The sequence below is a fragment of the Rhododendron vialii genome, chromosome 3a, assembly GCF_030253575.1.
Source record: "Rhododendron vialii isolate Sample 1 chromosome 3a, ASM3025357v1".
Lineage (NCBI taxonomy): Eukaryota > Viridiplantae > Streptophyta > Magnoliopsida > Ericales > Ericaceae > Rhododendron > Rhododendron vialii.
This window is the reverse complement of record NC_080559.1, coordinates 23,341,412-23,413,500: the sequence shown is the minus strand read 5'-3', so window position 1 is coordinate 23,413,500 and position 72,089 is coordinate 23,341,412. Positions and strand designations below refer to the sequence as shown.

General features: G+C 37.1%; 3 protein-coding genes and 1 pseudogene across 6 annotated transcripts; 2 read left to right on the top strand and 2 right to left on the bottom strand.

The window, feature by feature from the left end:
• Positions 1 to 17,376: 17,376 nt before the first annotated feature.
• On the bottom strand, positions 17,377 to 22,812 carry LOC131320542 (3beta,22alpha-dihydroxysteroid 3-dehydrogenase-like; annotated as a pseudogene).
• Positions 22,813 to 32,486: 9,674 nt separating this feature from the next.
• LOC131320537 (protein yippee-like) lies at positions 32,487 to 36,916 on the top strand. Of its 3 annotated transcripts, none has more exons than XM_058351264.1 (6): positions 32,487 to 32,688; positions 32,869 to 33,056; positions 35,173 to 35,216; positions 36,223 to 36,331; positions 36,432 to 36,487; positions 36,629 to 36,916. In XM_058351264.1, exons 2-6 carry the CDS (start codon positions 32,961 to 32,963, stop codon positions 36,711 to 36,713), a joined length of 390 nt encoding a protein of 129 aa, XP_058207247.1. In that variant the 5' UTR covers positions 32,487 to 32,688; positions 32,869 to 32,960; the 3' UTR covers positions 36,714 to 36,916. The 3 variants fall into 3 exon arrangements, with proteins under 3 accessions (XP_058207247.1, XP_058207246.1, XP_058207245.1); XM_058351263.1 differs by having other exon boundaries at positions 32,487 to 32,773; XM_058351262.1 differs by having other exon boundaries at positions 32,487 to 33,056.
• Positions 36,917 to 38,094: 1,178 nt separating this feature from the next.
• LOC131320536 (arginyl-tRNA--protein transferase 2-like) lies at positions 38,095 to 44,430 on the bottom strand. 2 transcript variants are annotated; one of them, XM_058351261.1, is made up of 6 exons: positions 44,087 to 44,430; positions 42,745 to 42,783; positions 42,138 to 42,288; positions 40,612 to 41,754; positions 39,931 to 40,252; positions 38,095 to 38,557 (listed from the first exon to the last, which is right to left on the bottom strand). In XM_058351261.1, exons 1-6 carry the CDS (start codon positions 44,232 to 44,234, stop codon positions 38,486 to 38,488), a joined length of 1,875 nt encoding a protein of 624 aa, XP_058207244.1. In that variant the 5' UTR covers positions 44,235 to 44,430; the 3' UTR covers positions 38,095 to 38,485. The 2 variants fall into 2 exon arrangements, with proteins under 2 accessions (XP_058207244.1, XP_058207243.1); XM_058351260.1 differs by having other exon boundaries at positions 38,095 to 38,722; positions 44,087 to 44,429.
• A 5,881-nt stretch (positions 44,431 to 50,311) lies between these two features.
• LOC131320535 (uncharacterized) lies at positions 50,312 to 56,108 on the top strand. Its single transcript, XM_058351259.1, has 5 exons — positions 50,312 to 51,142; positions 51,565 to 51,676; positions 52,941 to 53,055; positions 54,037 to 55,053; positions 55,548 to 56,108. The coding sequence occupies exons 1-5, from the start codon at positions 50,944 to 50,946 to the stop codon at positions 55,806 to 55,808; spliced, it is 1,704 nt and encodes a 567-aa protein (XP_058207242.1). The 5' UTR covers positions 50,312 to 50,943; the 3' UTR covers positions 55,809 to 56,108.
• The last annotated feature ends 15,981 nt before the right edge of the window (positions 56,109 to 72,089 follow it).

Here is a 72,089-nt window from a genome sequence, read left to right as displayed (position 1 = left end):
ATATTACTTGCCTTTGCATCTTTCAAAAATTTCAAGCTTTATCAAATGGATGTGAAAAGTGCATTTTTGAATGGGTTCATAAATGAAGAAGTTTATGTCAAACAACCTCCCGGCTTTGAAGATCATGTATACCCCGATCATGTTTTTAAACTCTCAAAAGCTTTATATGGTTTGAAGCAAGCACCACGTGCATGGTATGATAGACTTAGTTCATTCTTGCTTGACAATGGCTTTACTCGTGGAAAAATTGATACTACTCTTTTCATTAAAGCCAAAGGTAAAGATATGCTCATTATTCAAATATATGTTGATGATATTGTCTTTGGTGCCACTAATGATAATATGTGCAAAGAGTTTGCTAAGTGTATGCAAGGTGAATTTGAAATGAGTATGATGGGGGAGCTTAACTTCTTCCTCGGACTTCAAATCAAGCAAACTAATGAGGGGATCCTAATCAACCAAGCCAAGTATGCGAAAGAACTTATTAAGAAGTTTGGCATGGAAGGATCAAAGCCAATGAGCACACCAATGAGCACATCAACTAAGCTAGACAAAGATGAGAATGGTAAGGCCGTCAATGAAAAGATGTATCGAGGTATGATCGGCTCATTACTTTATCTCACTGCAAGTAGACCGGATATAATGTTTAGTGTTTGCATGTGTGCTAGATTTCAATCATGTCCTAAAGAATCGCATTTAAAAGCTATTAAACGTATCTTTAAATATGTTGGCGGTTCTCATGACTTAGGATTGTTTTATCCACGTGGAGTTGCATTTGATTTAATTGGTTATTCGGATGCGGATTTTGGAGGTTTCAAAGTTGATCGTAAAAGTACAAGTGGGACTTGCCAATTTCTAGGGCACTCTCTAGTGTCTTGGCATAGCAAGAAACAAAATTCCGTAGCTCTATCTACCGCCGAGGCGGAATATGTAGCGGCCGGAAGTTGTTGTGCCCAAATATTGTGGATCAAACAACAAATGGAGGATTTCAATTTGCAATATGATCATATTCCTATTAAATGTGATAATACTAGTGCAATTAGCTTAACCAAGAATCCAATTCAACATTCTCGAACAAAACATATTGAGATTAGACATCATTTTATAAGAGATCATGTTCAAAAAGGGGATATTGAACTTAACTTTATTAGTACCGACAAGCAATTGGCGGACATTTTCACAAAACCCCTTGGTGAAGAACAATTTTGTTTCATTCGACGAGAACTCGGCATGTCTAATCATTTATGAAAAAGTTTTGTGTTCTTGATGTCAAAAGTTTTTTTTTGGATTCAATGTTGAGTTGATTGAATTCGTAAATATCATACTTGATGGAGAGTACAAATGATCTTGATAAAGAAATCACCCTCCAAACATTTTATCATATGATTCATTTTCCTGTGTTTGGTATGCAGAAAAACAGTTTTATGGTCTTTAATGCTACTCCTCTTAAACGTTTTCTGGACTTAACCTGCATTTGTCAGTGTAGAGACCCGTATTTTATTTCCATAATTCTTTATGTTTTATTAAGGCATGAGTTGTGATATAAAATGGAGAATGAGTTCGGATGTCGAATGTGCTAGAATTTAGAAGTTCGGGATGCAAGTGTAATATGCATGGGTGTATAAGTGAAGGTGTGTGTAGGGGATAATTCTCCCCCACATATATTTCTTTTCTTTTCCGGGCAGACACACACACGTTTCTCTCTCTCTACTCCCTCGACCGACTCTCTCTCTTTCTCACCTCTCCTCCAAACTTCTCTCTTCGATTTCATCGCCTTAGAATGAGATTTCGGAAAAATCCCAAGTACTAAAGTTGTTCTACGCGACGAGATCTTCCTATTGATCGAAGAAGAATCATGATCGGAGCACTTTGAGGTTTCCTCCATGTTCGGGCTTGCTTCTAACCCTCGAGGTAGGGATCTCCTACCTTCTTTACATGTTTAAGTGTTGGTTAGATGTACAAGAATCAAGTTTGATCATTTATTTTGAGTCTTGAACAAATCTGTTATATGCTGATAATTTCGTGGGTTTTGGAAATCTGTCTTTTGGGAGCCCTCTGCTAGAAATCACTGGCATTATACATGATTAAGACCTCAAGGGGCGGGTCAGGGTCGTGACAGTCAGTCGGATGTCCAAGCGGATGTCCAACCGGACAACCGTGAGGTTGAGACTTATTCAAGCTTTTGCGTTGCTAACTCTGATTTATTAAGTCTGTTACACTTAGTTTGTATGAACTTCATGGCTTAGTGCTTAAATTGTCTCTTATATACTTCGCCGATATGAATTTCTTGTCTCTAAGCTTGCAGGGATAATCATTCTCGGTAATACCCCTCGCATTCTTTAAAAAGCTCTCTTTTAGGGGGAGCATGTATTAAGGGGACACAACAATAAACACCCGAACACAATTTTCTTCCCCTATTCTTGTTCTATTCGGCGCCACCCCTATCTCTATCTCTTTCGGCGCCGCATCTCTACCACATCTCTACCGCATCCCCTATCCTATCTCTATCTCTCTTTCGGCGCAACATTTCAAACAATTCGGCGCAGCATTTCAAACAATTCGGCGCAGCATTTTCAAACAATTCGGCGCAGCATTCCAAACACTTCTCTCATACTCTATAAATTCCACAACACTCTCTCTATCTCCTCATCTATCTATCTCTCCTTCTTTCTCGGCCTAAAACTCTCCAAATCTCTATCCTTCAAAATCGAGCAATGGCAAACATACCGCAAGGATTACCGATTGAGTTTTACGAAAGAGATGCCGAACGAGCAGAGTTCAGGTTGTTTATCCAAACCATTTGGATGCAACTCTTTATCTTCATTCTGCTGTGTGCGTTACTTACCATGAGAATACCACCATGGTTCGGATGGAATGTAAATGTGGATACTCTGTGGTATTGGATTGGCATTATAGCTGCCGTTGTAGCAGCCATTATTCGAGAATACGAAAATCAAGGACGCCAAGCTCTCAATGAACGAAGATAGAGTGCTACAGGGCAAGAGCGGCATGGTGCTGGAACCATGGCCCTATTGTTTTTCTCTTTTTAGTTTTTTTTTATGATGTCACAGGGGGAGAAAAAGCCAAGTTTTAATTGATCTATCTTGCCATTTTGGGCAAATTTAAAAAAATTGCTTGCTATGATCTGATGATTATTGCTATTACTCGTTGATCATAGATAACTGCTTTGGTGCATGTATTAAGGGGGAGATTGGCATAACTCCTACTTGAATAAAAACTATCATTTTGTGTCATCATCAAAAAGGGGGAGATTGTTGAAAAATGTATGCATTATAATTTGTGAAAATTTATATGCATCTCTATTAATTATTTTGATGATTAATTCAATGATATTTTTATTCGGCAAATACAAAATTATCGAAAAGTCGATTCCCGAATTAAATATTTTCGTGACCTTGAAATATAGCATAAAGTCTCTTGGATTCTTGATTTATATTTACAAAGACTTTATTGAGCTCAATACATGCTTTAACGGTTTATTTAGATGAAATTGTGAGCCACAGGTTGACGAACCGGCTGACAAGCCGGCTGTCTGAACAGAAAGCTGTGACAACCGGACGACCACCCGGATGACCACTCTATCAAACGGCTAGTTTCCAACGGCTAGTTTCAAACGGCTAGTTTCCAACGGCTAGTTTCCAACGGCTAGTTCCAACGGCTAGTTTCCAACGGCTAGTTTCAAACGGCTAGTTTCCAACGGCTAGTTCCAAACGGCTAGTTTCCAACGGCTAGTTTCAAACGGCTAGTTTCCAACGGCTAGGAAGCATATGGATGGCTATATAAGGCATCAAGAACTCATTAATGAGAACATACACAAGCTACAACATTCCATATTATTGCAAGAGCAAATTCTCAAAAGATCAAAGCCAAAAATTCTCATTGTTCTTCTACTTTCATATTATTCTTGAGAGAAAATTTGTACAAGTCGTGAGCGATAATTTTCATACCTTCTTCACATACTTGTATTTCCTAAGTGAGTGTTTGAGTCAAACACTTGAAAGCTTAGAAGACCAAATTCGGGTTGGAATTTGGGTGTTATTGTTTTTGAGAAGTTTTCGGAGAAAATTCTTGCGGTTGTGCTAGCTCCTCGGGAAAGCTAGAGGCATTCGGTTCTTGTAAGCACCCGCAAGACTTACAAGTTGTAATCTTTTAAAGATTAGTCTAACCTTCAAGTAATTGCTTGAGGAGAAGTGGAGTAGGGCCGGACCGTGGACAAATCCGGACCGAACCACTATAAACGGGTTCTATCTCTCTATCTCTCTATTTTGATTGCATACTTATTGTTTGCATATATTGTTAGAGATAAATTTTTATTGGTAATTATTACTAGCAATCCTATTCACCCCCCCTCTAGGTTGCATAATTTGGGTAACAGGTTAGAACCCTTTTTCTCTTGGAATGGACAGAGGAATTTTGAAGTTTCTGGTTCCATATGTGGCTGAAAAGATGAAGGTTATAGAGAAGGTTAAAGGAGTAGAGATTCAACTAGGGAGAAAAGAAAAATGGTGGAGCTAGAGAGGAGAACGTGCATAGGGGTGTCAAACAGGTCGGGCCGACACGGCACGACACGGTTAAATGTGGCACGGGCACGGGCACGGGCACGGTCGTGCCCTGGCACGGCACGACACGACACGGTTTTAGTGGGCACGCCGACTGGCACGGGGCACGGAAGTGGGCAGGCAGGACACGGAAGTTGGCCTGGCACAGCACAGCACGACACGGTAGTTGAATGGGCACGGCACGGCACGGCACGACACGGTTCTAGCCGGGCACGGGCCCGACACGGTAGTTGAATGGGCACGACACGACATGGTTTTGGCTGGGCACGACACGACACGGTTCTAGCCGGGCACAACACAAGGCACGGGAAAAAAATTATTAATTTGACTTGTGACTCATGAATATAATGTGATTAAATGACAATAATTTTAATTACAAAACAAGGCATTTTAGTTTCATAATTTATAAAAAATAAGCTTTTAAATTGGAACAACTAAAAATAAATAAGGAAAAAACTAATTTTAAAGAAAAAAAACCTCCATGTGATTCAAACCCAAGTCCTATGGAACTTGGGTTTGAAGCATGGCCCGTTTGACACCTCTAAATGGGCACAACACGATTAAAAACGGCAATCAAGTAAAACGGACATGTCACGAAGCACGACACGATTAAAAAATGGGCCAACATGGCACGACACGATTTAAGTAAATGGGCCCAGCCGGCACGATTGAAAATGACACTACAAGATTAAAAAACGGGTCAGCACGGCACGACACGATTTAAGTAAATGGGCCCAGCCTAGCACTACATGATTGAAAAACGGCACGATAAGACACGATTAAAAAATGGGTCGGCACAGCACGACACGATTTAAGTAAATGGGCCCGGCCCGGCACGACACGATTGAAAAACAGCACGGCACGACACGACACGATTTAAGTAAATGGGCACAGCACGGCACGACACGATTGAAAATAGCACGGCACGATGCGACACGATTTAAGTAAACGGGCACGGCACGGCACGACACGAAGCACGGTTGGCACGGAAGTTGAATGGCATAGCACGGCACGACACGCACGTTTGACACCTCTAAACGTGCAGGGGAGATGAGAGTTTTGGTAAGGAGATAAGTTTGGAAAAAGAAAAGGTCAGAAAGATTACTTTAAATAAGGGAAGTCTAAAAGGGGGAAGTTTAAAATTTATGGGAGAGGAAACTTTGAATTTTAAATTTGCATGCCCTTTTCACCCGCCACAATTTTCGGGATTGAAATCCCAAGTTTCTAGACTCCAGCTTTAAGTTCAAATTGGGGGCAAAATTTCCATCCAAATTGGCGCCTAAAATTTGTTCTCATTAACTTCAAAAAATCACTCAAGGGTATTATTGGAAATGTGAAATTGTGAAAAGATAATCATGTTGTTTTCTTAAATTTGTAGTATCCCGAGATTGGACGATGAAAATGGGACGGAGGGAGTAATATATTGCTTCGGTAAAATTCTGAGAAAAGTCAACCAAGGGCCGGGAGGCGTAAAAAGGTGATCAGGTGATAGTTTTCAGTAGGTAAAAAAATTACTCCCTCCGTCCCAAATTTTTAGTTCTATACGGTTTTACGTGTAATTTTCAATTGTTTATATCTTTCAATGTATATTATTTTTTATGTTTTTGAAAAAATTATTTTATGAAAATAATTGAAATCTATCAAACAAAATTCATATTGCATATTTTAAACAATATACATTGAGAGATATGAGGCATCGAAAATAATACGTAAAATCGTAGAGGACCAAGAATTTGGAACGGATTGAGTATTTTGAAAAAAGTCAACTGAGAGCCGGAGAGAAGTCAATCATGATTTGGGAGGTGTAAAAAGGCGATTGGGGGATAGGATCCCCATTATTGGATTAAAATATAAATTTTGTGAAATTATAAAAAGTTAACTTGAGATTCAAGAAATGTCAACCGTAATCTGAGAGGGGTAAAATGGTAATCGTCGCCTCTTTGGATCAGTTTTTTTGTTTTTTTTGTTTTTTGATCCTTGATCAGTAGTCTAGTAATCTGTTAGGACATCCACATCAAACACGCTACATCTTCTTCAAAGTTAAAATAAAGAGAAAACAAGCAAATTCTTCCCCGCATCAGCCTCTTCTCTTCTGTCGCTACTTTATAATTTTCTTAACTCTGCTACAGTGCCTAGTGGTCAAAACCGAGGCACTATTCATCCATCTATTATTTAGACAGAGACTTTTTAAGCCAGCCATAATAGGCTTCAATAATTTTTGTACTAGCATTGACATAGACATTTTAAAAATAGATTGTGCATATGGGGCCTAATTCGGATTTCACACAAATAATTTAAGTCGTTTATGCCTTGTTTTTTTTATAATTCATAAAGAATTTTTTAAAAAATTTTCCCTAGATTTTTCCTATTTCCAACATTTCTCTCTATATCTCTCTCACTTATTACCCCTACTATTTTTCAAAAAAAAATTTCAAACACCAATCCAAACATTGCATTATTAAACGTAAAATATTTTTTCAAAGGCCTCAACGAAATATTATCTCAGGCCCCGTTCCGGAAACCTTCTTAAAAAATAAGTACTTATTTTAAAACTTCTCAAAAAAAAATAAGAAGAGTTATTCTACAAGATCTAAATAAAAAGTTTATTTCACATTTTCAAACTCAAAAATAATGTAAATGCAAAAAAAATTCAATTTTTTTTGCACCATATTAAAGATCTCAATGAGATCTATCAAACAAGATCCATATTGATAAGAAAATTATTTGTGTAAGCACATAATTTTTGAGCTTGAAATTGTCTTCTTAAAAAATAAGAAGTTGTGCTATGAGTAATGGGCGCCAAGGAAGGAAATCGTATCGATGGCCGCGCCAAGCCATCTCCGGCTACCGGACAGCCGATCCGAACTGTCCAAAAATTCTATAAAAAAAAAAAACCGAGGGAGCTTTCACGGGAATCAACGGCATCCAGGGTGTGTAAGGTGCTTGATCCGAGCACCCATTTTTCGTGTGAAATCATATACACGAAAAAGAGGTGCTCGGATTAAGCATCCTACACACCTCGGATGCCGTTGATTCCCGTAGTAGTCCTCTCGATTTTTTTTTAGAATTTTTGGACGGCTCGAATTAGTCGTTTGGTGGCCGTCGGTACGATTTTCCTCCCCGGCGCCCATTGGTACCTATGTAAATTCTGAAAAAATAAGTACCTTCTTATTTTTGTGGAATAAGCCGTATTATTGAACAAAAAATAAGTTTTTATTCACGTTCTGGAACGTGCCCTCAGTCCAATAAATATAAGTTCTCAATCCAATCATTTAACTTTTTATTATCTTAAAATCTGAATTAAAAATTTGATAATTGAATTGAGCATCTATAAATATCAAATTAAGCAGATTTTTTTATATAATCTTAAAAAAATTATACATTTAATAAACGATTCAAATTATTTATATGAAATCTGTGATGAGTCTCACATCGTAATTTGTGCACAGAATATGTGTGGAAAGCAGCACTGTTTTTGGACGGGGTTGGATGTCGAATGCAAGAATCTCTTGGTCAAGGCACGAGACACGAATACTGATTTGTGCATCCCAACGCTACTGAGTTTGAGTGTACGAAGTTTACGAGAGAGAGGGGAGTGGTAGGTGGCTAGCTAGGTGTACACTTCCCCATGTCTATTTTTGTTCTGCTACGGTGATCAGCTCTTCCCCGATCGCACGAATGGGCTTTGTCAGTTTATTCACGTGCGGCTTCAATAATGCGATACGGAATGTGAAACATCTCTCAATACTACGAGAAAAATTCAATTGGGTGACGAATGAAAATCGTTACAAATTATATATTTTTCGTCACAAATAATATATGTGACGAAAAAAAATTATCGACTAAAGGTTGTCAATGATTCTTACTTAGTGACGAAATCTATTTTTTATCATCTTTAGTGCCTTTTGATGACGAAATATTTCATCACCAAAAAGCGAATAATTGGTGATGAAATTTTTTTCCTCGTTTATTGTCCTTTTGACGACGAAATTTTTTGTCATCAATTTTTTTTTTGGCTACGAAAAAATTCGTCCCCGATAGGTCACATCGGTAACGGAATTTTTTGTCACCAATATAAGAAATTGATGACGAAAGTTTTCGTTGTAAAAGATGTTTTCATATGAGAAAATAAATCCTTCTTTTTTGCTCCAGCTAGTTTCGAACCTGAGTCTCTTGAGCTTTTTGCACAAGTTCCGACCAACTACACCACGCACACTTTTAATTAATATTTGAAATATCTAATATATAACACATATGTTTTAACATGCAAATATAGTTCAAATGTAATTTTGAACCCTTAAACATTAAAATTAGTAATTTTGATAATCATGAAAGTTGTAGGCAATTGAGTTATTGTTCAAATCCAATTTGAATTATCTCAATCGGAGATTTTAGTAAATAGTTATGTTCGAAATACATTTAGTGACAAGGCGCAATTCATAAATTTCGTCACGAAAGGTACCCATTTGATGACGAAATATATTTTTCGTCGCTGAAAGTGTTAAAATGGTGACAAAATTATTTTTCGTCACTAAAGTTAAGCATTTGGTGGCGAAAAAAATATTTCGTTACTAAATTGCTTTCATTTGGCGACGAAATATATTTTTGTCACCAAATGATTATCTTTGGCGACGAAAAAAAATTTCGTCATATTTTTTAAGCTTTCGGCGATGAAAAATGTATTTTGTTGCCTAATGAGTACCTTTGGTGACGAAAATATTTTTTTCATCACTAAACATGTATAATTGGTAACGAAATTATTTGGTCACGAAGGTTGTCAAAATAGCGACGAATTTATTTTTTCGTCGCCCAATATACTCATTAGTGAAGAAATTAAATTTCGTCGCCACTTTTTCGACACCAATTTTTATTTTCTTGCAGTGCAAGATTTGGACCGTTGCGTCCCGTTCTATAATTTTCTTAAAAAAGAAGTACTTATTTCACATTTTAAAATAATATAAATTAAAAATAATTTTTTAATTTTTTTTTGTATATTTCAAAAGATCTCGATGAAATCTTTTAAGTAAGATCAATATTACATATTTTAAAATTTCAGTAAATCTATTATTTTTTAGCTTAAAATTGCATTATTAAAAAATAAGTATTTATATCAAGTTTTGGAGCCGGTGTATTTTTCAATTTTTTTTTAAATTGGTCGAAAATATTCCCTCCATCCCAAATTGAATGATAATTTTTGATATTTAATTTGTGTCAATTTCAATTCCTTATATATTTCAATATGAATCTCAAAAAATATGAAATATAAATCTTATTTGATAGTTATCAATTAGTTCTATTATACAAAATTTTCAAACTCATGAAAAATATTATAAATTGAAATATACAAGTAATTAAAAATGACACAAATTTAAAAAATTATCATTCTTTTTGGGACGGAGGGAATACCATTTAGATAAAAAAAATCATGTTAACAAAATAAAAATAAGAAATGAGCTTGCAAAAAACTTAAAAAGAACAAAGAACAATAAGATAGTAAACCGCCTATTTTGAGTTACCGATTTAGTATCATGTACATTATTTTTGGGTTTAAAAATGTGACATAAATACTTATTTTTTAAGAAGGTGTTTTGGAACGAGGCCTTAGTATCATGAGACTATCTATCTCATATTTCATAATTATATGTAAAGTAAGAGTTATACATGTTAGAGACTATCAGATAAAAATGTTTAACATTACTACCTGAACTATTAAGGATCCATTTGATTAGTGAGAAAGATAAGATGAAAAGTGAAAAGATAGAAAGTGAAGTAAAAGAAAATAAAAAGAAAAAATATTCTTTTTCTCACATCTGTTTGATTAGAATGGAAGTTTTGTAAGAAAATAATAGGGAAAATAAGTCGATATTCTTGTTTGGAGGGAATAAAATTGCCGAAATTAGAAGAGAAATGGTTTGGATAAATAAGGAAGTTGGAGTAATTGTTGTTAATTTTTTTCAAGTTAAAAAATTGCACGTAATTTTGTAAAAAACTAACTTTATGAGAAAAACTTATTTACAGAGGAGCCATAAATAAATTTTACCTCGCTCAATCTCAACCGTACAAAAATATTTTAGACGGTCCGGATAGAAAGCAATCTATTAATATTAATAGATTATCTATTACCAATAATAAATTATTTTCAATCCAAATGGCCCAAAATATTTTTGGCCGGCTGAAATTGTGCAGAGTATTTGATTTAGGTACTAGTAGAGGCCCTTAAATAAATACAGTACTAAAAATCGACGAAAAAAGGATAACAACCCGGCAAATGGGATGAAACATAATCATATCATAACGTAAAGTTGTCTCAGTTCACACGTAAAATTGTCGTTTACATTGTGCTTTTTGGTCTGCATATTTGATAAACAAAATTAATGCACCGAAACCACAGGTAGTCTTCTCATTGGCAGTAGTGGTTTACAAGATAGTAATGTTAAATATGCATCAATTGTTACTAACTGAGGATGCTAAATGGGCATGATAAAGTAAATAAGTATTTATTTTCTACAAAGTTATATAATTGACTTCTACAGATATCAAATATTCCAACCGTTAGGGTAGTTAAAAGTTTGTTCGATCGTTAATTTTAGGGGATCAAAATTAGTTGAAATGTGTACAAGCTAGCACGTACATCGGATTTTATTAAAAAAAAAAAAAAAAAACTTGAGTGTTGGTAAGGGCTGATTTTATTTGGCATTGTCGGCCAAATTACTTTGAAACCGGAGTTTGGTTAATCTCTTTGTCTCTACTCAACTAGTGTTAGACATAAGAATGATGCTATGGTGTATCCGGTCATTTTGGGGACACCGTAATTTTTGGCATAATTTTACCATTATAAGTATAACTAAAACCCATTATAAGCATAACAGAACCAAAACAAGGAATATCCAAAAAACCAACAAATGCGTAACCAAACCCAACTAATGCATAACAAACAAGTTATGCCTTGCTATGGTTTTGGTTATGCTTTGCTATGATTCTGTTATACTTGTAATGGATTTTGGTTATGCTTATAATGTTTTTATTATGCCAAAAGTTACGGTATCTCCAAAATGACCGTGGATACCAAAATCATTCCCTAGACATAATCCCCTTTAGGGAATTACTTGGGTATCCCCTGTCTCCTCTTACGGTGTCCCCTCATTATGTCTCTGTGTGAGAATGGTTATACTCATTTGTGTGAGTTGTTATGCCATTGGGGGGACTCCATAACAAATGAATAATAATCTTGTTTGGGGAACACCATAATATATGGCATAATACTGTTATGCCATTTTGAAAAGTGTTATGCCATTTTTATGGTGTCCCCCCAAATGAATAGAAACCTTATCGGGGGATACCATAATCGTAATGTTATGCCATTTTTCAACGTGTTATGCCTTTGGGTGATACGGTATCTCCTAGACAAGAGGGAGGATACCGTAGCATTTTCTTCCGCTTTAACTTTTTATACTTTTGTCAATGCCTTCATCCTAAAGGTTCTATACAACATTGAAACCTTTTTTTTTACTTCACGGCTGTTGATCAGTCTCTAATTTAATAAGTTATCCCTTAAGCTTTGGGAACAGTTACGGTGCACACCTAGCGTACGATTACTTCTGAGAGGCGTAACATTTATCATTGAGAGGCATAACATTTTATCAATAAGTGTAACATTGACGTAACATTTTACCAAATAGACGTAACGGTGCATATCGTATGCACCTTTTACCATTGAGAGACATAACACTTATCATTTAGAGTCATAACATTTACCACATAGAAGCATAACATTTGTCCAAAATAGGCATAATATATTTAGTTATCGGGGGGGCGTTAACCTTAATCTTGTAAACTAATCGCGAATACTAATTTGGACCTTTTTTGATAAAGGAAAATCTTCAATACACGACCTTTAGAGGTGTGTATCATATTCACATATTGCATGTGTGATCTATATTGTGCCACCTCATAATATATGCCTTGGAGAACTGGTCACTTAATAGATCATTCATAATATTTTAGAGCGTCTCGTAACTTTTATACTAAAAAATCAATATATGTATTAATAAACTTCATAACATTTTCCCTACAAATTGTAACCTTTTAGTGCGTCTAGTTACTTTTATAATAGAAAATCGTAACTTAATAGCAATAGAATTCATAACATGCATTTTGGTGTGTCTCGTAACTTTTATAAATTCATGACAATTTTTACTGAGAATCATAACATTTTGGTGTGTTTTGTAACTTTTATGTTAAAATCTCCTAATTTTTTAGCAATAGAATTCATAACATCTTTGTTGCGTTTCGTAACTTTCAAACTAAGAACTCGTAACTTTTTTTAGTGTGTGTTAGAGTTTGGAGTTTTCACCTTTGTGGTGTGCCGGTTGGAGAATTATCAGGTTCCGTAACTTCTGCGGAAGAAGAAATTAAAGTTGAATGAAGTTAATTGCAGAAATAGAGGAAACGGATCATACCATGACAATTACTTCTAGGGCTTTTCTTCAATTTTTGGAATGAAAAAATTATGGGCAAAGAACGCATTTTGATTAAGTATTAGACTCCAATGATCGATGCATTTATCGTACAAAGATATCGGTCCAATTTTCAGTTGAAATGCCGTTGGTGCTCTGGTTCGCGAAAAGTTGTTTTCTCCGCATGCAGATGAAACCTCATGGAGAGTTCCGGAAAAAGCCCTTTCCACTTTCAGGCAAGTGGCGTTACCTATCTGAATTGGAAGGAAAGAAAAAAGGTGACCATTTTTTTTTTCCTTTTTGACTTTGGTTTGTTCAGAGGGATTTGGCCTGCTCAAGCCACCTTTTTATAAACAGGAGGAAAAACTGTTGGGACACGGCCGAGCTGAATAGAAGAAGACCTTCACTACTTTCTCAACGAGTTTACCAAAAGCAATCACCAACAATTGGAAAAGTACTGTATGCTTAAACTCAATTCTTAAGCATTTCTGGCCATTAATTGGATCAAGTTTGAAATTTGTATATCACTTAAAAGTTTCAAATAATCTAATGGCCAAAAACACATCGGAATATAGATACGCCAAATTTTCGGTACAAAAGATTCGAGGGGGCAATTGAAGTCCCACAAATAGACCATGTACAAAAACCAAAAAACGGATCACATGCAGTGTGGTGGAAAAGAAGTAACACGGTAAAGTTCATGTTTGGCGACGTACGAACCAATTAAAGTCCCAAGAATAGACCGTGTACAGAACTTAAAACTGTCCACAATGTGGTGAAAAAGAAGTATTGACACAGTAAATTTCAATTGAGAAGACAAGTAACACAGTAAAGTTCATTTGAGGAGACATCTGATGTCTAAAATTAGCAACTAAATTATAATCTCACCCGTAAAATGCGCTTGCAGGACGAGTGCTGCTATGTGTACATATGAAATGTACATATCATGTACATATGAATTTTGTGGGGCCCACCTTGAATTCCACAAAGTTGATCTGAACCGCCCATAATTTTTAAAACATTTTTTTTGAAGCCTTATAAAAAATCAGCTCAATCCGATATCGGTAAGGATTTTTTTCTGAATTTGTAGTGGTAAAACTAAGCAGTTTAAGTAGTTTCACCCCCATAAGTTTAGAAAAAATCCTTGTCGATATCGGGTTGAGCTGATTTTTACAGGGCTCCATTAAAAAAATATTTTAAAAATAATGGACAGTTTGAATCATTTTTGTGGAACCCGAGATGAATTACACAAAACTCATATGTACATAGTATATAAATTTCACATGTACCCATAGCTTTATTGTTGCAGGATCCACAACGACGTAATGCATGCCAGCATGAATCACATGATCAGATGCGTTCCCAAAGGTTTTAATAACTTACTAAGTTTTTTTTAGAACACTATCATGTGTTATTTAATGCCCTTTGGATATCATATGTTGTTGCACGTGGATTCCGCTATAAAGTTGTGACTCTGATCACCTCATGTGTGGAGGTCCTGGAGGAGAACACACTTTGAGGCTAACTATATTTTCTGAACAAAATCCCACAAGAAAAAATTATGGAAATTTTAAGGTCGCGAAATTTGAGTGGGTGTACGTCACATTTCATTTTGACGGACCCACATATTGTTGTGTATCGGCCAGAATTGGGCCGGACCGGGTTGGTTTGGCTCAAGTATTAAATGGACTTGGGCCCTAGTGTATATATACTTTTCATACAGTTGTACTACACGTATAGCAAGCCACGTACAACAGATGCATACAGATCCATTTTGCGTCCATCTCAGGTTTCACAAAGATGATCGGAGCCGCTCATTTTGTTCAAAATATATTGCTTAGGGTCCTTGTAAAAAATCATCTCAATCCGATACCGGTAAAGGCGTTTACGAATCATCCAACTTTGATTCAGAAATTCAGGCCAAATTCTGAAGCGAAGTTTTATGATTTGTAAACGCCCTAACCGATATCGGATTGACATGATTTTTTACAGGGATCCTAAACAATATATTTTGAACAAAATGAACAACTCCGATTATCTTTATAAGACTCGAGACGGGCGCAAAATGAATCTATACGCGACTACTGTACGGGATTTGCTATACCCCTAGCATTTCTGCTTTTCATATAGGAGTAAATGATAGTAAATCAAATGAGTTTGTGGGGTTTCAGTATTGGACCTGTTGAGAATCCACAACAATCACATAATCACGACAGGCCTCCACATTCATAGTAACCATAGGATCAACAGGAACAGAATTGAAAATTCTACTCCCTCCGTCCCCTTATTATAGTCTAGTATTTCATTTTGGGTTATCCCTTAATAAGTGTCCATTTGGTAAAGTTAGTGGGTAAAAGTTGGTACATTATCTATTTTGTCCCTAAAAGTATATTCCATTTTGAAAAGTTAGTGAGTAAAAAGTGTAATGATGATGGGTAAGTAAGGAAAGTGAAGGAAAAAGTTGATGTAAAAGGTATAATGATAATATTTTTTTAATAAATTGGAGTTACGAAATAAGATATTTAAAAAGGGACGGAGGGAGTAACATCGATCGTTCCTAGCTAGATTTCCAGATATAGCAGAGGCTATGTCTCAACTCTCCCCCAAAAACGGGTAACATAAATGGGCCTTGTGAGTTTTTGGGTTATACAAAGCTAGGGTTGGTTATATTTTTGGAAAATTTATAATTTTTTTTATCTAGTTTGGCTGACAGAAATTATCAATTGTATCAATTTCGTACGAAAACCAAACATGAAGGTTAAAAGAGTTGTAATTGATACTTGAAAGACGAAAATGAGACTCGGATAGTCGGATGAAACTAGGAGCACTATTTCTAGAAATTTTTCATTCACGTAAGTTAGTAATTAGTAAAAGAACCAGATTATTGTATAGCATTGTAGGAGGGTTTCGTGAGAATCGCTTACGTGTGAGTGTTCGTGAGCTGGAGCTGTGTGATTGGTTGATGATTAGCGAAAGGAAGATGGAAGAAATCTTGTGGGATGAGGGACGGAACAGAGGCAGCGTGTCTCTCTTGTTCTCTGCGGGGTATTTGGCCTTTTCCGAGCTTGAGCGAGCGAGGTCACTCCTTTTCTCTGAGGAAGAAAGTTCTCATTCTTCAAATTCAGTGCTCACACACTCTCTTCCAGAAAAAGGTCCTCTCTCATCATTGGGAATGTCAGAGATATTTATAAGGCACTTAGGCCTAGGTTAGGCCCAGGACGGCGCTCTTATTAAATCCTGATACGTGTTCCCTCTGTACCTCCTGGCCTTGGGGAAACTTGCCCTTTCCGCGGACACTTGTCCGCGGGGCGGCTCGTAACCCCGTGGCGATACCTCAATCCCAAGTCACCAAGCCACAAGAAATTCCCTATTCCCGTTGGAGCAAGGTCGCGACGATCGTACGTTCTCCGCGGGGTCCCTCCCGGACCTTGCCTCTAGGTTAGGACGAGACTCCGAGAACTCTTTAATATCATCTTTTGTAGTCATACGGTCCCCCTCTGATATGATTATTTCAGGATGCGTCTCATAATTCTGCGGTAACATCGGGGCTTTGCAGTAGCTTCCCATGGACGACTTCCGCGGGGACTAATACTCCTTCCGCCCGTTCACGTGCTTTTTTTCTCATTGGGTGGTCAACTATCCTTCGTTGGGCAAATATCTGATCGAGGCTACTTTTCTCCGCGGGTCTCCCTGCCACGTGTCTGTAAGCAATTGAAAGGTCAAATAGTCTTCCTTGATGATAAGTTTGACGATTCTGACTATTCCTACAAACATATTACTTGTGCTTTTATACTGTTATTGCTTGTTGACTTGCAACGTAAGGATTTGATGGGTAAGAAATTATCTACCGAGTGTCATTCGCTCGTGGTGCTATTTTGGTCCTTGCATTTTACGCCAGATATCAACAAAGGATTTGAGGAGCCGTTCAAGCAGGAGGACAACACTGTGCATGAAGAGAAGTCCATCAAACCGTAGATCCCTTATCCGTAGATGCTCTGTTTTATTTCAATATTTTAGTGAATTATATAAATTGCAATCGTACTTCAACAACTTAAATTTTACTACTTCGAACTGGTCCGTAAGTTCTTCGTTATTAATGGGAATCCTAAACTTTTGAAAAAAAAAAAAAAATATTCTTGTCCGTATTCAAACTACGCCATTTCAGTTGACTAAGTTGAATTGTCCTTTAGTAATTAATGAAATCATTTATGAAATCTAAGTTAGTTTGAAAAAATATTTAATTAACGTTTTCTAAATCGGGATGTTACAACATACATATGTATGCTAATGGCAATTTAAGCTCAACTCAAAGAAAATCATTCACTCAAATATGTGCACACTATCCACTAATACATGTTTATCATCTTATTGCATGACTCAATAGAGTATAGGAGAACATTTCTTCTGCTACGTAACCTACGTTCTTCTCTCCGAACTCCACACTTGATCTCTTTCCGACAACCTAAGGGGCGAATGAACCCGGACGGTCGCTTTACCCACGTTTTAAATTATTAAAGGGATTTTGGTAGTTTTCCTAAAAAAAACTCATGTCTGCCCGCATCGTTTTGAACAATTAATTCAAACATCAGCCTACCCAAGATTTTTTTCAGTTTCTGGCTTCCTACTTCTGTACATTCAAACGTTGCACAATGATGGGATACCCCTTCTGCATCCTCACCGTCGGCCAGAACACCAACTTATCTTCTTCGGTAGGAACCCAACTGTAATCAAATGCATCTTATTACGGTTAGTACGTAGCTAGATTGCTAGATATGAACTCCCCAAAAAAAAAAACAGACGACAGACGTGTTCTTTTGGAAAGATGGAAAACATAATAATGATACAGTCGCCTCGATGCTGTGTACCTGAACTGAGTGACAAGGTGGTGAAGGAACACTGAGAGCGTAACCCTAGCAAGCTCTGCACCGGGGCAATATCGTGGCCTGCCTCCAAACGGATTAAAGAGATTTATAGAGTTTTCTGTTCTCGATTCAGCCTGTTTATTTAGTTTCCTTTTAGTACTTGAGTCTGAAACTTATGATGTTTACAAATTAATAAGTGAACAAAAAACCAGAGAGAAAGAGAACCTGCCACCTCCATGGATTGAAAGTGCGAGCATCCTTGAAGTGGTCATGATTCAGATGCACAGCCCTGGAAGAAGCGAAAACAATCCATCCTTTTGGAATTGTGTAACCTGCTAATCGTTGGTGGAAAACGTATGTCAAATTTCTCAAATATCTAGCTGTTGGGTTTGTTGATCGCATTGTTATGTATCCCAATGTATTCTTATCGAGTTATTTATAAATATTCTCTTTTCTTGAAGAAAAGGAAAAATGTTATTGAATTATAAAAAACACTAAAGACGGAAAAATAGTCAACTTTGACTTTACTTTTTTACCTTTTGACTTTATTGAATTACTTCTTTGTTGTTAACGAATTTTTTGAGAGGTTCTTAATATTTCTTTTTTTTTTTTTTACTTTTTAGATAAAGGTTTGCTACATATAACAAGTTATACAAAAATCACTACGGACAAAAAAAAACAATGAATGATGATGGTGTAAAAAAAATTTAAATATAAATTTGTGGAGAAAAAAGATTTCTCACTCCTATCAATTATAAAAAATAAAACTAAAACTAAAGCAAAAGAGCATATGGTATGGATCACTTGTATGATCATTATACTCGCCTTTTACATCCACATCGGTCATCGCTCGCCTAAATACCCCGCTACTTATGTTGGCTAATCTTAGGGTTTCGTTAACAACCTGCAAAACATGGACAATTAAAAGCTTTAATGGGGAAAAATTTACGCGTCAATTAGGAATCTAATAACAAAAAGTTTAGGAAAACACATCTTTAAGACATAGCTCTGTACACAACTGTGTCTAAAATTCTTTGTTTAAAAGTCATCCAATAATCGTCAACAAAATAAGGTGGTGGATAGACACTTACGCATTCGGTGAATGACATTGACTTGTAATCGTTCCATTCTAGAGCCTCTGATTTACCTTTTCTTGACCTAATCTCATCTTGCTCGTCCTGCATCGATAATCCCCATCTCACAATAATTTCAATCAGATAGAGGATTCCAAATTTTGACACCCATATCAACGAATTTGCTACCGATTATTGAAAGACTACGGAAATCAGGGCTAATTTTGTCTGAGTTACATATTGTTATTTATTTTTGTCCGTTTTGAAAAGTAAAATAAATTTATTTATGCCAAAAAATTTAAAAAAAAATACTAAACCCAAAAAAGGATGAGAAAAATTGGCCTGAAAAGAGCCCCCGATCGAATACCACCACGACTATCTCACGGTCTATTCTCGAAATAATGTAGAAGATTCTATTAATTCCTTTTTATGAACAACACCACTCTCCCTGTAATTTTGGTGTTTTTGTATTGATATTTTTATTCGTCTAGTTTTTTTGAAATTTTGTTAGATTCACGTTATATTTTTTGGATTAATCATTCTTGTCGATGAGAAGAGTATAGAAAGTAAAAAAGTAGGACCAAAAGCAAAAAAAAAAAAAATTCGCACAGGACGAAAAATACTAAATAAGCTTGGTATTTTTGCCTTCTGTGTCGTCTTCTATGATTTTTTTTTTTCCAATTTTGATTCACATTTTTATATTTTTTGTATTCCTCTCGTCAAGATGAATAATAAATTTCAAAAATCATGACGTTAAACTAAACAAGAAATTATTGTAAATAAAAAATACCAGACCAAAAACTTAGAAAGAATGGAGCTAAGCCACCATGCATGTCTCTTGTTTGCTTGCCGTAGAGTAGGTTTATAACTGTAAGTCGAACCACGTATATCTTAGTTTCTCTTTTTCATTTTGTTTGTTATTTGGTTTCTCCATTGATCATTTGTCGCATACGTTTGGTTTGTTGTTTTTCCCAATAATGATCATAGCCATCAATAATCGTCGATCGGGTTACAAAACATTTGTGTTTGGATTTTTTTCTAAAGGCGGAAACATTTTGGAATGTGTCAAAAGTGTATAGAATTGCGTGAACGTATATTGGAATGTGTAAAAAATCAATAGATTATGTTTTTTTTCGTTATTAATTTTCTTTACTTATTGTCAACCCAATACGTTGTCAAATTAATTGACCCTTTCCGAAATTCTACGTACCTTGAGCTGGGCTAAAGCGAGCGGTGTCTCCGTGAGGAACTTAACGGCGAGAGTCATGATAGTGGAGGTGGTGTCATAGCCAGCAACCAGAATAGACACCAAGAAATCTACAATCTCCTCCTCCGAGAGTCCATCGCCGCTGCCCTCCTCGTCCAACAAAGCTCCCAACATGTCCTTCTTATTCCTCTCTCCTCTCTCATTCTCTCTCCTCCTCCTCTCCCTCACCACCTTGCGCAGCGCCTCCGCCACTTTGCCTCTAGCCTTCCAAATCATAAAACAAAATTCACAATGGGCCGGTAATCACAATCAGAGCCGGTCTTGAGCTAAAATCCATATAATAGTCCAACAAAAAGGACGCCTCTATAATTTTTGGAATAAACCACTGAAAAATAAAGGCCGGCTCTTATCATAATAGAGACAACAATATATGTTTCAGCATTACTACGAACACAAGAAAAAATACAGCTATGCGAACACAGATGCACACCGATTCCACACTATAGTATTAGGGAGTAGGGACCACATGGACACAACTGTGTATGGATTTATGCACTTTTCATCAGTGCCCATAGTGCTTCTTTAGAGTACTTTTTCTGTCCCGATTTGTTTGTTTAATCTCGGATTTTCAACTTATTAAGAAAACTAAAACTAATCCATTGATTTGAAAATTTATATAATCACATCTATTGATTTTGAAATTGGACAGTCAATTTGGGACATGTATGAGTCAAAAAGTGGACAAACAAATTGGGATGGAGGAAGTACTTATCATCATGTATAATAGTATCACATATCTAAAAACAAATTGGCAGAGATCATTGGATATCTTCCTCTTCCTCCCTTATCCTATTTCTCATGTAATGTTTTGTTATGGTAAATTTATCAGTTAGTCTACTGGTACAGATTTTGAGTACAGATTTTTTGTGGGGCCCACTACGGGTTCCACACAAATGATCTGAGCCGTTCATTAAATGTAAAACAGTTTTTCAAGGGCGCACGCGGAAAATCAGTTCAATCCGATACTTATGGATGCTCAATCCAATCAACTAACTTTTGATTTAGATTCCCGGATAATAAAACATTATATGATTGGATCGAAAAGTATTTTACACTAAAAAGTACTTTATTTGTGTATCAAACACTGAAAAGTATTTTACACGAAAATTATTTTACAAAAATCGTAAAATATCTTACGTCGAAACAAACAGAGCCTAATGTGTATGTATATACTTTTTGGTAAGTATGAATGGCAAGTGGCTATATTTTTTTTTCTTGTACAATATTATTAATTAGATTCTGTGCTTGAATTTCAAAGGAAAACTTAAAAATTTAACAATCACTTGAATATGTAAATTCCATGTCTCTAGGCTTTTGTGTCAACCTAGTTGGAATGTCTACTTACGGTTGTAATGACGCTTTGTCCTTATTTTTAGTCTTTGTAATTCCTCAGTTCAATGTTTAATAAAATTTCTATCTTTTGAATATTTTAATTTTGGGCGGCCCCTGTTTATACAAATCCTTGTTATATACATCCCTCATGTATATGCATGCGTAAGAAAAGATAAATAAAACTCCAGTAGTAGTACTTGAACGGCACGGCGGTAGGTGGTGGAGAGGAGAGGAGAAGGAATGGTTAAGAAGCCTTCAATGACGAGAATGTACTCCTTCCTCAGTCTCTCTGTCCACTCGCATGGGTCCAAACTCAGCAGCTGCTTTACTGTTAACGCAAACGTCATCTGCATGCCCGGCCAAGTAACAAACTGAATTTTAACCTCTTAAATGTACTAATAATTAAAGAACGTAGTAGTACTGTGTGAAAACTTCTTTATAATTGGAGATGAAAGATATTTGGGATCGATGATGCTAAAAAACCAACAAAATATAACAAAGTTAGAAGATAGTTATTGGTTTTTTAGCATCATCATTCAAGGCTACGTCTCCACCACATTTGACATCTGATTCTATGCGTAGAACCTTTTTGGCTTCCACCATTAGCATGACCCGTCCGGTCCAAGACTCCAAATTGGTCCGGATCAACCGGTCTATATTAGCCATCAAATGATCTCTAATAATCGAAGAATTCGTCATGCTCGTCGTAAGCGCATGCAACCGCTTGTGAAGGCCCCCCTTCATCACCAGGAGCGAGTGCCTCCCGAGCAATTTCAGAGACCGAACCCGGATAGCTCGACTCGAACAGCTTCCCTTCGTTCATGAGTATGAACCGGTTCGTCTCATGGTCCGCAGAGAACACGGTCGGCTCGCCGAATACGTGGCTGGTGAAGACTGGCGATCCGAGCCGGGAGACCCGGTCGTCGATGAAGGTATCCGGGTTGGATGATTTGAAGGCGGACATGACTTGGAGGGTTTCGCCAAGGAAGGGGATGCCGAGGGTGCCCGGAGGGATGCGGAGGTGGCGGTGGAGGCGGGTGGAGTGGAGGCGGAGGAAGAGGAGGAGGTAGAAAGATAAATGGGTGTAATACTCCATGCGGTTTGGGTGTGGTGAAGTTTTCTGGGGAATGTGAAAAAAGGGATGGAAGCAGAACTGTGTGTGTGGGGGAGATGGCATTTATAGACCTTTTTAGTGCGTGTTTTTCTTCCAAAGAAAAAAGAAGAAAGCAACAACGATCTTTAGGCTGCTTCTCCTTCTGAATGGAAGGCAGGTCTAAAAGGACTGCATGATCTAAGAGCATCCCTAATGGTAATAATTAAAATATGTCACGTTAGTATTTGATTATTTATTTAGTCCATAATCAAACTTAACAATTTATACCTCCACATTAGTTATTTTTGCATTTCTAATCAAAAAAATCCCACAATACTCATTTGTCCATTCGCAATTGAGTTTTAATTATGTACCCAGCCACACCAAATTATTTGTCTCAATAAGATAATTTCAATGTGAGATGTTTTTGAGTATTTGAGTTTTGAGTTTGGTTATTGAGTTTTGGTTATTGGTAAAAGTTGTTAAGTTTCGTTATAAAATGTGTGGAATTTGGTTATTTGCTAAAAAACTTGTAATTTTACTTATTACAATGTAGGGTATTATTTAAGCATTGTTGTTAGGATAAACTATAGTTAACCCCCTCTAACTAAGCCTCACGTGCACTTTGCCCCCTCTAACTTCTTTTTTTGCACTCAACCCCCTCTAACTAACTGAAATTCAAACGGTCATAACTTCTTCGTCCGAAATCGAAAACATGCAAATTATATATCAATTTCGAGGTCTTGAAGTCAGCTTTCTAATGACATCAAAATCACATCACGATTCAAAGCACACAGAAAGTTATGATCAAAAGAGTAAGGGCTGGTAGACAGAAAGACCGTTTTGATCATAACTTTCTGTGTGCTTTGAATCGTGATATGATTTTGGTGTCATTAGAAAGCTGACTTCAAGACCTCGAAATCGATATACAATTTGCATGTTTTCAATTTCAGACGAAGAAGTTATGACCGTTTGAAGTTATGACCGTTTGAATTTCAGTTAGTTAGAGGGGGTTGAGTGTCAAAACAAAAAGTTACAGAGGGCAAAGTGCACATAAAGCTTAGTTAGAGGGGGTTAACTGTAGTTTATCTTTGTTGTTAAATTTGTTTATCCACGCCCATTTGTTTATTACAATGAAGATGCTCTAAGATCGAAGAATCGGGACAATCATGAAAGAATCATGACCACAACCGCTCGAAGAAGAACAAAGTTAGTGCTCCTCCATTCCGCTAAGGTTCTTATTTTTTTTAAAGTACTTATTCTTCACTTTACGAAAAATGTCATTTTCTCATGATACATTACCTTTAACTCAAAAAATAAGTACTTATATTTAATAGAAAATTAGAGGCCGATTCTCTTTTTTAGGTTTGGTTTGATCACAACCCTGAATATTGTTACCAAACCTAGATAGGCTCGGTTACGTTGATTAATGACTTTTTTGCCCACGAAAATTCAATCCACGAAAAAAAAAAACTGAACACACACTCTCTCTCTCTCAAAACTGGCCTCCCCGCAGCGTGGCGGACACTACTTCGCAGTGGCGCCGGCGAAGAGCACGTCACCCCGGCGGCACCTCGGGCTTTGGCAGCATCTAATGAGGACGACTCATCCGTTCAACGTCGCCATCGATATTCAAATCACAAGCCGTGTTTTCCCCGGTGACGTCCATCTTCGGCAACTCCGACGGCTCGTCGTCGATGCGATCTTCTGTCTCCTTGATCGCAATTTTCGCGAATTCTAAATCAGCACTCTTGTGGCTTTCATTATAGCTGACGTTCGAAATCGACATCAACAGAATTGGAGAAATTAACGGGAGCGTATCTCTCGTCATCGTCAGAGGATTCCAAGTTTCCGTTGGAATGTTCCTCGACGTCTATCTCGCCGTTAACGGCGGTCGTGGACATGCCGTGTATGGGGAAGTTGAATTTGCAAGGGATTTGAACCAGTAGCATCTTTCCTATTTTCGCTTACAGAAATTACGAGAAATTTTTCAGTGCGGAGCACGCATCTCGGCCGTCCAAACGTGTTTTAGATGGCCCAAATTTGTTTGGGTTTGAGAGAGTGTTTTGGTAATTTTACACTCAAAATTTATCCAAATATATTTGGACAGTCCAAAACACGTTTGGACAATCGAAATGGTGCTCAGCACCATGTGGGCAAGGATATTTTTATCCGAATTAATATGAGTCGGGACTATTTTAAAGATATTGAATAGAAATAATAGGTGGAGGACTATTTTAAAATCAAAGCTAAAAAAAGAAAAGAATTGGGATCTAAAACCCCCCTTATTTAAAGTGAGTTGAGGAACGGGGCCTTAGTGGTCTGTTGTCTCCAATAAGTGTCATTTTTGGAGCACAACAACGTTAATTGGGCCGGTAGAATTATTAAGCATGTAGATGAATTTCTCTATAATTGGAGTACTGGAGGCTGGCCGGATATGCGCAATGCATTTTGATAAAAATATATATATTACTAAAAAATAAAGACGACTCTGGAATTGGTTGTACCGAGATTATAATGAGTCAAAGTAGATTCTTATACATAGAAATCTTGATAAAATACGTCAAAGAAGGAAGAGAGACGACACTAGAATTGGTGGCAGTGCACATAGATTAATATAATGAGTCAAAATAGATTCTATGAACTTGAATTTTGATAAAATATATACAGAATATGGACACAGCGATCCGATAAAATCTAAAAAAAGTAGGATACGAGTACGGCTAAGGTTTGTTAGATCAAATCATATTTTCATAATTTTCTAGAATTATGTTACGTATAATCACAAGAATGGTGGTAAACCATTTTATTTTTCTTATGTAAGTTTTCAAGTTTATTTGGTTTGTTAATTATTAAAATCTAAAAGTTGTAAATCACACGTACAACGCAATTAGGATATCAATTAATAAACCATATAGAGTAAGTAAACTATCAAAATTCGTTAATTTTCTCTATTCCATACAATTTTACTCTAGCACCATGCAACAAGTGCTGGAATTTTGGTTTCACAAAGTTTGGACATGTGATCTAGAGTATTCAAAAAGTATCCGATAATTCGAAAATACAAAATATCAAATTTTCTATTAGGGATACATATACGGAGTATCGATATCTGATACGGATACGATACCAACACGACGACCATCTAGAAGTACCCTGCTTCATAGTCTTTATTTATTTATTTTTGATCGGCGAAAAAGGAAAGATTTTATTAATCATTTGAACAAAGTTACAACGATTAAAAGGATCCAAAGATAAAGGCATCATAATGAGAAAAAATTGACATCTCAACTATGTTAGCATCCCACCCCTCGATAATCATAGCCCAAATTGGTCTTAAATTTTGGGTATATAAGGCCATCTATACTGATGCATGATGGGCTAGTACTGGAATATCAACTTTTTCTTTTTCAAAAAAAAAATTTGATCGGCATTTTCTTTTCTTTTTCAAAAATTGCATTATAGAAACGGGACCTAAAAGAAGGCAAGTTGTCAACTGAACACCAAAAAACCCACAAGAGCCAACATAAAACAACCAAAAACCTAAGCGAACCTTAGACCCTAAACAAGACCCCATCATCAAACAACTGAAACACTGGAGAGCCAAACAGGGGAAGTTGGGTAATATCCTAACGGGAAAAAAGATGAACATTTTAACCTAGTACTGAGGGTGGGAGATGGTTGCAGAATTTTGTAAAGATGCGAAAACTGAATGCGGGAGGAGGTGTTTTGAAATGGGATACTTTGGTGAAGTGGGTGAGTTGTCATTTTTGTCTCTGTGCAGTTTCTTTTTGTCAAGTCTTAGTAAATGGTTAGTTTAGGGAATTTGAAAAGTATACACAGTTAAAAAAAAGAAAAAGAAAAAGAAAAGAGAACACCGAATATCAAATATGTATTCTCCCTTTTCTATTATTAGAATAAATAATTTGATTGGTTTAAGCTTACGCCGATGATTTTGAGATTTTAAAATTAATAGCTCAGATAATCCTTCAAATTTAGGTTTCTGGTAGCTGATAAAATATCTATTCAAAAGTGGAATTCTCATTTCCCATTCACCCTAGTCCTTCACTCTAGTGATATTCCCATTTCGATGTTTTTCTACAATCGGGTATATATTTAGGCTAATATGCCTAGCCTAACCAAACCGAACCTTATGTTTCAATCACTTAGGATCGACTAGACTAATATATGCCTACCTCGATTAATTCTGAGACTCTGAATGTAAGATTTTGGATTCCTCTAAAGACCTCAAGAATCTTTTCTACTGACCATGCATGAGAGTCCAACATGCAGTCTCACAATATGCATGTTCAAGTTTGGTTCATTCATGAATGCAAGTGAAGTGGAGTGGAGTAGTGTAGGGTGCCTCCATTATACTCTCATGCACATGGGCAAAGTTCAATTTCCATAAGCATCCAGCCCCCTCCCAAATTCCCTTAGGATAGAATATATTAGGATTAACAAAGAAAAATAAAAGTTTGGTTCATGAAGAAATATCCATTCAAAAGGGAATTGTCATTTGCCAAACTGAGGAAAATAGAATTAATTAATGGTCACTCTCGCAGAGATCATGCATTTCACAAGCTTTTCAAGGCCGTTGAATATCTCAGACTAGTAAATTATCCATGTCTATGACACTATCAATGATGATCCAATCACATAAGTACCAGGTTGCAATGATAGCAACCAAATTCAATTATATTCCAAACCATCAAGTTCAAACTTATACCATTATGCCTTCATGAGATCCAAGTTCAAACATGCATGACATTAAAAATACTAAGTAATTAATAGAGTTCAACTCATACTCAAATGCACCGAAAAAGAGGGCTCCACATATGTCGTATTTTGCAAATTAAAGAACATTTGATTTCCCATCTTCAAAAAACTTTTGTCTTCATCAATCTTCAACTATATTGAAATTTTCTTTTCAATCACGCTCTTAGAAGTTTTTATATCGGCACATATGTACTCCATCCAAAGTGAAGAATTAGAAACATGAAGAACTAAATAAAAACATTTACATTTTACAAAAGTAATAAATTGGTAAATATTATATCACCACATATTAACCTACGTACGTACTTCTACTTACCATCTGAAAACATGCCCATTGTATGCATAAAATGAGTATCTGAACCTCTTCTTCGAGCTATGTATGACTGCTACTATTCTTTACAAAGAACAAATCAATTGGTGATACAAAACGAAAATGTTGTATTATTTCAGAAATAGAATATTCAGTTTTTGTTATTTTGGTTGCAAATTCTCCTAGAAGATTCCAATGTAGGCATTGTCTGTTTTGGCGTGTTTCTTTTATTCTCTGGAAGTCAAATTTTGAAATATCTCAAATCGTTTAATTTTTGTAATTTTTTAGTCAATTAATTGGATATTCACCGAGATTCAGCTTCATCTTTTGCTGAATCTTTTTTTGTCTTTTTCTACTATAAAAGGAGTTATAGGGTGGCATTAGGATTCAGTTCTCGATTATAGAATAGAGAAATATCAAAGTCTAAGAGAAGATCTTCTTTGTTCTCAAAAGTCGGAGGCGGCGGCACCGCCGGCTGCCCTTAATTAGATTGTCCACCTACCTTAAAAAATGGGAGCCAATGGCATGACATCCTTATCCCCTAATCAACAATCACCATAAGCGCGCAAGTAAAGTTCTAAACAAAACATCAAAAATAGACAAACCTTTAGAATTATTAAATAAAGTCAAACTGAAACTCAAATGTAACAAAAAAAAGAGGGCTCCACAATGGTCGTATTCTAAAAAGGGACATTTGATTCTCTATCTTCAAGAAACATTTGTTTTCATTATTCGTCAACTATATATCTTGAAATTTCTTCTACGATCACCCTTCCAATAGATTTTATATCAGCCAACGTACTTCATCGATCCAAAGTGAAGAATAGTCAAAGGCGGCACCGCCGGCTGCCATTAGATTCACCGATCTTGGGATAATGGAGAAATTTTTGGGCACCGAGTGAGTACCACGCGGCCGCACCGACGTGGTGCCCACTCAGTCCATCCGGACCATCTAAAAGTGTGTTGAATGATCCGGATTGAATCTCTCTCTCTCTCTCTCCTTTCACCTCACCATTCTTCTCCTCTTTCTCCCTCTAAATTCGATCGAAGCTATCCAAAATCGAAATGAACGACTCAAATACGTCAAGTGGGCACCATCTCGTACCCACCCGGTCTTGAAAAAATCCTCAGGAAAATGGGAGCCAATGGCCTGACATCATCATCCCCTAATCAACAATCATGATAGCAAATAAAGTTCTGAACAAAACATCAAAAATAGATAATTTGGCAAAGCCAATATTTGGTTTATTAACCTTTTTGGTTCCCAAAGTATTGACTTCATCTCATTTTGTCTCCATTGAAAAAAAAAAAAAACATATTTTGTGAAGGGGGAACCACACAAATACTAACATTTTCTTTGTTGTCTTGTGTGCGTCGGACGCTACCATTGTGCCTCATTCAATGTACGGGACAATACAAAACGCTTCAAGCAAACTTTCTTTTTTTTTTTTGTGGTTCTGCGCATCAAACGGGCACAACGCTAGCGTTCGGTACCCGCAAAGACGAAAAAATGTCGAATCAGTTTTCGTGTTTTTCACCATCTAAAAAAAATGTTTATTTATTTATTTTTTTGTGTTCATCCGTGCATCGAAAAAGGAGTTAAAAGGTAGACCACCTGGTCCCAAATCGTTGTTTGAGTAATGATTTCAACGAAAGCTAATCCCAGAATGAGGGCACTACTAATTTGTACTAAAATTTAATCTGGAAGTTAGTGTAAAACCCCACGAATTCTTGTGTCAACTTTTACAATGTATCCATTCTCGTAAAGATTTGATTATATTGTTTTGTCGAAGTTGGATCTTCAAGTTTTATAGTTAAAAAAGAGACCAAATTAAACCAAAAAGAAAATAAATTAAAGAGAAAAATGATTTTTGTTTTGGAGACATGCTTCCCATAAACACCATTGGTTGTAATGTGATTCTCCTTGCACCATATGTGTGGAACATTTAATCATGAAATGGGTCCCACACATATGATGAACGAGGTGTGGTCGGAAAGTGATCGATAGAAGTGTTCCTAGACTTATTGAATTCCTTTAGTTAAGTTTTGAGAGTGTTTTCGTAGACACGAAAGAAAACCTTGGACTCATTCAGGCCACGGCTTGATAGTTCCAAACCTGTGTGAATACATACATGTTAGGCCCACGTATGCTGTGGCAACTTTGGGCCCTCCTCTATCATGAGCCTACACTGGGCCTAAAACTGGATTGTCTCGCCGTCGTCATTGGACTTGTCTAATTAACTTAAGCCATGGCTTACTAGTGTGGGGTGGGGCGGGCCGGGGTGGTGGTGATTTTTGGTTGTGTGCTTTTTCCCTTAAAAACTTCGGTTGATTATTGTTGGTGCTGGTGTGGTGTGGTTTACGATCGATAGTACCGACGATCCGAAAAACCGTTTTACGCCACGGAAAAAGAATTCCCAATTTTTTCTGGCGACGAAAACATATTCTATCGACTCTAGTTTTTCATTACAGCAAAGGCAAATACCAGAACAAGGAAGAAAAACTATACCGAACTTTCAAAGGCCAAATTCTTTCCGTGGGGGTCTCATAGACCTTGGGCACAAGTGGACACTCAACAATACAAATTTGGGCGTTGTTTAATGGGTGGGTCAATATCAATGAAAAGCAATATATTGCACCAATCAGTTTTCATTGAGGAGTGGCAAAAGATACACTATAGATGTGCTTCTCAATTACCAATATTTTAGCAATGTTTGGTCAGAATTGGACGGTAAGGGAATCTCAGTATAGACCGGCACCATAATAACAAATTCGATAGGACGATTAAAATTAGCTATTGATAGCAAAGCAAAGATATGGGCTCATGTAACTAGGAATACAATATGTATATATGTATGCTCGAGTTCTATTATCGGCTATGGGTTCAAATCTAAGAGAAATTCTAGAGAATGTATGCCTTTTTTTTTTTTTTTTTTGTCTAGTCTGAATGATGAGGAGAAAATAAAAATTGGGTCAAAAGAAAGTGCTATTTTAATGTCTAAAAGTTTATATTTTTCTAATGTTTTAATCTCTAGTGAACAATTTTTATGCAATATATGATCAAATATTTACTTTTGTACGTAGTTGGTCTTGAGTGGAGAAATCCAAAACAAGTAAAATATGAAGCAGATTTTAAAAAAGTTCACGAAGTAAAAAAATGAACGAAGAGGGTAGAGGGGCACATCCGCCAATAATGCTGAGATAAATAATCTCTACCATTTTGGATTATTAGCAAGGACAGTGGCGCATTAGTAGGAAAATTTGATGGTACTGCTCCTGGAGCATGGCCAAATGGCGCTCCACTGCCCTAACCAGTAACCACACACACGATCAGATTTCACAGTTTAAGTGCATGAACCGAACATCATCGTGCGGTGATTAAAGATTTTGGAGTGCCGCTCGTCCATACTCTTAAGAGCACTCAATAATTAGTCCATTAGTAGAGGCGCACAAATTTCATAGAACATCTGAAAATCAACCAGAGATATTCTGTTGGGTCGGTATCTCTCATGTCTTAAAGCCCCACTTTCCAACTCAATAACGTGTAATCATCAAAATCTCCAAGTGATTTCTAAGGTTCAAGACCCCAAAAATAAAAAATAAATAGAAAGTAGTTTCCATTTAATTTTAGACACAAATATTTATCTCGGAAGGACTCAAACTCCAATTATATTAGTTAATTATACTACTACTACTTGTTAAACAAACTTTTTTTTTTCCCCACTAATGGTTATTACTTTCTTCTTTATGCAGAGTTAATTCGGCGTGAAAAAATGGCATGATGGTATGTTGATTCAGAGTTTGATCTGGTGCCTGCCATGTGTTCCCGGAACACCTAGGGCTTCGAACTAATCAAATCGTTCGTGAGCAACTCGAAGCTCAGATCGTCTCGGATCGGCTAGTTATAGAAATCTCGTATTGTGAAGGAATTGAGCTTGGCTTGTTAAAACCTCGGCTCGTTTAGTAAACGAGTTGAACTAAATAACTAGAGAAATTTATTGATAGGTCCACTATAGACATTTCATAAGTTCATAAGTTCACCTAATAGTTTTATAATGCTACGAGTCCACGCAATCTAAACCCTAAGGTACCCTATGAAAGTGCCTAAAATCCTAAACCTTATGAAAGTGTCTAAACCACGAAAACCATATAATAGAAAAGTGCACCATAAAACCCTATAAAAGTACTTAAACCCTAGGATAGCCTACACTAGGGTAATCTATCATATCCTAGGGTATCCTATAATAAAAAAATGCACCTTAAAATCTTATGAAAGTGTTTAAACCCTAGGATACCCTACCCTACTTTAGGATACCTTTAAATGGACTTGAGACCTTACAAAATTAATTGGTAAACTTGTAAGCTTATGAAGTTTACATAATAGATCTAAAACTAATTTTCTAAAGAAATTATAAAGCTCGACTCGACTCGACTCGTTTGCTCCTCTGCAGAATACCTAATAAATTAATGAATTTTTAATAGGGAGGATAGTGGTGAGGAAGGTAGGTAAGGGGTGTGCACGAGAAAGAAAAGGATAAAATGGTAAATTCCATAGTTTGGTCGTACTGAGAAAAAGAAAGGGGGCGTGAATAGAATTTTCCATCTGTATTGACATTTGACACTGTAGATTGAGAGAGAGAGGGTCCCGTGGTTTACACGTCTGCTGAAGTTCCCTTCTTCAATTCAACATGGGAAAAAGTGTCTGATGTATATACATATCCACTATTTCATTTTATATATATATATCTATATGTATATGTATATTTACAGGTAATACTATATGCATAGGTGGTACTCCAGATAGCTTCCTTTCCCCACATTTCCCATTTCTTGAAATTTCTGTCCTCCAAAAGTAAGTTGATTAAAAATTCTCCCAAAGATTCCCTTCGGTGCCTTCACCCTTTTGTACACTTCCGTTCGATTTCTTCAACGCCAAGTACAATAATGTCCTTTCACACCACCGTCGATCTTTTCTTCATTTCTTATTAAACTCAATTCATGCTCATAATTATAAATTATTGGTATTCTTTTATTAGTAAAACCCTGCTCATCTTTTTTCTTTCTTTTGCTCTCGAATTCTCTTGATTTTGACAAAGTCTGGGCTTTGGCGTTGAAGGGTGTTAGGTGAAATCAGGTTTTTAGAGAGAGAAAGAGTGGGAAGACTTCTCTTCTAGTCTAGAGAGAGAAAAGGGAAGAGGTGGGGGAGAAATGGGGAGGCTGTTTGTGGTGACTCTTGAGGGGAAGATCTACAGCTGCAAGCACTGCCGAACGCATATATCTCTCTCCGAAGATATCGTTTCCAAGGTTTTTCCTTCTCTTTTTTTCTACTTGTGATCGGTCTGTTTTTATTTATTGGCTCTAATTGTTTGTCAAAGTTGTGTATGGTTTCTGATTGATGATTGGATTACTGTGTATCTCAACTCAATTCACTCCTTATTGAGTAGTTACACTAAATTCATCTTCATAAAATACTCAAACTAAAAATCAATGTGTAGGATCAAAAATATATACTTCAAAACTATGTTTTCCTATTTACTAATAACATCAAATCCAAATTGATTAATACTAGTATGCATGATTCCTGTTGAAGGCCCTTGAAATTCGTCAAATGATGAATCATCCAGGTGATTGCCCAAACTCAAGATTTTTGTACATGAAAATCGCCATAGAATCTGTTTTTGGAAACGAAGTCTTGTTGAATAGATACAGATGTGCAAATGACAGCTTGATTCTTTGTGGTCTGCTCCTGATTTTTTCATTTAGCCGGTATTGTATGATAGACATGCTTTTTTTTTTTTTTGGAGGGGGGAGGATTCCAACTCCTCCCAACCAGAAAATGAGGAAAGACCCTTTTAGGCCCTTTGTCCTTTGACTTTGAATTTGCTATCGCTAATTCTCCTAAGCTAGGCTCAAGATTAAGCTTACCCAGTGGAACTCTGTGATGACCAATTTGGCCTTAACACGGAGCATGGTGACCGAAGGACGGATGTAACAAACCAAAAAAAGTTCAATGTTCAATGTTAGATGTGATATATTCTTGACATGGAAGCTCTTTGTAGGCCTTGTTATTAGGCAATTTTCTCAGAATTTACAATAGATCTTAATTGGGTAATTCTAGCTTGTTGAGCAATGCTACATCAGTGGTGTAGAGTTTTCTTGACATTGTAGACAAAATGTAAAATTATAGTTTGCTTAGAGCTTGGGAAAGCTCCTTGTTGTGTGACTATTTTCGTTTTTGTAGCACGGACACGGATACGGACACGGGACACGGCAATTCTAAAAAAATGGGGATACGGACACGGCGGGGGACATGTCACATGTATAAATATATATATATATAATACACACACACACACAAATTATCAAGTGAGGGATCCCTCACTTTGTTAAAATGCGGGACTTTCATTTCCCGATCAAATTTTGAAAATCCGAACCGTTCAATGTGTGCAGAACGTGATTTTAAGGGATCCCTCACATGTATAAATATATATATATATATATATATATATATATATATATTTGTCCTTTTCTTCCACTATTGATGAAGACATGTCCTATATGAATATATAAGATTACCATGATCCAAATAAAGGCATAATTACAATTTAACCCAAATATTTTTGAATAATTTCATATTAACCCCTCAAAATTAAAAATATATATTACATTTTGACCCTCAGCTGTGTCCCCGGCGTGTCCCCCACGTGTCACCCATCAAAAAATAATAAAAATTATTGGGCACGCCACATGGTCCAATACGTATTTGGGCGTGTCCCCGCCGTGTCCCCGTGTCCAATACGTGGACACGGCGCCCTTTTGGAGTGTCTGTGCTACATAGGTTTGTGTGGTTTCTGGTTTTTATTATTTTAAATGGAGAAATCCTCGGTCCTTGATCCATTCCATTGGAGGGCAAAAGCTGTAAGATGAATAGGGCCAAGCGGTGCCATGATATCAAATGAAAAAGTCCTCAATTTCTTTCTGAATTTGAAGTTGAGCATTATGTGGCTAAAGGTGATATGATCCTGTTGTTGCCTTACATGAACAAATTTTATAGATCTTTTTTGGAGGAACATTGGATCATAGGGATGACGATCCTCTTAAATAGTATGTCTAATGGAAGAACACCTTGCAAAATGCACATTGTCCAATAGCCACTGATGTATATGCAAAACTCCCTGATAATGATGTTGCATTTGCAAAACTCCCAGATAATGATGTTTCTGTCGAGTCTACTTTACAGCTCTAGTGCTTGAATGTTGAGAATGTTTTAAAGATTTACTACATACAAGGCCTTACTGTGTTTCCTATTTGGTTATTTTTGGGGGGATTTTGGCTCTGATCTCAAGTTCATGCTTATTAAGAATTTTCTTGATAAACAAAATTTCTGACGTAGTGTTTTACCTTCTCTTTTTCCACCCAGTCTTTCCACTGCAGGCATGGGAAGGCTTATCTCTTCAGTAAGGTGTAAGTTATTCTTGATTTTGGGCAATCATGAATATATCTAATCACAAAACTCATCGTTATACTGTAACGCCCCAAGCAGACCACTGGTCCAATACCTTGATTGATCCACAAACCACACCACATGGCCCAAAAGCTTAAGCACACGGTACTAGTAGTAGCCCACAAGGTTTGTTATATGCCCAAAATCATCCATGTAGACTTCCAATGTGGGATGGAGTGTTACAATACAAGCATTTCAGCAACAATAATTGTTAATGCTAGCCCACCCATGGAGGGTGTGGTATCAAGCAATATGTCAACCAAAGATTCAACAGAATCGATCAAGGCTAACTCGCCCAATACCTTGATTTTGATCCACAAGCCACACCACATGGCCCAAAAGCTTAAGCACAAGGTATTGGGCCAGTGGTTTGCTTGGGACGTTACATATACAACTTCGTATGGACTTCTTACAAGAGATTTTGACAGAAAAATGGGTTGTAGTCGGTGGAAGGGAAAAGGATTGGCAATGGTAGTTCCTTGCTTTCTTAAATGCATGGTGGATACAGACATTTGACTCCATTACTTGCTTAATTTTGTTGTGTAGCATCCGGTTAAACTGTATGGGGAATGAGTATGAGCGCTCCTTCATCTGTTTCATTTGCTGTTAAGTTACTCTATAAAAAATAAATTAGAAAAAACTTGGCATTCCCCTGAAAATGTCGAGGAATTTTATTCTCTTGCTCCAGTAAGAGGTGATTCCTTTGCTCACATTATATGCTTCCTGCCAAAGATGAGAAATTCTGGGTCTTAAAGCAGTAGTTTGTCACTTCATCCTTCATAATTTGTATGTTCAATTGCAAGCAGAACAAGAGAATAGAATATGACTAGGGAATTGCGTTATTGAAAATTTCGTAAACAAAATGAAGAATCGAGTATTGAGTACTTTTGATTGGTATGATTGATGTTGTGCATTTACATTCCAGTGCTGTGATATTTCGATGTTCTTATATTTCTAATCTTCCAGAGTGAATGTCACTGTTGGAGAGATAGAAGAAAGGATGATGATGACAGGAATGCACGCTGTTTGTGACATTTTCTGTGTTGGGTGCGGGTCAATTTTGGGATGGAAATACGTAAGAGCCCGGGAGAGATATTAAGCCTTCTGTTTATGTGTTAGTTAAGGGAGATCGGTTTTACTTTGTGTAGTTACTTACATAGGCTTTTATTTTTCAGGAGACTGCCCATGAAAAGAGCCAAAAGTACAAGGAAGGAAAATCTGTCCTCGAGCGGTTAGTAGTTGAACTATTTCAAACAGTTGGAAATACTTTTAAGAATTCAAATGAGGAGTAATTTGTAGGGTTATTCCGCATCCCAAAGGAGGAAAAGGATGCACCGATTGAGATCATTTCTGTTTTTGTTGCATTGGGCAGGTTTAAGATTTCAAGCCCAGATGAAAGCAGGTACTGGGTAGGTCATGAAACACCTATTGGCAGCAGTGATGCCGACGATGTTTGATTACTATCACCTTTCATTGCAACTGTACATTATTGATCCCTAATTGTTCTTGATTAAACTTGTGAATTCTTGAATTCGTAATCTCAATTGAGGGTAGCTTCACCAAGTTGCCCCAAATAACATGTACTACCAAAGACTCCATTGTTCGTATGAACCACAAGACATCTGCGTTCTATTTAAACATTTTCTATTGCTATCTTGTATTTCTCCTTCCAGTGGTCATTGAAAATTTTCAGGAATCTCACGCTATATCGCAAGATAATTCTCATTTTCTTTCAAAGATAAGTAGAAAATAGAATTTTCTTATAAATCACTTATTTTTATCAAGATTGTTCATAATATTTGGATGATTTAGGACGATTACTCCCCAAATCTGTCGCAAATTAGGAGAATGTATTTCATGAAACTGCTACCTCATGTCGTCGACGTGGTATATAGCACTCTACTAACGCTTCAATGAAATTTGAAATTTGTGCATGCGTGAGACTTTGAGCTGTCCTGGTGGTTAAGACTCTGCCTTCCCGTGATGCCAAGTTTGAGTCCAATGCACAAAGCTTGCTCCATCTTCTTCCCCCTCTGCTGTTTATTTTCAACAGACAAAGACAAGCAATTTGCATATGGTCCACCATAACTGCCTAATTTTCAGACAGACCAACCCAATCAATTGTGCTCTAAGATATTATACGAGTGTGAGGACTCCCATGAACCACTCCATTCAACAGCTTGAGGAGAAATCAGATCAAAGGAGATGGTCCCGAAAAGAACAGGTGCCAGACACCATCTGGTCTGTCTTTTTGTTTTTGTATTGTTTGTTTACTGAACATACCTAGTCGTTGTTTAAAGGGCAAATTGTAGTTGTTGAGTTGTGGAGTACTTAATTAGCTATCACAAGCTGGCCAAGGTATGGAGATTGTAATTGTCAGTTTGAAAGATGACAGTAAAGGCACCCCCAGCTAACCAAAAAAAACCAATTTCTCCCAAAGCATCCGCGGATACGAAAAAAAGTGACTTACGAATTTAAAGTGAGTGACAAACTTCACTAACTATAACTAACAATGCACTGTTCAAAAAAAATTAACATTGTCGACTTTCAGGGAAAGATTCACTATGGTATAGCCCACAGTGCAGCAAAATTGAAATTTACACCCTACACGACTTTCATGGTAAAATTCTGGTTCCATGGACCTTTTACTCTGTCCCCTTGGTTCATAGGAGTACTTGCCTGTGGGAATTTACATACTCTGGGGGCATTAGTTGACAGATTGCAGCTGAAATTAAGTTCACCACAGCCAGACTATTGACAGTACTTCATATTCCATATTATGTGGGCTCAGTTGTCCAACAAATACATAGTTTCGCTGAAAGATAACACATTCAAATGCCGAAATATGTGCTCCATGAAACTTGTAATTCTATATCATGCAATAACGTGGATCAAACAAATGTGTGGAGAGAGAGAGAGAGAGAGAGAGAGAGAGAAAGAGAGTATTTCCAGAAGGTCCAGATAATTGTGTAAGTAGCCAATCCCAATTTACCAGTACAGATGGTTTATGGAGATTGAAATTAAACCTATCTACATCCAAGACACTCTCATTTTCCTCAACTCCAGACAACCAACTTGTCCCAACCAAGTTCATTTCAATCATCAGCAGAAGCGAACACATCACTTAACCTGCACACGTGTAGACAATCCATAGCTTAATCATGCAATCTGAAACTGCAACTGCTCATGAATCCGTATAAGCCTCGTGAAAAAACAACTCCATTAACAGCTACATTTTGGTCTCCTCGAATTCGGCAACCAAACATGATTTGGGCAGAATGTTGCCATTGGTAATAGAAACCTGTTATTTCAGATTGAGATCTGATAAATCAGTGCACTATTTACCGAATAACCCAAGCGAATAAACCATTTGCTTAGAAAGCTCTGTGCCCACAGCTCTCATGTATCTGTGCAACTGGGTTTCCAAGTAACGCCGTTCAGGGGGACCGAAGGCATGTTGTAGATCCTTCAACAAAAAGGAACATTGTGCCAATTACATCAAAACATGAGATGAAAAAGAAAACAAGAAAGGGAAAAACACAATACGAACAAGAAAAGTTGCACCAAGTATCACTTCCTTTCTTCTTCAAACTCGGGGTTTTCTAATTCACACATTGGAAGAATATGTCAGCAGTGAGTGCAAGGGTCAAAAGCAACGCACAGTCCAGGAGTAATCCAACTTTAGAGAGGTATAGGACCTTATAAAACTTCTCAATCAAGGCATCACACCCCATGAGCGACGAATGGAAGATTCACACCTCATTTTTTCCTTCCAACAAGAGGTAAAAGGGAAACCATATCCACTCAACAGATTCACATAATGGACCAAATATTCAACAGCGTTTGGCAAGGGCCAAACCCTCCATGAATATAGGATTCACATATTGGACCCAATATTCAACAGGTTAAGTGACCAAATATTCAACAGGGTTTAGCAAGGGCCAAACCCTCCATGAATATAGGTGGAATACCGAAGTATAGAACAGGCCCTCCACAAAGGCACACATGCAATAATTCAGGAATGGTAATTAAGGAGAATGGAAAAAAGCGAAAACTAAATAAGAACCCAGTCAATAATCATCTTCTCTTTCTTATTTACTTTATAATCATTTTGGCTGCCCTTCCTATTTTTTCAAAACCTGCAACTGGATCTTCAAAATATTTATTAAGAGAGAGGGGGAGAATTACAGTAATCTGGTAGGATGAGACACTTACTGAAAATGAGGGGGGAAAGAGCAAGGAAAAGGAAGAGCAGATTAGTAGTTACTCCCATGAGCCAGCACTATCAATCAACCAAAATAGTGGGACTCCGATGTTCTTTCCAATTTTTTTTTTCCGAATAGCAAAAAAAAGATTTTATTAATCAGATGTAGGTAATACATGCGATTAAAGGGACGATAGCAAAAGGCATCACAACGAGAGGGCAACATCCCAACGTGGTTGGCACCTTGCCTCTCGACAATCATAAGCTGCCTAAACCTCTCTTTTTCCTTGCTCCAGTAAAGAAACAAGAAAATATCTTCCCCTTCGTCACTTTTATCTTATTTGGTAACAAATAAAAATAAAATGGTATTTTCTCCTCCTCCATATCACATTTCAAAATCCTTCAAACACAATGGGAACATGAGATTGTGCATCACCAAAGTTATGCAAAAGACCATAGAGTACTCATACCTGATATCTTAGGCGAGATCCCTTCAACCCAATCAAAGTATCACCAACATTTCCGTCTTCTACTAGCACAGCAGTCAATCCACCAGATACTGAGCCTGATTCATCATCAGAATCCTCAAAATCAATTTCAGTCAATTCTTCATCTTCGTCAACACGAATATCATTCATATCTACTTGGACAGGGTCATCATGTTGCATTTCCATATTATCTTCAAGCGCTTTAGGTTCTGAGTACTCTCCATTTGGTAGTGCGGCAAAATCAGACAAGATGGCATAGGGTTTCTTATCAAGCAATGGCCTTGCAATCTCAAATGGCACCCACCTGCAGAAAAACTATGCCCTTGTCAGAAAAGAACGCCAAGAAAGCATGAAGCCCATGATGCCCACCACCAACTAAAACTTTAATGCCATTATAACACGGACACATGATGGGGACATGCCAAAGGTTTAATCAAAGCATCCCACCCCACAGAAGTTAGGCATCCTCAGTGGAACATTGGAAGCACCTTGCAGACTGAAAAGTGGGGTACTTCCAAATCCAGAAGCAATATACCATGTCTTACCACCAAAAAACCACAAATATGATCAGAAAAAACGGAGATTATACATAGATAAATATTTTACGAACTTACACTCCAAAAAATTTAGTTGGGCGGTTGTTAATGCAAATGAAGAACTTACTGGTAACGAAGAGGGCAGAGAAGCTCAGATGGGTGATAAGCTGCTTTATATCTCATCTTGTTGCAGGAGTGAATGTAATAGCCAAGATAATAATACTCTAGGCTTGGACACTTGAGTTGGTTCTCTTTCACCCAAGCTATTTCTTGCAAGGCTGAGTATTTGCCAAGTGATAGAGACGCAAAGTCGGGGTCCCAAAATAGATATTTACTTGACAAACATTTTGGAAGGATATCAATCACTCCAACTGCAACTAGCTGGCCATCAATCAAATATTGCTGATGGAATGAACCGAAGCCACATGGAGGAACTGTACCATTACCAAGTGATTGAACATCTACCAAGGGAGAGTCAACTAAAAATCTCTTATATGAGCTTTCTGTGACATGATCTGGCCTATCATTATGCACGTTAATCTGGTATCTCTGATACAAGGCAAATTCTTCTGGATCAAAACTTGACCTTTTCAAACGGAGCTCAAGCTTCTGACTTTTTCCCCTAGGACATTTAGAGACCTTCTTTGAACAACTCCCTTTAACTCCACTTCCTGAATAAGACTCTTTGGACTTGGAAACTTTTTCTACCACTTCATCCAACCAAACAACTTTATTAGCAGAATAGAAGTTAATGTGCCCATTGCAAGCTCTGATTGTAAGACCAGATATCTCAGACAACTGATTTAGTGAACTTGACAATTTTTCTGCAATTATGTTTGGCGAGAGCTCATCAGCCTGGCCACTATGTTTGGTGCTATCTCTTGATAACTTCACTTTGTGTGCTTCCTTCGCTGCCCGACTTACAGCAGCTGCAATCTGGAAGGAAATATTGGAGGAGAACAACAGATCCTCGGATCCTTCCACAAGCAACTTCCTTTTGGATGGTGCAACCTCTTTAACAGAAGCTTTTGGCAATTGAATATCATGGGGAAAGTTTTCACTTCCAACAAACGCATGTACTGCATTATTAATCTTGTCTGACAAATAATGCAGAAACTCTACATTCTTCTCTTCATTTTTACCTGCCAATGATTCCCTCGCTGCAGAACCTGCAATTTCAGCAGGGGCACCGCTGCATGAAGCCTCAGAAATGTTTGGCTCATCTATGAACTCCTCCCTCTTTTTCACATTCAACGTGCCATCTAGAAACCTATTAGTTAGTAGTTACTGCTGTCAGTACATTTTATGCAACATCGCTCTTCAAAGACGCTAACACATATACATGTATCTATGAAAGTGTGTTTCTATGTAACTTTTTCCCTGTGTCAGAAAGCTCCATATTACGCTTAACTTGATAATGAACAAGGATTAGCACATTGGGTGAAGAAAACCATCGCTATTAAAGTAAATCAACGCGTACTCATAAGGTAAACAAGAGTCCAAAAACAATCATCCCTAAAGAATGAAATGCCTTCAAACAAAAAACTCGTGAAGTTTCTTCAGAATTCTAACCTAGGACTAGATGCATCCAGACACAATTGCATGCATAAGAATGAAAGAACCTGAATATTAGAGAGGGAATATAAAAAGTACCTTTGCATCCGTTTAGAGACTCTGAGTTGCTCTTTTGAAGGGCAAAAATCACTTGCCTTTAAACGGATAGTATAAGCAGGGCAGCATGTCCTTTCCATCTCAGGTTTGTAAAGGAAACAGCCAGATCTTCTCCAACCTTTGTCGAGAAGGGCTACAAGTAACAACAGGCAAACATATAATGGAACCATTGAATATGCAGACAACAGAGCCAGCTCCCCAACCCGAGGAAAAAAGAATTACCAAATTAGTAGAGAACGAAAAAGCATTACTTCTGCAACTCAAACCTGAGACAAAACAAGAAGTCTATTGCCCGTGCAGGAGAGTGCACTCTGTAGAGTTTGCCTGCGCACATGTGTGTGTGTGTGTGTGTGTGAGAGAGAGAGAGAGAGAGAGAGATAACAAACCATGACACAATACACAAGTCCAACTATTGGGATGACAATTTAACAACACATCAGTTGATTCCAGTGGTGCCATTATTTGATGTACTCCACCAACGGGTACAAAGCAAGACAAAAAGAGTCAAAAAGCAACCATATCGACTCCCGACTAAGGATCCTTTATTCATATGCTTAACAAAACATGATAAGAAGCAAGAGTTACCTACCTTGATAGTGATCAACTGTCAAACTCTTTGCCCATAGACCTGCAAAATCAAGATGTACACATTTAAATATAAGTAAACCGCATGTAAACCTTATCCACTTCAGTGTAATTCACAAGTTCCTTCACATGAGTATAAAATATGGAATCAAGAATCAGGAAAAGTGGAAAACAGTGGATAAAAATAGGAACTTTTTTCGGACAGATAACAAATGAATCAAATGATGCATCTATTTCGAAACTGGAAAGCAGCACGGGAAAATTATGCAAAAGTTGAATTCAATATGGGAGACTTCCCAAAATGCCACTGACAGTGTGACCTACTATAGAGCATCAAAGTGGGGTCAGTATGATAGGGAATGGGTATAAATTAAATCAAGTAATGTTTGCCTGAAGACACTACTGCAACATTTGTTTTCGTAACCAAAACTTGTCAATCACATGTTCCAAACTTTCAAAAGCATCCTATGCAACCTAAAAGCTTCGTAACGAATTCAATACCAAAAGGAGAATGGTGGCATTGACGGAAAGAAGAAAAGAGATCTTGAATAATAAACCGCAAAGACCATGTTTATGTGTCTGCAGGTCCACGGCTACCTGTTCACTTCAGTTTTGTAAGCTCAAATCCTTCCATATCACGGCATCCAAAGTAAGTTTAGGTATTCCTCTTCCCCTAGCCCTACTATACACTACTATCATGACACTTTTCTTGAATACTATGTCTAAAGGTCTACAGTAAATATGTCCAAACCACCTTAATTTATTTTCTCTTATCATGTATAGGTACAACTCCTACCATGTCACGAATAGTTTTGTTTCTAATTCTATCACTCCTAGTCTTACCACATATCCATCTCAACATCCTCATTTCAACTACACTCATCTTACTCACTTGTTACTTCTTGATAGGAAAACACTCCATCCTGTATAATATCGCCAGTCTTATAGCAGTTCTGTAAAAAAATTCCTTTCAATTTTATAGGTATCCTTCGACCATGTTTGCACGTTGAACTATCAGCTCTCTATTGATTTTATGTACTCCATTTCCCAGTCCAAGTTCATAACTTTCCGGTGTGCCTCACTTCAACAAATATAAAAACCCATCTAAATTTACCTCCTTCTACATGTCACACAAGTAGGTTTTCTACAATTAATAGGTGGCAGAATCGTTAAACTTCTGGAGAGAAACAAATTAAGAGTAGAGAATTGCGAAATTCCAATAATCCATCGAACAAACCTCGTTCAACATATCAAAACTATCTCCAGCAGTCAACCAATCAAGGAATAAGACTATATCTAAACACGCGCGTATACATGCGAGTTACGAACACAATTGAGGCACTTACCGTGAGAAATACTGGTGTTTCCACCGGATCTGCAATACCCGCAAGAGCTTCTGCGGCGGCCAACATCGCCGACGACGCTTTCGCCTCTGTTGCTTCCGCCGCCGCTGCTACTACTGCTTGCGTCGTTCCTCCTCTTCTTCTCCGCCATTATTGACCTCTCTCCTTCAACTAGCTAAAGGAGAACCCACCTGGGATACAATCACACCAAGTACTCGCGCACGAACAGATCGTGGGGCCTGCCTCTCTCTAGAAATATGGCTGTTTCTCTCTGTAGAACGAAGGTCACAACTCAGGCTTCCAGAGCAATGAAGATCGCAAGTTGCGAATATACTTTGCGTTTAGGGGGCGTGTAGTCTGATTTTAAAATTATAAGTCGGATATTCTGCAAATAGTTGGGATACGAATAATTATCGAATATGCTCGAGGTACCGAAATTGGACAACTGCATGTGAGGCCTACTTTTGGATCTCATACATATAATTTAAATCGTTCATTATTTTTAAAATAAATTTTTGAATGTCCTTGTGAAAAATTTGTTCAATTGAATATGTGTAAGTCGTTGATCTATTCTTCCAAATTTCATTCAGAATTTTGGAATCTAAATGCAAAATTAAAATTGGATCAATAATTTACACATATTTAATTGAGTTGATTTTTTTTGAAGCCACTCAAAGAATTATTTCGAAACTAATGAACGATTTGAATTATTCGTGTCAAACTCAAAAGTGGACTTCAAATGCCGTTGTACATTTTTGGTACCTATAATGGGACTCCAACTTTTATTTTTATTTTATACAAACCTTAAATTTCACATAGTAATAAGTTAGTGCATTTTATTTTTGCGAAATTGTCACAGCATTATTTTATTATATTTAAACCCGGACCGGACCTCACTAACTCTATTTCAATTCCATTTTAGTCCGGTTCTATTGCTTTTGGGCCCGATCAGGTTTCACTTGGTTTTCATGGTCCAAACCACAACCAATAACATTGGGTGGTATGCCATAACACCCAAGAACGAAGAATGTGGTAATCTATACATGCAACATTGAAAATTCTGTCAAAAAAACACTTTGAAGGAAAATGTGTTTTAAGCGGGACCGTTATGACACCTTCATTCCGTCCTAGGAATTTTTCAGTGGTTGATAGGAAGATATACTCTCTTTGGAATTCATTTCTAAAAGTTAGCTTGGAACTTCTGAGCCTGGCTCTTATGTCTGTCTGCATCTCACGACCTGTATTCATATATTCTATTTGAAAGAACTCTGTTTCGCGTTCTTTGTCTGGTTTAAGATCTATTCCTTTTGCAACCTGATTTTGTACGTGTGTTTGCATTTGGTGAAGCTTCATCTTTTGTAGACTCAGCTGAGTCTTATCTGAATTTGGAACTGCTGATATATGTCCAAAAAGCCTTGGAGATTTAGGCACATCTCAGTGTTTTGCTAGTTTAATCGGAACTGGTTATTGCCCACTCGGTGCATGTTCTAGAGTTTGCTCGATACTCCAAAAATTGCTTTTGTCTGAAGTCTGTTGTGATCTTCAGAAAGAGCCTGTTTGATCAGCAGCCGACTTTGATGAGATTGTTTGCTATCTTGCCTGTGATCCAGTTCTCCTACTTTGAATCGAGTTTTATTTTATGAGAACATTTATCTGTTTAGGATTTGGATATCTCACTGAGGTGGAGGCATCGTTGTTTCAAGATAGAAGGTGACTTTTACCATAGGTGTTAAGTCCTAATATATTCTTGCCACTTTTCATACGTGCACATGTATTTTGGATTATTAGGAAACATTTTAGATCTTTTTGTAATTACCTTACATTTTTGAAGAAATAAATTATATGTTGCAGCAAGAATGGCAACGATCCAAGCATGAAAACAGCTCTCTCTCTCCTTCTAACCCTAAATGTGGGACTAGATTAACAGCTCTCTCTCTCTCTCTAACCCTAACTACAGACCCCTCCTAGTAGGGCGGCAGGAGGGGAGGGATTTCTGCCCCTCAAAGGTGTTTATCATCTCCAAATCTGGGAGTTTTTCCTCTTTTTCTCCTACATTTTCCCTCATCCTCCTCAACACCAGTGTGTTGCCGCTAGTGGTCAGCATCTTCCTTTATTGATTTGAGAGTTTTCCTCCCTAATCCACCAACCTCCAGTCACCTGTGTGTTGGTGGTTCATGGTCACCAGAGTTGTGTATTTTTGTGGTCAAGTTCATTAGTGGTCTTGTCAGGATGGAGGTCTGGCCTAGGGATGGTTTGTGACAGTTTGGAGTTCTTACAACTCGTCGTAAATTGGTGCGACTCGGCATAACTCGGTGGTGGGGCTACATCACAGGGTGACTTAGCGGCTGATTTTGACTGATTTTTTCTTTTTGTTTCCTTTTAGAATGTTGGGTGTTTCCTTTTTCTTATGATGTTGGGTGTTTCTGTTTTCCTCTGAATGTTGGTGGGTTTTTCTGTTTTCCTAGGTGCGAGTTTAGTTCCGAGTAACGTTGAGTTAATAATGTGGTGCACTGTGTGGCTTGTAAGTGTTTTGGAGGTGTAGGTGATCCCTTTGGAAGCCTACTTGTCTGATTGGCTATTCATTTCTTTAGACGAGGATGATAGTCTCTCCTTATTTGTAACGTTATTTTTCTATTAATGGAATTCCTATCATTTTGGGGAAAAAATATATAAAAATGAAAGCATTGTGAAATGAGTAACCCATTGCATCAAATAGCCCCTCCCAAATCTCTGACCCAAATTATGAAATTATTCTCTTCCGGTCTTTGGATGGTGAGAGAAGTTTCCCTTGTTGGTTGGACACCGCGCATATATTTCATCAATCACTAGTTTGTTGGCACTTAAATAAATGTTTGCAGTCAATTTCGCCCCAATCAATGGACTTTTAAACTAATTCCAGACTTTTGTTATTCTCTAAAATAATTGATATCCAAAGTTGAAAGCCTCAAGTAATACGTACTAGCAAGTAAACAAACCCAACGGTTTAAGTAATAAGGTTTAAACTAATCAAATGCAGCTTTCTCTCACACACAAAATGAGATCATAGACTTGTGGAAGACTTTTTCAAGGAAATGAGACTAAATTTATGATCTCATTAATGAAATAATATGAAAATATTGGATAATTTCTTTGAAGGATGTTTCAGATCACCAGAATGAGATATAAGGGCCAAGTTATGGGTAAATTTTTTTAGTATTTTAGGCTAAAAGTATAAAATAAAAAAAAAATTACTAAACAAATCGAAATTGTCTTTTTGTTCGTATTATCTTAATTCTTTTACTTATGGTCCTTTATTTATACTCTTTTCATTTTTCTCGTTTGATTAATCTATTTTTTTCTACAATAAGCTAAACAATACATTACTACTAAATATCAATAATTTATTTTCTTCACCAAAATATAATTTAGGCCAAAACTTAGCCATGCAACGTTACTGTTGCAAAGGCGATATAGGTGTTCCAGTTTACTTTCTTTTTTTCAATTTTCAAACTCAAATATAATGAAAATAAAAAATAATTTTTTGATTTTTTTTGCACCGTATAAAAGATCTCAATGAGATCTATCAAACAAGATATATATTGGTTTTTTTTACTTAAAATTACCTCTCTTTTTTCAAAAATTACTTTTTGGAGAAACCGAAACACCCGTCATCTATCACTAAATTACGAACACTGTAGTAGTGTTTGGCTGGGATTTTTGGCTTACTTCAGAAATAATGATTGTGTGCGAGCGTGCCAAAAAAGACTTTATAATTATCCTTTTCAGATTTAACTCATAAAAGCCAAAACTTAATCAAGCGATTGTGACGTTGGTTCAATTACCTCAACGAAGAGGATTTTTCTTTCTAGAAGTATTGAAATGACACAAAGATTTATTGGAAATTTGACAAACCAAAGAATAAACAAGATACCTTGATCAATTCAAAACAACTTGCTTTCAAATTGATTCTCCAACTTCACAAACGAACAGAAGAGATTACAATGTGATTACTACGACTACAAACTACTTCGAACTAAGTTCCTAAATTACTGCCTAATGGACAAACCAAGCATAACATAACTGTTATTTTGATGATTTGTCTGAGGTTTTTTCCTTCTTTCATTTCTTCTATTTATAGGCAAACTCTTGAGTCTTTTTCATGACTTTCATTTTCCCGTCTAGCTGCTTTCGAAATCGCCTCAACTTTGAATTCAAACTTTCCCTTCATGATTTCTGCTTATAATTATCCGTGGTGATTCAGTTAATTCATCACCCCACTTGCCCTTAATTGCATTGTGTTTGGAAATGGGCAGTTACATGCTTGGATCTCGACTCCTTTGATTGTGTCAACTTGGTGTAACTGCCTCTTGTTTGAATAATACGATTCGCGCTTATGAGCTTCGAATTGCTTATCTTCTGAGCTGCCACTTGAGTGACATATGACAACGATTGTCATTACTTATAAAACGACACTAAGTTAATCAGAATGTCATCGTTCTTTAAATAGTGTGATTCCATATATTTCAATTTATTCGTATTCCGTCTTGTCCAACATGAATGACCACTTGTCACTGATTGGACCAATAAATTTTCATACAAACAAGTACTCTCTCCGTCCCATAATATTTGTCCGGTACGCAAAACGGAGACGTAAAAATAATACAATATTTGTAAGAAAAGTTAGAAAAAAATTCAACAATTTACTAGATCTTGACGAGTTCTTTTAACTTATGAAAAAAATTTGAATTTTTTCTTGAAAGAAATACATTATTTTATAGTCCCCGTTTTGCGGACCGGACAAATATTATGGGACGGAGGGAGTAGTATACTTTACGGAAATGATACATCCACCGCGGCTCATCCACCACGCCGCCCACCTCATGCTCGCCGGGCCCACTCCGGCCACCGGACGACCGATTCGAACCGTCCGAAAATTCTAAAAAAAAAAATTGAGTGGCCATCGCGAGAATCAATGGCATCCGAGGCGTGTAAGTGCTCGATTTGAACTTCCATTTTTAATGGCTCGGATCATCTGATTTTTGGAAGTTCGGATCGAGCACTTACACATGTCGGATGCCATTGATTCCCGCGCAGGCCCACTCAATTTGTTTTCTATAAAATTTTTGGTCGGTTCGGATTGGCCGTCCGGTAGCTGGAGTGGGCCTAGAGAGCGTGCGGTGGGCGGCGCGGTGATGAGCCGCGGTGGGTGTATCATTGTCCTATATTTTATTCAAGGGGTACCGAAACAAACCCCATTTGAATTTTTCGCACTAAAAAATACTACTTTTTTTACTCGTGGGGCACCCAAGCGATATCCAATTTGAAATTCAGAAGTAAAAAATCAAAGGCACTGCTAATTGCAACCCTTTATTTTCTCCCATAACTCACTATATTTTGATAAATGGTTGTTGAAAATCATACATAATAATTCGGTAAATAACTGTTGAAAACAAGATTATATTTCGGTAACTACATGTCGAAAATATGTTCAACTTTCGGTAAACAACTACCGAACATACATTTTCGGTAAATAACTGTTGAAAAAAATATTATATTTCGGTAATTGGATGTTGAAAATATATCTCAATTTCGGTAACTAACTGTCGAATATCATTAAAAAATTTTAACAAGTTATGAGAGAAAATAAAGGGGTGCCAATAGCACCGCCAAAAATCAATAACTGTGAAATAGCCGTAAGTTGAGGGACACAAGAGCAAAAGCAAGACCTGAATCCTCAGGCTATTCTTCTCAACTTTTTTGTCTTTTTTCAGATTGTGTATTTTATTCACTTGTTTTGAAATTTTGTTATGTTTGCTTTATTTTTTTAAAATTAATTATTTGTCTCAATAAAAGAAGTCTAAAAAATAAAAATTTACGACGAATGCAAAAATACAAATTCGCTGAAGACGAAAAAAATATTTTAAACAGTTGGTTTTTTTGGTCTAAAGTGTTGTCTAATAAAAACTTTTTTCAACATCAGTCAACATTTTTATACTTTTTAATTTCTCTTGTCAAAATGAATGATTAATTCTAAAGACTACGATGAAAACTAGTAATAATAAGAGGAAAAAAATTATAATAAAAAAAAGTGGAGCAATAAAACAAGGATAAGGAGGGCACTTTCGTAATTTTGAAATTCCCAAAAAAAGAAAAGGGTCACCATCTCAAAAACCGTAGCCTTTACGTGAGAGACACCGTCGAGACTCGAGTGCTGTTAGTTGGACGACTTGGCATAATTATCATTATCACGGATCGTCCTCATCTCTCATCTCAGATCAAAATCGATCGAAACTTGAAAAAGTTTCTCTCTCTCTCTCTCTCTCTCTCTCTCTCTCTCTCCCCGTTTCATCCCCCCAAATCCTATTTATTAACATCCCCTGCCACTCCTCCCTCGCCTTCTCCCCCCCGCCCCCCCCAATCCAAACTCTCTCCGGTGACTCCCCATCTTCCCCCTATATTCTCTCTCTCTCTCTCTCTACTCGACAATGCCCGTACCTCCAAGCTGAACGCTTTCCTTTTCACTCCGTCTTTATATACCCTTTCGTACAAGCATATTGTTGTACCCTACACGTAGATATTTATGGTTGTATATCTTTATCGCTCGTTACGTCATACGCTGGTTGGGGAGAGTGAAGAGTGACTGATTCGCGTGAAATGCCGCTTGTTTTTCCTTCCGATTTCTGCCTCGGGTTTGAACGTATTATTCGAGCTTCATTTCAGATCTGGAGATGCTGATTCCGTTTTCGGAGAGAGCTGACGGCGCATTTGGTGTGCGAACGGTTGTTTTCGGAGCAGTGGACGAGAAACTAGGTTTTTAACCCGCGGGTCTGTGGTTTTGCTTGTTAGCGTGTTTGCGTGCTTGTATTGTTTGGATTCGAGCGATGAATCGGAGTTTTAGGGCTCAGGAGTCGCAAATGCAGGCGCCCTCGAAGCAGAGGCAGCAGCAGGTAGGGAGCGTGAGGCCGTCGACGATGAAGGAGAAGGAAGACGAGCTGGCGTTGTTCCTGGAGATGCGAAAACGCGAGAAGGAACGGAACAATCTTCTCCTTCACAACTCCGAAGAGTTCGATGCTCCGTTAGGTTAATCACTGTTCTCAAATTTTTTTTTTTAAGTTTTGACTTTCGTTTGATTGAATGATTTCGTGTGTTTTTGGTTTAGGGTGTGTCTCCGTTATATTATTGGACTAGTCAATTTGTTTATGCTACATGATATTTCAGTTGATATGTGTGAGGGGAATGACCTGCCTAGAAATCCGTGAAAACTCAGGTTTTAGCCCATTTAGTTCCTTTAGTTTTGTGGAAAAGCCCCCTTGATTGTTAATTAGGTGAGCAAGGGTTTTGTCTGGATTTTGTTGACGTAGTTTTATATTATATCTGGAGTTAATATTTGTGAAATAGTTGGAACGGTGGCTTTACTTATTGGACTACTTTGGTTATGGGTTGATTTTGTTGCGTTGAAAATTGAGGCTGTGTTTTTTGCATTATTGTTTTGGGGATGGCAGGACTGAAGCCAGGCACTTCTCCGATATTCAACATTACATCATCTACACCAGCACGGAAGCCTGGCGCGGATGATTTCCTGAATTCTGACAATGATAAAAATGATTATGACTGGTAATATGGGGGCATTCTCTTGACATGTTTAACCATTGATTTGTATTAAGTGTTTACTTTGAACAACTTTTCTACTTGTAAGGCAAGCGCGGCCTGACCTCATTGAATCCCTAAGGCAAAACCTTTGTGGGAGGCCTTTAAGAATTTAAGTATTAATATAAAAAAATTTAATCTATTATATATTTATTACATTTGAAAATTATATAACTTGCTTTTTTAGATGAAAGTTTGTTAGTAGTGAAGTTTGTTAGTACCTAATCCCTAGCGTCTGCAATACTATATTCTATGTCACAATGTGAAATATGAAACAATAATCATTGCTATGAAAAGATCAACACTTTAAGAAAAGAAGTCTGAATGTGGAGGATACTTCCTGAAGGCCTTTTTTTAATACCTAAATGGGCTTTTTAAAACCAATACAAGTAGTCTTGAGAAGTAAAAATCCGAGCCCCTCAAAATTGGAGGCCATAGGCATTGGCCTTAATGGCCTAATGCTTGGGCCGCCCCTTACTAAAGGAGTATATATCTCAAGCTAAGTCGTAGTTTCAGCAGGCATAACTCCTCCAGAATTCTTACACAGCAAACTCGGCTCTGTGATTATATAACTATGGTTTTATATGTTAAGCCCATTTCCATTGAGCCTAATTTGATAAGACATGAATAAATGCTTGGAGTTTATCAAGTAATATTTTGATTGTGAATGGGCTATCGTTGCCCTGCTAGCAAGTAGTAAGCCTTTTGCTGGAAAGCTTTCTAATAAATGCCAATGGTTACACTCCAGCGGTTCGGCTGCTCCACAATCTATTATACTAAGCATATAAATACTCGTCTTTGTTATATTAGTTTGCTAAGTCCATCTGCATTGTTCCTCATTTGTTGAATAACATGTCTTTAAATCCTTGTTTGTTTCTGATCAATATACTTTCAAGTCACTATTTTTCGTTTTTATGGGAGAAAGAGAGAGAAGGAGTTGGCCACACACGCGTGCACACACAGTCACATTAAATCTTGCAGGTGGTGACGATATGGACTCGTGGTGAAAATCTGTTTCTTTTTCTGTACTTATTGATCAGCTGGAATTTCATTTTGTCCCCCCTTCAGTTAAATTGGCGGTCCTAATTGTTTTCATGTGTCTTAACCGCCTTAGATTTCCTGGTTTCTCTGATTAATAGGTTCAAGTTGCATATTGATTTAATAAAGTGCAAGACCAAGGACCTATGCTTTTGACTGGTGGTAACTTATTAATTTTATTTGTCTGTTTCAGGCTTCTAACCCCTCCTGGTACTCCTCTTTTTCCTTCATTGGAGATGGAATCACAGAGAACTGCTATGAGTCGAATTGGAACTCCAAAAGCTCTACCGACTGCGCTAAAATCTAGAGTAAGGGTGTTATTTAAACTCGACGTTGCAGTCTTAGTTTATCTTTGCAATACTTAATAGTTGGTGGAGTTTTGTGGTTTTTTTATACCTATCGGCTATCAGATCAGATGCATAGTAGATTTTTGCTGGTTTGGTAATTTAAAATTTTCAACCATTAGTAAATGGTTGGTAGACTTTTGGTTTGTTAGCCTTTGCACATGGAAAGTTGACTCATGAATTGCTTCTAGTATAACATTCATAATATGAAATTGTAATGGTTTCTTCAAATACCACCAATGCCAACCACCACTAAAAAACTACTTAAAACTAAACAGACCATCTTGACTTGAAGTTTGTCCCAAGTGTTAAAAATATTGTTCAAGTTTGCAGCCGCAAAAAATCCTTTTCCACATTGGTAAATCCATGTGTGCAATTTGAAACTCCAGCTGGTATTCTGTACTCGGTACAGATATACATCTAGTTCTGGACACGTGGTTGATAACTTGTATCACATACTTTCAAACATTAGATCCATCTCAAATTCTCAATCCATTGTTTGATGGCTTAGAAACTTATTGGTCTTGCATGCAAGTTTTACTACAAGGTTTGAATTGTCCATATCGGATTATGAAGGCCAGAGTTTGTTTCCTTTTATCCCATAACGCTCCCCCACCCCCCCAAGTTTTTGATAAATAAGATGATAAGTTGATAACTTGAGTAGCATATGGTTTCTGGAAAGAGCATCTGACTTTGAGAAGCCTTTGAGAGGTTTTGAAACATTGAAAGTCTTTCGGCTACAATTATTGATCCACAAATGGTAGTGCTTGACCATAATTTCTTGAACGGATCAGATGTTGCATCCAATTCAGTAGGTTAACTTTGTTGTAATTTGTTTGAATCTGCTCAATCTGTTGAGTTAACGTTCTTAACTTTGTTGTAAGTTGTTTGTATCTGCTCAATCTGTTGATTTCACGTTCTATCATTTGTTTAATGTGATTATAGCTTGCAAACCCCCAGCCAGAACCTGCTTCCCGGAGCAACTTATCATCTAGACAGTCAGCTCCATCCCCTGGGTTGAATAGCTCAAGTGCCGGAATTCGAAGGCCCTCGTCTTCAGGGGGTCCTGGATCAAGACCAGCAACACCAACTGGACGGCCCATGTTGTCCTCATCAGCTAAACCCACACTAAACGCAGCACCCAAATCCACATCGACTACAGCTTCTAAACCCACATCTACTTCTGCGCCTAGACCTTCAAGGTCTTCTACTCCCACTTCTAGGTCTACATTAACTTCAAGTAAGCCCGCCGCTCCACCTAGATCCACAACGCCTTTGTCCAGGACTACTGCAAGATCCTCGACACCCACTTCTAGACCCACCTTACCAGCATCATCTAAACCTACATCTAGGGCACCAACACCAACTCGTAGACCAACCACTCTCTCTGCTATATCAAATACATCCACTCCTCATGTTAAGTCTCCTCCTGTTACCAAGCCGGGTCCCACAGCCACAGCTAGAAATCCGCCGCCGCGTGCTAGTTCTCCGACTGTGAAATCCAGACCGTGGAAGCCTTCGGAGATGCCTGGTTTCTCTCTTGATGCCCCGCCTAATTTAAGGACCTCACTCCCTGATAGGCCACTTTCAGCAACTAGGGGGAGGCCTGGAGCACCTAGTGCCCGTTCTTCTTCTGTTGAGCCTGTTTCTAATGGAAGGGTTAGACGGCAGTCGTGCTCCCCCTCAAGAGGACGACCCCCCAATGGCGTTGTTCATAGCAGTGGAGGTTCTGTTCCTGCAGCTAGTCGGTTGCATGCTAAAGCAAATGACAATGTGAGCCCTGTTTTGATTGGAACCAAGATGGTTGACAGAGTGACGAATATGCGGAAACTGGTGCCACCAAAGCAAGATGACAAACATTCCCCTCTTAGTAACTTGTCTGGTAAATCTTCATCCCCTGACAGCGCGGGGTTTGGAAGGACACTCTCGAAGAAATCTCTGGATATGGCCATTAGGCATATGGTATGTGCTTCCTTTTTTACATGGGTACTACTATACACTATCCCAGCATTGTTTCACATCTAACAAGAATGCCCACTCTGTGTAAATGTTCAACTAGTCCTTGTTGATGTTGATAGTTGTTGACGTGGTTCTCTTGTACTGCCATTTTCCTGTTTTGGTTTTTCCCTTTGGGGGTTCTAAATTTTTAAGACATGCAGTTAAGGTACCCAAAATTTAATGTGAAAAATCTATTAATTTTATACCTACTTTAAAGTGTAATGATAACTGTCTGTAATAAGGTGAATTAGGAAACTAACAAGTTTCATACTCTTGACTTTTCAAAAAGGACATATATTTGGAGACATCTTAAATTGGAAATATGGACAAAAAGAAATAGACAGGTTGTATCTATTTGTGTACTTCTAGCAGTAGATTATTTAACACGAACAGGATTTCATTTTGTGTACCAAATTTGACATCCTTTCCAATTTCCCATTGTGTATTCTCTTGAGCAGGATATAAGGCGGCACATTCCAGGTAATTTGAGGCCATTGATGACGAATATTCCAGCATCGTCTATGTATAGTGTGAGACCGGGGCCTACACGAAGCAGGACAATTAGTGTCTCGGACTCCCCGCTTGCAACAAGCAGTAATGCCAGTTCTGAACCGAGTGTCAACAACAATGGCTTCTGTGTAGTAGATGGAAGGGAATTCGATGATGATGTAAGCAGCGATAAGGGCCCTCGATCCCCTTCCAATGTACGGGGTAGGTGATGGTTGGGGCTCTGTCAGTGTTTCCATTGTGACCCGCTACGATATACCTGCTTCTCTGTTACACTCGTCATTTGATTTTGGATCTCTATCAGTATGACTGTTGAAAGACAATGGCTTGAGGAGAACTGAGGGTGACCCGGTTCCTACGACTTAATGTAAAGTTGAATGGATTGATTATCTAAGTGAATACGATTTAACGTTGTTGTACTATTAGAATGCGGATTTTGATCCACTTTTGGGGACTCTCTTATGTGCAAGGTGATGTTTCTGAACTTAGTCTAGAATGTTCACAAACACAAACTAATTCTGCACAATTGTTTTAGGCTTCTTCTAACTTCCCGCAATGGAATGAGATGACATTTGATCGGTTAACTGCGACAGGGTTTTCCTCTTTTGGTAGGTGCTAGACTCCATTTGTGGATTCGAAGGGCGAGAACGAATGGTTTAGCTTGTTACTGATTTCAGCATGAATTTCGTGTCCAGTTATTACTATTGTTCTGAGACATTTAAGACATCTTCCGGATAATTCGAGTCGAAATCTGATGCAATTGGTCGGATGATTGAACCGAAGCAATTTGGCGCCCCAAATGTTTGGACCACTGTTTCCGATTGTTTCTCTCACCAACCAACCAGTCAACAGCACAGACAAAAACACTCGAAGCAAAAGACCACTGAAGTCATGTTGGACAAAATAAATTTGAAGTAATTTATCATTGCTACACATTAGGGTAAGGTCTAAAGTCATGTTGGACAAAATAAATTTGGAGTAATTTATCATTGCTACACATTTGGGTAAGGTCTATATTTTTAGTCTTGAAGCTCGCATGAATGTGTTGTCGGAAAAGGTAACGGACATTGCGTGGCAATATCCCTTAACATGCAACGAGTTTTTAATTTTGGAGTTCAGATAAGAAGTGGATGAGTGTGATTGAATCTACTGCCAAAATCGGAGACAAAAAGAAGGGGTTAATTTTCAAGACCTTAGGCTAGGTGTGGGCCGAGATTGGCTAGCAAATTATGCAAAAATAAGTTGATTAGATATTGGTATTGACAAAACCAGATTGTATTCTTTTAAAAAATAGGTGAGTGTCGACCGGTCGAGAATGTATGATTATTTTTTGTACAAAGAAACTTGTTGAAGCATTTGACTTTAATATATCTAATCAATTTAATTTTTTACATGAATGTGCGAAGTAAGGTGATGGCATGGGCTCACTATGGACCTACCGTATCATCTTGGGGCTAGTGGAAACCCATATCAAACTTCACATTTACTTCTCACAAGTAAAATGTCTAAGTACTCAATTTTTTGCCCCTTCATGGGAAGTGCCTAATCAAATTTAACTCAACAGATAAATACTCTGAAAACTTGATTAATGAATGCAGTGAATTATACGGAGTATTTGTTTATATAACTCCCAAAAATTTGTGCCGAATAATTTTCTAATGCCGACTTTGTCCAGGGTTCTAATTAATTAAATCGCGTCCTTTTTAACTTTATTCTCAAACTAATTGAACTCGTATTGACTATTGAGCAAACACGTAATTAAGTGGAAAATACTTACACTCCTTTTAATTTTTCCCAATAGCATGTCCAGTAATAATACATTTTCAAAGAATTTTTTTTAAAAATATTTATTAATGAGAAAACAGATTCATTCACAAGGAAAAGGTTACATCAGTGGCTAGAATAGCGGAAGCCCAATCTGACCATCCTCCGACCAAGCGTTAAAATCCGTAACACCCGGGAGCCAATTATTTTTTCGTTTTTCATTATATTTTTAAATTATAATCACAAATTATTAAAGTGTTTAAACAACGAGAAATGATTTCAACACTCCCCTTTTAGTCATTGAAAGTACCAAATTGCCTTTCACATGAAAAAAATGACTCAAGAGGCAAGGATAATTTAGTAATTTTATATAAATAAAAGACAAAAACTAAGTGACAATGGATAATTTCGAAGAATAATTTTTTACAAAAGAGTAGTACCTTAACATATGAAAAGGATCCAAAAAGTTCGGCGAATCGTAATTCAAGATTCTATATTTTATTAATTTTGTTATAATGCATTTTCACGCTAGAATCTACTACTAGCATCTAGCTCGTTCAATGCATGGGGACCAGGAAAAAAAATCTGTGAGAACTTTTTTCCTCGACATCAATGAATCAATGCGAATGACTCTTGGAATTTATTCTATTTTCTTGCAAAATAGTTAAGAAAATTTCACAACAATAAAAAAAAGAAAAATTCTATGTACCTCGAAAGAGAACCCAGAAATGATCCCGAATTTGAAAATCAATAGTCCTAATTGACTTTAAGTGAATCTGGATCATTGATTTTCAAATTTGGGGTCATTTCTGTGTATTCTTTCGGGGTACCTAGCACTCCTCATAAAAAAAAAAACAAAGAAGTAAAGAAAAGAGAGAGGTTTCAAAAGAGTATTTCCAATATTATTGATTGAACTTAGAATCCGTTTTAAGCAAAATAAAGTATATATATTTTATATCCTATATAAGTGTAGAATAATAATGAATAAAAAGATGAAAAAAATGAAAAAATTCCACATAGGAGAGAGAATTAAGGAGAGAGTATCGTTTTATTTTACGTAACTACATCTATAGTATACAGGTCTAGTTTTCCAAATAAGACTGGTTTATTTTTCATTTTTCCTTTATTCGATTTTTTATTTTTATTTTTTACATTTGTTAGTTTTATGTCAATGATTTTTTTAGATTGTTGGTTTAAGTTTTAGCAATTTTAACTCAATTTTTTTGGCTAAAACTGCTGAAAGTTGGATATTTTAAAAAAAAATTGGGTAAAAATCATAATTTTTTACGTTTAATGCTAATGACACAAACAAAACCCGCGCATATCACACACAGATTTTTGTGGGGCCCATTAAAGGTTTCACAAAAATGATCCGAACCATTCACTAAATATAAAATATTTTTTCAAGGGCTTTTGCAAAAATTAGTTCAATCAAATACTTATAAATGCTCGATCCAATCATATATTTTTTTATTATTCTAGAATCCGAATAAAAAGTTAGATGATTGGACCCTTAAAACACCGTTTTGGGGGTATTTAAATTGATCATGTGTACTCACGGGAATTCCTCACTGACCCCTGTTTCTCTCTGTGATCCCTCTGTCTTCTTCGATTTCGTTTTCTTCTCTTCCTTCCTCCAACTCACCCCTCAACTTACAAGAAGACATGAGCTGCAACAATAATCAAAGGGGACCAAAGCAATTAAAGGGAAAAAATATGACAAGAATTACGGTAAAAGAACCATAGTAGATGGGGTATTTAGGGAGCAGATTTTGAGTATGGACCACTGCATCACTGTACTTTAGCACTAAAGTACACTTGGAGAAGAAAACAGAGGAGAGAGAGAGAGAGAGAGAGAGAGAGAGAGAGAGAGAGAACACTTGGAGAAGAAAACATAGAAGATAGGAGTAAGAAAGAAAGAGAGAGAGAGAGTTTGGTCCATACATTCGCATGTGACTCTTTAAAGAATGAGGGCTGCTTTTTCCCCCCTGACACCCCACCTCCCGGCCCCACACCCCATTTCCTATATTACCCCCTCCTCTCCTCCCATTCTCCTACTCCCCCCTCCTCCCATTTAATTTTTTTTTCTTTTTTTTTCTTCTTTATTTCTTGTTGTTTCTTTTCTGTTAGAATTTTTTTTATTTTTTTTCTCTTTATTTCCTTTTGTTTCCTTTCGCTTTGAATCTTTTTTTATTATTTTAATAATTTTTTCTAATTTCTTTATTTGTTTCTTTTTCCATTTACCTCTTTTCTTTGTTTTTTTTGGGTTAACTCAAATTCTATTTTCAATTAAAATTGACTTTATATTTAATAAATTTATATTATTTTAATTAGTTAATTAATTAGTCTTAACAATGAATAATAAAAATAACTTGTAATGAACAATAATAAATTGAAATAAAATTTCATTTTATTATAATTGAGTACATATTGTCAAAACATGAAAATATATAAATAAATTTTAATCAATATCTCCTCCAAATGCCGCTCCTGGCGTGCTTATACCCATTACTTCGTACCACAATGATAAGCCCTCGATAGTGTATATAAACGGGCTTATCGATACCAATTTTGTCCCTCTTTCGTGCATAACTTACTTTAATTAGATGATATTGCGCGGAGTTGGTGTTTTTGGCCCTTACAGGTTAAAAGTGAAAAACAAGGCATTTTGAACGCCAAGGAAAACAACCCGGAATCATCCAAAGAACCAAGACCATGTGGCACCCTGCCACCAAGTCCCAAGGAGCTTTTAAAGAAGTGTCGAAGAGTGTTCGGGATGTCAAAGGGGTCGTTAGAGGAAGAAAACAATTCGGAAGTTTTCTGCCAGCGATGTACCGGTACCGTGAATCTGTGGTACCTGTACACCTCAGACAGATTTGGTCCAAAATGCTAAGAAACAAGACCTGTACCGGTACCGGGGTTTCATGGTACCGGTACAAGCTGGGACAAATATGCGTTTTTGTACCCGACTGCACTTTGACTTGGGGGTATTTTGGACCTTTGTAACCCGACTTTGAGGGCCTATAAGTACTTTCTAACCTCATTTTAGTAGGTTATTCTTCATTTTACACTTTCTCTCTCTACCTCCCTCTTCTCCTCTCCTCTTTAGTTCACCTTCTCTCTTCAAGAGAGCAAGGATTCAAGGGTTTCTAGACTTTTGTCCTTCGTTAATGTTGTAAGTACTCTTGTTCTTTACATTAATCTAGCTTTTATTTTCATTTTTGTGAATATTTCCGTTTCTCTCTTTATTTCCCTTCATGTTTACACCCACTAAGGGTGAGTAGTAATCAAGGCTTGGTCATGGGATGATTTCTACCCTATGATTTGGGTAGTTTAATGGCTTTTCTCATTTCTTGTGCTTAATATGGTTTGTGAATGGATTAAGTTCATTTTTTTGTAACAAAATCTAGGGTTGTTAACCTCTTTGATTATGTGTAGACAAGGACTTGATCTCTTGCCACATATAATGCCTGGAGCTATGTCACTCTAAGTGTTTGCCAAAATGCCTCAAAGAACTTGTTGAAGTCTAATCTTTGGTCTAAACTTAGGGTTGTTAACTTCTTTGATTGTGTGTAGACAAGTCTCCTTAGCACACCCAATGCTTAGAACCATGGCACTCTATGTGTTCGATAAAATGCCTAAATGAGTTCCTTCCATTTCCAAACCCCGTTGTATGAGTTAAACTTGATTTTCACCATTAAATCTTCCGAGTGAGATCAAATGACAATGACTCTCACTTGAGTTATCAAAGAGAAGCATTGAACGGCCTAAGTTATGGGCGGAATGAACCCCTAGACCTTGCCGCTTTAATTTCCTATCAAATTCCATTTTCTAGTCTTTTTGGTAATTAGAATTATCATTACTCAAAAGTTGGCGGTCTCAAAGCCGAACTAAAGGTTGGCGGTCCTAACGCTAAAAAACCCTTCGTAAAGCAAACCTTCCGGCCTAGCTCCATTGGCTCCCTGTGGATTCGACCTCGGACTTCCGAGTTTATTATGCTACAACCGACCTAGCCCTATGCTTGGGGCATTCTTATTGCAACACACTTTAAGGTCGCAAGCACACAATAGCAAACGTGTTCCATAACTGGCAGCCCATCCTTTAGCTTCATCCGATAAATTCTCCTCCCACCATGTTGGGATGTGTGGTACAGGGTAATGAGGTTCTAAGAAAATTTGCACGAAATGATTGTTGTTAACACGGGCAATAGCAATTTCCCGGCGGTATTCGACTGGAAATGGCAAATGAGTAAAACAACCATAAACATCCTCATCAAATGTATGCAGTACAAGGTTGTACCTTGTTGCGATGACAACTCCTAAAGTCATAGCCTCCATCCAATGATCCATTGGTGCTGTAGGCTCAAACCAATTCAGTAAAATTAGTAAACGATTTGCCCAATCATATACTGGATAAATCACACTATATAGATAATAATTTTGTCGAATCTCTTCAATAAGCTCCTCTTGTACTCGACTCCAATCATTTTCACTATACCCGATTAGTGCAGCTATCACCCTGAATTCACAATGACCATCACCAAGCACGTCAACAGTGTGGGAAATATAATGCTGATAAGCCTGAGGTAATCGTTGAATGTAGCGATCAGTGATGGATGGAACTATAAATTGAGTGTTGCGAACCCCCGAACCCCTCCCACGTCTCCCTCTCCCTCTCACTCGCGATGTTGCAGTCCTTGATCCTGAAGTGGATGCTTTTGAGAACGAAGGTATGCGACGTGTACTTTGCTCATCTCTACCTGTAGGTCGACCTCTATGTTCTGTGTTGTATGATGGAGGTCGAACTATGCTACGAGATGGATCTGCCATATCGATAATCTTGTCTATGATATGCTCTCGCATAGGTGGATCCATCCCATCTAATATCTCAACGACCTGAGATGTCCTGTCAGATCGTGCTCCTTCCTCATTAAACTCGGTTGCGTGCATAGACAACCTAGTCCAATGAGCGTGGATACTCCATAGCGGAATTGGAGTGGAAATGGAACGATAATATGCAAGATCGTGCATGCATGGCAATCCGTGTGTGATTTTGATCGTATAGTTGCAATAGCCAACAATATGGGGGATACTTCTAAAGCGGTTTCTAGCTGATCATGTATGAACTTCATTGCCTCTAATGAAATGCGACACCTTACATGATAAAAAATGTCGTCACGTAATTGTTTGTGGCGTGGAATGTTCAATGATTTCTCGAACGACTTCTTAATTTTTCCGAACTGATTTTTCAACATCTTTTCTATTTTATCAAAAGATGTTTGTAGTGATGACATGGTATCTCCCAAATATAGCTTTAGCCTCACATGTGCAGACTCTGCCCTGTAATAGAATAATGCACCGTGTTTAAATAGGAAAGTATCAAAAAGTATTTCTTAGTGTAGTGGAGAAATGCACAAAATTTTAATAGTAAAGTCAAAAAGTGATTTTACCTTCGACTTGAATTGCTTCCGAGGTGCATACATGTATCTGTCCATGCTGAAACAAACCGCTCTTTGTACGACCTTAACCATGTTTGCCACAGGTAAGTTATGACATACGAGAACTGGCGAAAATCGTGCACATGGCTTGCCACTTCTGTTCGAAAGACAAAGGTGTAGATGAATTGATAAGGGAGTGCCATGACATGATGAAGCGCTTCCATTCCGGACCAAGCACACGGCTGCAATTCTTCATGACGCACTGATTTATGTGCCAAATACACAAGATGTGACGTGCCGTAAGGAAACATGCTTCAATGGCGTTCATAAGCCCTAAATTCCGATCTGAAACAAACACTAATGGCATCGACGCCCCCTTTTGAAGCATCCAGTTTTTTAAGTTATCCAATGCCCATGTCAATGACTCTTCTCTCTCATTACTAAGATAAGTGAACATAAGCGAGTAAGTTCGCCATGTGGATGTGATACCCACAACCTCCAATAGTGGTTTTCGATACTCATTGGTCTTGTACGTGGCGTCAATGATCAGTACAGACGGAAAGTTGACAGATAGCTCTAGACTCATAGGATGAACCCAAATAATATCTGTGATTTCGTTAGTATCCGGATTTGTAAGAAATTGATGGAGGTAATGTTTCTTAAGTAATTGACGTATGACATACTGAATAGAAGTTAGACCGTCCAGTTTGGCTGCTTTGTTTGCAAAAATGGTGTTATAAACGCTCTTGATTCCCGTAGTGTTTGATGGGTCTTTTTGCTTCAAAATATTAAGAATCTCACGAGGCGCAGTGCTGTTGGCCATGTCGACCACAAATTGTTTCTCTATTGGTTTTAGCCTTGACGGGTACTCGTGGCCCTCAATATGTTTTGCTATTTCATGGTTATGGACAACACTAATAACGTCTAAACCCCACCTGATACCGTATGGATGTTGTGGTATACCTCGCAGTTGAAATGGACAATCGCATTTTCTAGTCCCAGTGTTTCTTTGCAAGAATTGCCCTTCAACCAGATACCGTGGCGGTTCGTGCTTTCCTCATCTTTCACAACTAAAAATGCACTTCAGCAATTTGCCGCCTTTTAACTTAGCATAATTTAAAATAACCACCACAATATTTTAGCCCAAGCTAACATATCTTCTCTACTTTCAAAAATCTATATAAAAAAATGAATATGTATAAATACAACATTAACCAGTCTTAACATAAATAACGAATATGCAAAACAATAACAGTAAAAACTAACCTGGTCGGTGGTAAATTTTGGTGTATAATCGCGACTATTGTGGGAGACACTCTCCTCACTACGAACATCATTCTCAAATGACCAACTATCTGAAATTAAAAAGTTGTAGTCATCCATTGTTTCGTCCCGAATTTTTCGCTGCGGCGTTCCTAAAAAATTTGACAGATACACAGTCTGTGAGGAAAGCCTAAGTAACCATGCTAAATTTTCACCGAAAATCATTATTCTAAATTTTGTGGGTTATGTTTGACATAGAAATAACCAGGAAAGTTTCAGGTCGGATGGTCGGACGAGTCCAGTTAGAATCACCATTCCTTCCTTAGTCTGTACGAAGCCAGACTTGTTGACAAACTTTCGAGGGTGTTAACCTCAGGTTACTCCACAATTGTAAAAACGATCATAAAGCATAGTATCACATGAACGGACACCTTTGGAGTGGAAACCACTTATGCTTTAGACCAGTAATTTTAGTAGAATAAGTTTGCTAGCTATCTTTAGTACTTTAACTTAATATGCATTTTTAAACACAAAAATAAAATATAACAGAAGGTTACGGAAGATGAATGTGGCTATCGAACGAAGTGACTTCTTACGGTAAGCTTACGGTAGTTTCGAAAGAGAAAAGAAAAGACTTTCTTTTTCTCTCGAAAATAAATATTGACTGAACTACTAAATTTTTTGGATCGAGAGGCTGGTCGGGTGGTGGTTTGGTGGCGGCATTAGGTTGAGTTTCTTGAAGAACTCAAGAAGAAACTCAATAATACCAAGAACAAAGTAAGAACAAAGAGTAAACACAAAGTTTTTAAAGAGAAAAATTGGAGAGATTCAAGGTGTGAATTGAATGGTTTCACAAAAGGTTCTATTTATAGGAAAATGATGATCTCTTTCCTCACCCCATATGCCCCCCCCCCCCCCATATATTTGCTCTATGATTGAAGTCTAATTCTAGGTTCAAGTCTAATAAAAATATAGTTACAAAAATAAATGTTTCAATTTTTAATCTGTTTGAACCAGTGCAAAGATGTTATTTTTCTGATCATTTCATCCTAAATGGTCGTAATAAATTTTTGCCTCCAAGGCCTTTCAATGAACACCCTAAGAGAGTCTTGAAACTAAATAATGAGTTTTAGGGTGTTTGTTGAAAGGTCTTAGAGCAAAAAATTCATTATGACTATTTAAAATAAAATGATCAAAAAATACGATTTTTTGACCCGGTGTATTTGTAGAAATTAAATAAATAAGATAAAATTAATTAAATAAAAATAAAATTTAAAAGGTGAAGGTGTTTTAAGAGGGGAGGGGGGGCCAGATGTTTTTTGGGTGGGGGGCCGAGGGATAATCCGGGTTTTAAGAAAAGGCTGAGGTTTGATTAAAAACAAAAAAACAAAAAGCGGCGGCGGGGGGGGGGGGGGGAAGCAATTTACTTAAAGAATTCTCTAAACTAAAGGAAAGAGCAAGAATGAAAAAATAGATAAAAAATTGTCCTACACCAGCTTCTCCTTCTTCATCTTTATTTTGTAAAATAAATAATTTTGCTACAGTGACTTTGTTTTGGTTTTAAAGAGCCACTATTCACCTTTTAACTATTAATTGAATAGAGAAATGTAAGAATACATAAAAAAATATAAAAGTATGAATATTTAATTGAGTAGAGAGAGAGAGAGAGAGAGAGAGAGAGAGTAAAGAGTCTAATACAATAGATATTTTAAAAGTGAGTAGCTAAAGTAATAAAGTAGATTTTTAAGATGTAATTTAGTTCAAAATTTAAAGAGGCTGATGCGGATGCTTTTGTAGAGTGCAATTTTGTTTACCCTCTTTTAAATAGAGTGAATATTATTCTCTTTTTTATTGGTTGAAATAATGCAGGTTTCATTCGTTTAATACATTTTTTGATAAGCATGATATTAATTTATGGTGAAATTTATATCATTTCAATCAATAAATTTTAATCAAGAGGAAGATAATATTTTTAGGATGGTGAACGAAATTAAATTTGAGATTCATGTGACAGCATGGGTAATCCAGAAACGCTCTAAACGACGCTGCTTTGCGGGGCCGCAATTTGCATTGAGGGAGGAGGCGTCATTGTCATTGTCAGCGGTTTTGCCAAGTACACTTTTATGAAGCAGTAGGCGTTTCCACTTTCTAAAAAGGAAGATTTTGGAGAAAAAAAAATAATTTTAAGATAAAAAATTATGGGTTGATGCAAATAATTTTTCTATCAATATGAATCTTCTTTGATAGATCTCATTGAGATATTTTAAACTGTGCAAAAAAATTAAAAAATTATTTTTCATTTTCTTTATATTTGAATTTGAAATTACATTTTTTTTTGAAAAAAAAGGTTTTGGAAGAAAGCGGAACGAGGAGTCTGTTTATACAAAACTTTGACACACAGATCGTGTACAGATTATTGTGTAGGGTTTATAAAAGTTTCTGGGTCTTATACAAATGAGCTGAGCCGTTTATTAAATATAAAACATTTTTTTAAGGGCTCTCGCAAAAAATCAGCTCAATCCAATACTTATAAGTATTCGATCCAACATCCAACTTTTCATTGTTCTGAAATCTGAATAAAAACTTAAATGATTGGATCGAACATCTATAGATATCGGAATTAATTGATTTTTTGCGAGGAGCCTTGAAAAAATGTATTACATTTAATAAATGGCTCGGATTGTTTGTATGGAATCCGTAATAGGCCCCACATCGGATCTCTACACGCAATCTGTGTATATATGTGGTGTGAGTAGCAGTGTTCTTTATGAAGCGCTTGTGCGACTAAGGCCCCGTTTCGGAACGTAAAATAAATTCTTATTTTTTAAGAAGACAATTTTAAGCTAAAAAATAATGGGTTTATTAAAATTTAAAAATATACAATTTGAATCTTATTTATAAGATCTCGATGAGATCTTTTATACGGTACAAAAAAAATTAAAAAAATATTTTTTATTTACACTATTTTTGAGTTTGAAAATGTAAAATAAGTACTTATTTTTTAAAAAAATGTTTTGAAACGGAGCCTAACGCTTTCATGACGATTAGCATTTCACACTTTCTTCCCCTTCTCACAACAGGGCACGAGCGAAGAGGCTTCGTCGATCGGCCCCGTCGTGTCAACCCACCGATCAGGCTCCAAAAGCCCGAAATCTGGTAACCAACCCCCCTACATCCGTATGCGTGCGGGAAAAAACACCGAGGCCTACGCTTATGGAGTATCTTGTCTTGTATGATGTGGTCGCCAAATTAGACCTAGAAAACCAGGGGCTAAAAAACCAACACCACTTGCGGAGTACTTCGAAAGTAGTGCCTGCCCGTTTTGTTTGGACTTGTCAAGGTAAATCAACTTGTCCTGAATTTTTACCCCCGAAAAAAAAAAAACTTGTCCTGAATTATACTGAAGAAGGCTTGATATGTACGGAGTATAACCAATTAGGGCTAATTCAGTTGGTCAGGGCTCTTGCATCTTACTAGAAGGTCAGGAGTTCGAATTATCTCACCTACGTGCATGTGGGTGTTGCGTGCGTGTTCTTCTTTTAGAGGACTTTTCCTTCATTTCTTTCTTTCTACCCTATGTTGGGCTTATTTTTTATGTTTGTTGAGTTGTTTTCTACCCTATATTGGGCTTATTTTTTTTGTTTGTTAAGTTGTTGGGCTTGATTGTTTCGTGAATACAATTGATGTAGTCACCCGAGTTTGTAATTTGTACTTGTTATATGATGTAAATGATCTCTTCTATCGATTGACAAAAAAAAAAAAAAAAAGGCTCGATATGTAAGTATTTGGTCACCAAATTAGTTGCGAAACACTACGGGCCGAAACACCATATTTGGTTTTCCAATCAAAAGACCCACATTTGCCAAAGCTTCTTTGAAGCTAGGACTTTTGAAAAACACTGCATTTACGTTACGCCATAGTTAGCCTGGGCATGCATTCATGAGTAAAACTAGTAGCGTGCCAACTGCCATGACCATTTATGGATGAAATTCATTAATGCCCAACAAATTGTAATCGATTATGACCAAACTTTTTAGACTTACATGCATTCGCTTTCTAAATTGCTATAAATATATGTAATGTAGCACTTGTTTTTCCACCTAAAAATTCACCTCTTTTGTGTATTGGTGGTACTTTTCTTTTTTGGCTCAACAAAAGAAGAAATTCATTAGTCTTTGGAAAGGGATACCAAATACTAAAAGAAAAAAAAAAAATCAATCTTTCGTGTATTGGGACTTGCGAGCAAGAGCTGACTCAAACCTGGCTCATCTGGGCAGGAATCTTCAAGAATGTAGTGCAACTTCTGATGAAAATGATGAACTGTGTGGTGGCATACCATAACTAAAAAATGTGTCCACATGTTCCATCAAAAGGATCAAACGAGCAAAGAGGTTCGCATTTGCTTAATATGATACTTCCTCAACTGGTACTTGATTTTGATATTGTCATTCGCAACTTTTTATTGATGGGAAGAAAGAGGAAGCAACATGCATTAGAATCATCAATTTTAGGGTTAGTTTTGCAAGTATCTGACAAGAACTTTCTACAAGCATATATTGGGTTCTTTTCAGATTGGTAAAACAGTAACTTTGGTTCTGTTTTTAAAGGAAATCATGAACATGATGGCGCGATTATTGTTGCGAAGGTACTCAACCTTTGACGGTTTTACCTACAAAATGGACATGTCAGCAAAAATGAGTCCAATAAGTCCTGTTATACTCTAGCACGGTGCTGTTAAAGTGAGGGAAACCACTACATTCTCTGCTAAATCCAGATTCTGGAAGAGGCTTTTGCTAGGATGAATGCAATTCCTCATCCGTCCTCTGGGATCCATACTACCGGATCCTCAAGACTCCCATTGATATGCCGCAGATAAATAATCTCCCAAGTCCCATCCGTCCACTGGAGGAAAGGTTGGTCATACATCTGGAGAGTTGCTGGATTTCGGCAGGTCTAAGAAAAAATGATCTCATTTTCCAGCAGTTTTCTATCCTAATGATTTATTGATTTTTAGCACATCAACACAGTAAATATCAAGTTAGCTTATTCATGCTATATCATCCGTGAGCTATCAGAATCAGATTGAGTCCGAATACCAGACTAATAATGGTGTTCAAAAGCTTATGAGATCATTTTAAACTTGAAGTTTGGGAGATTAAAGTGCCCTTGATTATGGTAAGTAATTGTGCCTTTTTTTTTTTTTTTTTTTGATTTTTGGCAAAGAAATCATCTGTAAAACTATATCACTAAACACTCTTTTTTTATGCAATTAGTAAATGCACTTCCAAGTTAATACATCCTTTTACCAAAACACCTTTAACACCGGCACTTGCTTTGTAATGTTGTGTATGTGCTTTGTTTTCCAGTATTGTCTCCTTTGCCCTCCTCTATCATACAGTTGAATTATTTCAGCATCCGAAATATTAGTAGCTGAGACATATCAAAGTCTAGACGAATTTTGAGGCTTAGCATGTGAAAAAGAAAGTTAGGTGCTTTTCTTTTGCGTTGTCCAAAGTTCACATTGGAAACAACAAGCAGCTAATGAGTTGAAACTGACTCTGACTAAGGTAATATCTTCACCTTAGGTAGATGATGATAATGCCTTGCTCATAATAGTGTTGGGCCTCAAAAGTCAATTCTTTTCTAGTTAAGGTTATCTTTTTCCCTCTGGGGGATGCACCTTAATAGCATCAGTACATTGGTCACATCTTGGTCCACTCTCACTAGAATGTGATTCATATCAGATTTTGTGGTTTTCTTCTTTCCCGTACTAAACAACTGGGTGAGGAAAGGAAAAAAGTGGACACGTGAAAGACATTTTCCTCTCATTTTTCTTCTATTTCCTTTTAGTTTCCCTCCACAAAAGGGATGCAAACAAAGTCAAAACATGTTGTCCATATATGTGAAACTTTCTAAATGCTGTCTCCTTTAATGACAGGTAACCCTCACCTAGCTAGAATGGTGCTTGTTCATTACAACTTTGCCTTAGTGATTTGTCCAGTACTACCAATTATACCTTACTTGACTGATAAAGCATTACAGGCTTAGAGGGCTGTACCACTGATTTTGAGTTAGACAGGGCCACCGGCAATTGTTGCTGTTGGTGGTTTGATTTTAGAGCTCTAATTAGCAATATTCTTTCCACGCTGAAATGATGGGCAATCACGTGAATAAATATTGACTAAAACACTAAAACCTTCACACTATGTTTAGAATCTAGATCAAGGGGTTTGGATGGGAAGAAAATGGTACTGGTGGAAAGAATTTTACTCAACTTTATTAATCTGCAAGAGTTTTTATCACATGCCATGTGGGTCTTTCTGACTTGGTGCTTTCAGTCCTGTAAAAATTTGTGTACCCAATGCCCTCATATTGAATTGGACCAACGAAAATGAGGCAGAGAAGAAGATAGAATTAAGAAAAAGGGAGTAATTTTTCTCCTTTAGGGATGGCTCTAATTCAGCCTTTTCATTTGATGTTGAGCATTAGGTGCCTACCAACTGCTTCTCATCTTCTGCTGAGACCAAGAGCCATGTGCATTGGGTATGATATTTTAGACACCAAAGTCCAGTCGAATGCGCAATTATGGCACCCTAAACTTTTAAGAGAATCTAGAGACTGTGAATTCACATGATTGGTTCTTCTGAACTTTGTTCGGGTAAAAGGTGCACATAAATTAAATATATCTACGATTGCAAACGAGCCGAGCCAAGCTGAGTTTTGTTGTGCTCAAGCTTGTTTATTAAGTTTTTAACAAACCTGAGCTCGAGATCAGTGAAAACTTAACGAGCCAAGCTCAAGCCGAGTGGGCCTTGGCTTGACTCGAGCTCGAGCTTGTTCACGAGCCTTAACGGGCCAACGAAAAACGTATATATATTTTCGAATAGGTCTAATACAACAAAAAAATGTTTTAATTGTGAAGGTATATATCTTTCATTTTCCTATCCTCTACAAGAAAATAACCTCAATTTTAGAATAATAATAACATGTAATATGTTTTTGTAAGGATTGTGCATCAAGGTATCAAAATGCTAATGCCAATTGTGGTAATTAACTTAAAAAATCTACTAAGTCTTGGCTTGCAAGCCAACTCTAGCCAAGTCTCTACTGGCTTGTGCTCGGCTTGATAACAAAACGAGTCTAGAATTTGAGCTTGAACTTGTTTATTTATGTCTTGAGTTGAGCTCGAATGAGCTTTTCCCGAGCCGAGTCTCGAGCGGCTATGTTCGTTTGCACTTTGCAGCTCTATATTATATACCTTGTATATAACCTTGCGTCTTTCTGTATATCTCTGAATGTTCACCATCTTTTGTATTTGGGTTATTAGTTGTGCTCATGTGCATCAAAGGGTTGTTATTGCGTAAGATTCACGTAGGAGGATTTCAGCTGTGGTGAATAACATTCCCATATGCAGGCTACTGTGTGTTTCCTAAGAATTCTCTAATAACGAAGTCCTTACGTTATTTCCCAAGGGAATGAAGAAAGGTTGTTTCGTTCCATGGACGGAATCAGGATTTTATTCTAGTAGTGACGAAATGTATACTAAAAAATAAAAGATGCATCACAATATTAATAGTCATCGGCTCTAGAAACAATTAAAATAAGATAACAAAAATTATAATAAATGACGTTTGTCATTTACACATAGAGTATAAAACAAGACTAACTTTAATTTTGGGCATCGATAATGTCACTCCCCAGATCCTTATATGGATTTCCCAAATTGATAACCGCACTTCTTTTTGGGAGTGACATTATAAATTTGGGGAGTGGCATTATAATTAAATTTCCTTAATTTTTAGGTTAAATTATTTTAAAGTTAGAATGTGGAGTTTTTTTTCACATCATCATTTATATTATTTCACTTTGGCCCATTGAATTTAGTTTTGGAATACTTTTTTGGGTCTCCTTTCTTAAAAAAGAAGAAGATTTATGACTAGTATATAATAAAAAATAAGAAAAAAAACCTAGCAGGGGCGAGACTATGTAAGTTGGGGATAATTTTTTTTTCACAAAGAATAATTACATT

Excerpts from the sequence above, each read along its gene's own strand:
- LOC131320537 (XM_058351264.1), top strand. The coding sequence starts at position 32,961 with ATGGGGAGGCTGTTTGTGGTGACTCTTGAGGGGAAGATCTACAGCTGC. Across the intron at positions 36,332-36,431 it reads CAATTTTGGGATGGAAATAC|GAGACTGCCCATGAAAAGAG; the intron begins GTAAGAGCCCGG and ends TTTATTTTTCAG. Across the intron at positions 36,488-36,628 it reads GGAAAATCTGTCCTCGAGCG|GTTTAAGATTTCAAGCCCAG; the intron begins GTTAGTAGTTGA and ends TGCATTGGGCAG.
- LOC131320535 (XM_058351259.1), top strand. The coding sequence starts at position 50,944 with ATGAATCGGAGTTTTAGGGCTCAGGAGTCGCAAATGCAGGCGCCCTCG. Across the intron at positions 51,677-52,940 it reads GATAAAAATGATTATGACTG|GCTTCTAACCCCTCCTGGTA; the intron begins GTAATATGGGGG and ends TGTCTGTTTCAG. Across the intron at positions 55,054-55,547 it reads ATATGGCCATTAGGCATATG|GATATAAGGCGGCACATTCC; the intron begins GTATGTGCTTCC and ends TCTCTTGAGCAG.
- LOC131320536 (XM_058351260.1), bottom strand. The coding sequence starts at position 44,234 with ATGGCGGAGAAGAAGAGGAGGAACGACGCAAGCAGTAGTAGCAGCGGC. Across the intron at positions 40,253-40,611 it reads CTCTGCCCTCTTCGTTACCA|GTGGGTGCCATTTGAGATTG; the intron begins GTAAGTTCTTCA and ends GTTTTTCTGCAG. Across the intron at positions 38,723-39,930 it reads GATCTCGCCTAAGATATCAG|GATCTACAACATGCCTTCGG; the intron begins GTATGAGTACTC and ends TTTTTGTTGAAG.